General features: G+C 37.7%; 3 protein-coding genes across 3 annotated transcripts in view; 2 read left to right on the forward strand and 1 right to left on the reverse strand.

Annotated features, from left to right (window-relative positions):
• Positions 1-12,877: 12,877 nt before the first annotated feature.
• On the forward strand, positions 12,878-49,343 carry ubr1 (ubiquitin protein ligase E3 component n-recognin 1). Its single transcript, XM_065288675.1, has 47 exons — positions 12,878-12,934; positions 18,162-18,421; positions 21,186-21,264; positions 21,377-21,487; positions 24,996-25,123; positions 25,473-25,611; positions 25,750-25,812; positions 25,913-26,036; positions 26,343-26,450; positions 26,575-26,663; positions 26,767-26,865; positions 27,148-27,305; positions 27,784-27,883; positions 27,993-28,121; positions 28,593-28,773; positions 30,128-30,189; positions 30,273-30,383; positions 32,669-32,734; positions 32,824-32,925; positions 33,233-33,296; positions 33,494-33,618; positions 33,975-34,027; positions 34,121-34,223; positions 34,325-34,373; positions 35,359-35,513; positions 35,696-35,795; positions 36,220-36,323; positions 36,405-36,503; positions 37,113-37,294; positions 38,652-38,854; positions 38,957-39,050; positions 40,205-40,357; positions 40,442-40,539; positions 40,657-40,753; positions 42,517-42,665; positions 42,772-42,827; positions 42,914-43,010; positions 43,086-43,153; positions 43,607-43,754; positions 43,865-43,952; positions 44,362-44,498; positions 44,671-44,779; positions 45,329-45,385; positions 45,479-45,556; positions 46,750-46,920; positions 47,704-47,805; positions 48,245-49,343. The coding sequence occupies exons 1-47, from the start codon at positions 12,899-12,901 to the stop codon at positions 48,384-48,386; spliced, it is 5,226 nt and encodes a 1,741-aa protein (XP_065144747.1). The 5' UTR covers positions 12,878-12,898; the 3' UTR covers positions 48,387-49,343.
• Positions 49,344-58,252: 8,909 nt separating this feature from the next.
• prph2la (peripherin 2-like a) lies at positions 58,253-60,070 on the reverse strand. Its single transcript, XM_065288828.1, has 3 exons — positions 59,490-60,070; positions 58,877-59,123; positions 58,253-58,519 (listed from the first exon to the last, which is right to left on the reverse strand). The coding sequence occupies exons 1-3, from the start codon at positions 60,068-60,070 to the stop codon at positions 58,253-58,255; spliced, it is 1,095 nt and encodes a 364-aa protein (XP_065144900.1).
• Positions 60,071-65,584: 5,514 nt separating this feature from the next.
• tmem179ab (transmembrane protein 179a, genome duplicate B) overlaps positions 65,585-67,926 on the forward strand; it is a 4,538-nt gene continuing 2,196 nt past the window's right edge. The window contains exons 1-2 of the mRNA XM_065288674.2: positions 65,585-65,953; positions 66,707-66,844. Of these exons, the coding sequence (XP_065144746.1) occupies positions 65,652-65,953; positions 66,707-66,844 (440 nt within the window). The 5' untranslated portion in view covers positions 65,585-65,651. The remainder of the gene's footprint in view (positions 65,954-66,706; positions 66,845-67,926) is intronic.

Here is a 67,926-nt window from a genome sequence, read left to right on the forward strand (position 1 = left end):
TTCTCAGCCTTATAATTTAGATATCCCATGAGTTTTAATCCCAACATATCTTGACTTTGTTTATACCACAGCAGTCGGTCATAGCTTGGTATTTTGTGTTCACATTTGAACACAGCAGATTCATCTTGTTTCTTTATTAGGTCACCCGGACTCTGGTCAACAGTATTACAAAGACAGACAACTGCAGAGAAAGGAGTATATAGTAATGTTTAGGTTATTATAATCTGTATAAAATCAAAGAATATTTAAAGTAAATCCATATTGCTCTACTGTTACCTGTTAACCCCAGCAGAGATGCAGATATTTTAAGGAAAGAGTTCATTGTTGGCTCTGTGTACTATGTGTCGCTGCTATGAATTAAGATAACAAGCAGGAGGAAGTGATGTAAACTGAAGCAGTAAACATGTGGGTCATTAGTCTGTTCTGATATGTCAAGCATGGTAAAGAAGAAGAAAAAAAAAAACTTAAGGAGTTGACATGCAAATTCCTTTAATTCCATCTAACATGTTTTCTTGTAAATTAGCATTTTTTATCACGCTATTGTGTTTAGGTGGAGCAATTTTACTTTAAAAACAATTAAAAGGTTATTAGTCAGTGAATGAAATGCCTTAATTTCACAAAATCAGTCATTTTATTTGTATATAACAAATTTAATGGACTTTTCACTGCAAAACCCTCTACATGCAAGGTTTTTTGGCACAACTTGAGTCAATTTAACTAACTGTTTTACGTTTTAACTTGTGACAAGTTGACAAAACTTATAAAACACGTTAAATTGTTTTACTCAATTTGTTAAGTTAAAGTAACATGAAAATATATGAAGAGTTTCGTTGCAAAACCAGATAACCCCGTTTTTAATTTTTTTTTCAAAACATGTTTATTACTATGTTATCACGTTATTATTTTGTTTTATGGTGATACTTAGCTGTTTTTTTAAGTAAGAAGTTTTAAATCAAAACAAACCAACTGCAGTTGAATTGATATTAATTGGAATGCACAACCAAAAAACGAGATTTCTGAAAAATTAAAAACAGAGTTATATCGTTTTGCAACGAAACTCTTCAGATGTTGATTTGACATCATTTTTTTTTACAGTGTAGGTAAAGTCATTGTTGAGGCATTACTTCATTAAAGATAATTGCATATAACAGTCTCCAGAAATGTGGAATCAGATTGCCCTGTATTGATCAGGGTTTTTTTATTGTTTAGGGCAGTTTTATGCACAACCATTAGTTTATACAATGGAAACAATGAACAATGTTTACAGCATTTATTTTTTTCAAATCTGGTTTATAAATTAATTAGGTTTATGCTCATTTCCTATATTTTTAACCGGGCATTGACATATTGTGTTTATTACTGGAACTGAAACAAATCAAACAGGTGTGGAGAAAGTGGTAAATATGCTTCAAACAAGACTTTCAAAAGAGACAGTTTTTGTACTAGTCAGAAGTGATTTAGAGCACTGTGTAATAAGCTGCACAGAAATACACTGCACTGTCTAACAGTGTGATGGATTTGATAGTCAGCGTGCCTTTATCCCTTGCATCTCCATCCAGTTTGATAGTTTTGTTAAATTCAAGCTCTTTATTCTCATCCTTATAAAACAGATATCCCATGAGTTTGAATCCCAACATATCTTTACTTTGTTTATACCACAGCAGTCGGTCATAGCTTGGTATTTTGTGTTCACATTTGATTACAGCAGATTCATCTTGTTGCTTTATTAGGTCACCAGGACTCTGGTCAACAGTATTACCTAGACAGACAACTGCAGAGAAAGGAGTATAAAGTAATGTTTAGGTTATAATAATCTGTATAAAAGTGAATAATATTTAAAGTAAATCCATTTTTGTCTACTGTTACCTGTTAACCCCAGCAGAGATGCAGAGATGCTAAGGAAAGAGTTCATTGTTGGCTTTGTGTACTATGTGTCGTTGCTATGAATTACATAGGCACAAGCAGGAGGAAGTGGTGTAAATCGAAACAGTAAACAGGTGGGTCACAAGTCATGTGTCAAGATTGGCAAAAAGAAAAGGAAAACTAAAGAATTCCGTCTAACATGTTTTCTTTAAATTAACATTTTTTTATCAGGCTCTTATGTTTAGGTGGAGCAATTTCTTTTTAATAGCAATGAAAAGGTTATTAGTCAGTTAATGAAATGCCTTAATTTCACAAATGTCACTTTCATTTTATTGGTATTTAACCAATTTAAAGGTCTTTTGCTGCAAAACCCTCAAGCAAGTTTTTTTTTTTTGGGGGGGGGGGGGGGGGGGCTCAACTTGAATCAATTTAACCTACTATTTTAAGTTTTGACTTGTGATAAGTTAAAGTGTATGTAAAGACGTGGCTGAGTAATTAATTCATGAAAGATAAGTTGCATATAATAGGCTGCAAAAATGTGGAATCAGATTGCCCCCTATTCATCAGTGTTTTTTGTTTTTGTTTAGGGCAGTTGCACAACCATTAGTTAATACAATGGTAACAATGAACAATGGTTACAGCATTTATGTATTTTTTCGAATCTAGTTTATAAATTAATCTGGTTTATGCTCCTTTCTTATTTTTTATATTAGGCCTTGACATACTGTGTTTATTACTGGAACTGAATCAAAACCCACAGGTGTGGAGAAGATGGTAAATATGCTTCAAACAAGACTTTAGCAAGAGACGTTTTTGTATTAGACAGAAGCTATTTAGTGCACTGTGTAATATGCTGCACAGAAATATACTGCACTGTCTAACAGTTTGACTGATTTGATAGTCAGAGTGCCTTTATCCCTTGCATCTCCATCCAGTTTTATAGTTGTATCAAAATCAGGCTCTTTATTCTCATCCTTAAAATAGAGATATCCCATAAGTATTAATCCCACCACATCTTGGCTTTGTTTATACCACAGGAGTCGGTCATAGTTCTGTATTTTGTGTTCACATTTGATTACAGCAGATTCATCTTTTTTCTTTATTAGGTCAACAGGACTCTGGTCAACAGTATTACCCAGACAGACAACTGTAGAGAAAAAGAAGTGCATAGTAATGTTAAAATTAAAATAATCTGTATAGTATATTAAAAGAAAGACCATATTTGTCTTTCATTACCTGTTAACCACAGCAGATATGCAGATATGCTAAAGAAAGAGTTCATTGTTGGCTCTGTGTACTATGTGTCTCTGCTATGAATTAAGAGCACAAGCAGGAGGAAGTGATGTAAATCAAAGCCGTAAATGGGTGGGTCACAAGTCTGTTCTGATATGGTCAAGCATGCAACGAGAGAAAAAAATGCTAATAAATAATAAAGTGCAATAAACCACAGTTTACATTGCAAAACAAATGGGCGTTATTTGATAAAGTGCAAATTTCCATCGAATTTGAAGATTAATATAAATGAAAGAAGTAACAAGCTTTGTCTTGAATTAATATAACTGCAAGCTGTTTTTTTTTCTTCATTAGATTTCTTATAATTTTTCAGTAGCTAGTTTGATCTTGTGCAGTATATAAAATTCAGGTTCTGGGTTGTAATACTGAATATTAAGTAATCTCATAAGCCTGAATCCTGTAATTTCTTATTTGCACCAAAAAATAAGATCTGAATTTGATACATTTTGATTACAGCTGTTTCATTTTGGTTCTTTAAGTGGTCACTTGCAAGACAGGCAGCTGTAAGAAAACATACTGCACATATTAATTCTGTTAATGTGACACAAAAACAGTGCTCATATCAAAAACTATGTACAAACTAAACTATTTCATTAGACAGAATTGTAAGGTAAACTATAAAAATATAAATAATTAAAGAAATACCAGTCATGTTTGTTTTATAATTGATACTATTATGAAAATCAGGAGACACTTGCAGAAGCAAATAATGTCATCTTTTGGCACTGACATCAAATATTGGTTAGTTGCAAAGTATGTTTGAGAGATAAAACAAAATTAATATGCTGTTCATCATTACTTTTTGAATTTTATTCATACTAATAAAAACTGATTCTAAAAATCAGATTTGTAATCATTCTCATATCTGCACTTTCATATTATTTTTCTTGAATGTTTCTAATCTGAATGTTTAATAAACAAAACAGGTAAAGCATTTTTAATTTGTTTAAAATTTCAATGCAAGTTTCGATTTAATAAAAATGGAGATATAGCTCCCTCTACTGTTTTGTGATGGAGTTCATCAGTTCCTCAAATGCTGGCAGCAAATCAAACTTTGTACCCTTCTGCAGGTGATACATAGTTGATGTGTTGAATCGTGTAATAGCGTTAGAGATCACAGACTATTTGTATTGAGGTTTTGACTATCTATACCACTGTGCATACTAGCAGCACAGAAATACACTCCACTGTCATTATCTGACAGATCTTTTATGACAAGATGACCATTCTGAGTTGCATCTCCTTTCAAATCAATTTTGTTTTTAAAATCCTCCTCTGGTTGACTAGAACTAAGAAAGAGAAGTCCCATTAATGTTAATCCATGGCCAGGGGTTTGTTTGTACCAAAGTATCACATTGTAGCTCGATATGCTGTGTTTGCACTCAAGCTGGGCATTAACTCCTTTTGTCTCAAATAAATCTGAAGGACTCTGAGTGACTGTGTTACCATAGACAGAGCCTGTAATAAAAGATAAAGAGTATGTAAATCATCGCCCCAACAAAATTGTTTATATAGGCTGAAAATTGCATTAGCCATTTAGTTTGTACTTAAAGAAATAATACCTGTTAGCCAGAGAACTGTGACAGCAACAATAAGACAAACTCTGATCATCTTGACTTGTGCTGGTCAGAGAAAGTCTGCAAAAAAAAAGGTATCACACCATTTTTCATCATGTGCTTTGTAAGGTGTCTCATGAACTGCCCCCACCTAGATGTGAAGTTAAAAAGACACCTGCTTCTAGTTTCATTTTAGGTTTTAGTGGTTAATGCGTCAGCTAACAGTTAACAGCCAGCTTGGGTCATGTGACCTTCTAAGCCTACTGTATAATGTACCTATTAGTCACATAATTTTTTGATTCTTTTCATGATACTGTCACAAATTTCCCTGTTTTATTGTGATCGTATCCTGGGTAACACTCACTGACACAGGACTGGGCCAAAAATCACAAGATAGCTTTAAACTTTTCTGTAATTTGCTTATTTTGAAGGTAAAATGATAACATGTGAATCTACTTGGTTACCTATTTGAAAGCTCAGTGGCAAATTATTTCTGCTCCTTTGTTTTTCAAGTACAGTTTAGATACAGTGAAAATGTTTAGTCTGTTTTACATAGAATTTGTTCTGGTTAATTCGTGCAATACAATACAAAAATTTAAAGGTAAAACATTGAAGCATTACTTCATGAAAGAAGTGGAATCAGATTGCCCCCTGTTGATCAGTTTTCTGTAACTGTTTAACATAGTTATGCACATTTGTAATACTTATACAACATTCATTATTTTAAATCTGGTTTAATCCAGTTTACAATCATTTGTCTTTTTTTTTAATCAGGGCTAGACATACTGTGTTTATTACTGGAACTGAATCAACAACCACAGGTGTTGAAGATATGCTTTAAACAAGACTTTTGAAAGAAACAGTTTTTGTACTAGACAGAAGTGATTTTGAGCACTGTGTAATATGCTGCACAGAAATACACTGCACTGTCTAACAGTTTGATAGATTTGATAGTCAGCGTGCCTTTATCCCTTGCATCTCCATCCAGTTTGATAGTTTTATTAAAATCAGGCTCTTTATTCTCAAGATTTAAATTGAGATATCCCATGAATTTGAATCCCAACATATCTTGATTTTGTTTATACCACAGCAGTCGGTTATAGTTTTGTATTTTGTGTTCACATTTGATTACAGCAGATTCATCTTGTTTCTTTATTAGGTCTCTGGGACTCTGGTCAACCGTATTACCTAGACAGACAACTGTAGATAAAAAAGAAGTGCATTATAATGTTTAGATTAAGTAATTTGTATAATATGTAGTTTTAAAGTAAGTCCAAATTAATTTGTCTGTACCTGTTAACCACAGCAGAGATGCAGATACGCTAAAGAAAGAGTTCATTGTTGACTCTTTGTACTGTGTGCCTCTGCTATGAATTACATAGGCACAAGCAGGAGGAAGTGATGTAAACTGAAGCAGTAAACAGGTGGGTCACAAGTCTGTTCTGATATTGCCAAACATGGCAAAAAAAACAACAACTAAATGCAAAAAAATAAAGTGCAATTAAGCATGTATTTAGGATATAAAAATAAATATGACTTAACCCTAATAAGTCCCTTGAGGTCAATCTTACCCCCAAGCCACTTTTTTTGTTAAAAGCATGGTTCCCTTCATCTCAGTGGAATAAGATTTTGTGACTTTTCTAGACTGTCTATCAATATTCATATAAAACACTGGGCTAGATTCTGTCGTTCTAAAGGTGTGTAAAAAATTTACCAAAGAGGCCCTTTGGGGGTAAAAATGACCCCAATTTAAAATGAATGGAAAATGCAAAAAAAAACCTTTTTTTTCCTTTGTATTTGTCAAAATAAAATCAATGCATTTAGAATAAATCTGAAAATTTAAACATAGAAAAGTAGGCCTGGTACTGTTATGCGAAAATTGTAAGAAAATATGACAAAACAGTTGAGTAACCGTGAAAATGACACATAAACAGAAATTCGTGATACGATCATGAAAAAAAACCGTGGAAATTCGTGACAGTATCACGAAAAAGAATATAAAAATTACGTGACTATAGGTACACAATTTTATGGTTTTATGAAATTTAAAGTTCATAATTTAGTCTTTAGATGTAAAGGTCTAACCATAAATTTAGTGTTAATTATGAAGCATACTAAACTGTAAATTAATAATGGGACAAAGAGTAAATGCAAATTAAAATGATAGTAATAAGCAACACATTAATTTTGCAGACTGCAACAGGCTGAACATGTGTTAAGACACATTGCCCCCTGTTGATCAATGTTTTACTCTATTTGTTGATTTTTTAAGACACCTGTTTTTTGTAGACTCTCCCCAGACTTTGAAACACTGTGTGCTCACTCACTGAACAGAAATAGATGGCATCATCATCTGGCTCTAAATCCTTCACAGTTAGAGATCCACTCTCAGGTTCAGATTTACTGGCCTGAAGTTTATCTTTCTTAGAGTTTTCATATTCTGGTTTGCTGTAAGTGGTTGTGAACGCTACGAGCATCATAGTTTCTCCATGCCGTTGTCGGTACCAATACATCAGTCTGTAAGTTGAACCCTTATTCTGCGTGCAGTTTATCTGAACAGAACTCCCTTTCGGTTTATAAATAACAGTAGGATTTTGCTCGACACCATTTTTACCAGCAGTACCTGTGCAAAAATAGAGTACATGGGTTTAATAGTTTAAAGAATAAAGTCTAGAGATTTTTTGCATACAGGGTGTAGATACCTTGCCACCAACCCAAAATTATAATAAACGATATTGTAGTTCTGATCATGTTGGATTCTAGAGTGTAACGTGTTGCACTAATGTGGGTTGATTAAAACTGCTGCAGTTGTACAGGATGTGACATCAAAAGGTTGAAAGTGACTAGCAAATCAACTTACAGTAAATACAGCAGTGTTTCAATAAAAAGACAAATGCTACCTGACTTACAGAAATAATAACATTACAAATTATTTATTTGTTTTGTGTTTTGGGTTGGAATATTTGAATAACAAACTGTACAGTGCATAATGCCATGTAGTGGATCCTATTACAAGATGGGTTTTGATTATCATTATTGGATAAATTTAAATTCCAACACAATTTATAGGATTAAAGACAATATTTCATATTTATAATTTATGTGACCTGGTATAAAATAAACTTTGTTTTAATGATAATGTATAAATGCATATTGTACATACAGTATGTAAAGTTTAAATAACATGTTAATAAATCCATCATTGCTAGATATAAACAGTTGCATTAGATACAAAGAAACATCTCAAACCATCTGTTATAAATGTTGGCAGGAAATGCAACCACTTTCCATCTGGAGGTGAAACAATTTGTATGTAAAAGCATTTTATTTAGTAGTATGATACCTTAAAGCAGGCTTCTTGCACACAAATACATGCAAAGGCCCTTCTACCCTCCAAACTGTTTTAATTAACTTTTGAATATGGACCATAAACCTTGTCATGCTGTGTTAGGACTCAAGCTTTGCAACTTAGTTTTAATGAATTCATCAATTGCAGTGTTTGGTATGTGCTAATGTTTTAGATTTTACTATTTCTATTGATATATTTTGTTTTTACTGTATAAACTGATGCATATTTTATTAAAGGAACTAAAAAAAAACATAATTTTGTAATTCTTCATACACTGTAAAAAGTAAAGGTTAAATCAACTTAAACAGATCATTAAATTAATAAAACCTATAATTTTACCTTAAAAATAAAATAATTTTCACCTAAAGTGAGAACATTTAAGTTTTTTAAACTTAATTTTCCCTTGTTTCTGTACCAGTTGAAGAAAGTTTTGGTCACACTTTATTTTACGGTATCACTGTTAGATTGTAATTATACATTTAAGTAATAATCATTAACATGTACTTACTATAGGATTGGGGTTAGGATTAGGGTTTGGTTTAGGGTCAGTTTCATGTAATTATGCATAATTAACTGTTATTACAATAATAATTACATGTATTGTGTGTTACAAAGACACCGTAAAATAAAGTGTTACTTTTGTAATTACAGTAGCTTTCACTTTTATAGTGTATTTTGTAATTAATTTGATTTGAATTTTGCCAGTGGATAAAAGACCCAACACATACAGGGTCATATACTGGATCTCATACCCTCTTATGGGGTTTACATTACTATTGTACTCTTAGACTTTCTATTCTCTGACCTCAATCCTATTATTTACAGTGTTTTTCCCGGATTTGTCTCAGGTCTTTCCAACATCTGTCTCACTGTCACAGCTTTATGCTCCACAGTTTTGTCCTAATTTCAATTGGTGCGTTTGCTCATTTTAAACTCTGCCTGCTTTGAGGTAGCTAACTCCACTGCTCCCATCAAGTCTTTCAAATGCAAACCAAAGTCTAAACTGAGGAAAAACTTGGGCATCTGTCTCCTAAGACACAAACTGTAGAAAGGCCAAAAGACAATAGAAAATGGTTAGATTGTATGTTTCTCTTTAAAAGTTCAGAGACTCTGTTGCATCAATCTGCAGCTACGTCTATGAGAGCAGCATAGTTTTTCTAATTCTAATTGAAACCAACCTTTCTAACCTAAAGTGCTGTTTATTATTCAATTGATGTTGAATCCCTCAGTCATTTTATCACCGGCTGCCTCTGTTACTCTGTGTGAAAGCTTCTGAGATATTTCAGTGATAAAATTACTAACATAAGAAACAAACATTCATCTATTGACTGATTCTAGACACTATCAATCACCCCACTCTTTTATCTAGACCTAAGTTGTGGGTTGGTCTAAAAGCAATTGTGTTGAATTGGTTTCAGTCATATCTGTCTGACAGAATTTTTTCATTTGGTGACACTCAAATCTATTTGCCAATCAAAATACATTTTTAAAGTTTCAATGTTTAGAGGAGGTAAAGTCTTGGTTGACCCTGAGCTCCATTTACAGTGGCATTTCTAAGACTCAAATTGACCATTTACAATAAATCCATAACACTGCGGCCAGGCTCATTCAGATCTGTTGCAAACATAAACATACTACTCTGATTTTTGGCTGCCAGTCCGCCTAATAGATTTTAAAATTCTCCGTTTACAAATCATAAAAAAACTTAGCTCTGTTTATCTTTGTGAGCCTTCACACCCATATACTCCATCCAGAAGTTTAAAATCCTGTGACCAGGCGCTTATATAGTACAGGATAATAGTACAAGTCCCTCAATCTAGCGCAGGATACTTTCACAGTAGCTGGACCACTGGAACTCTCTGCCATAGACATTTGAAATGCCCCTTCTGTATCTGTGTTTAAGTCTCTTTTAAAAACGTATTTATTTCCTTAGCTTTTCTATATTTTTTCTTGCGTTTTTATTTTTATCTGTCTTATTTTGTATTTCTCTCATGTGAAACACTTTGGTCAGCCCTAAAAGTGCTGTGTAATAAGGTACAATGACCTTGAAACCGACCTTGGAATATTAATTTAAATGTAATAGTTTTGATTACCAAAATATTGACTGTACAAAAGTGCCACCTGCTGGTTAGGTTAATTGGCAGAATGTTTTTTGTACAACACTCCCTAGCCTTCACCACACTGTGTTCACTCACCGAACAGAAATAGATGGCACTGTCTTCTGAATTTAGATCTTTCACTGTGAGAGACCCACTTTCTGGATTACTTTTCTGAACTTCAGATTTGTTAGCAAACTCATGTTCAAACTCAGCTTTTGCATAAGGGGACGTGAATACAATGAGTCTCATTGTTTCTCCTGGCCGCTGTCGATACCAGTACATCTGGTAATGGGAGGTACCCTTATACTGTTTGCAGTACATAGAAGCAGAACTGCCCGTTTTGTTCCAAATAATTGTAGGCTCTTGAACAACATCACTTGCACCTGCACTGCCTGTGCAATAATAATAATAACAAAAATTGAATTTAAGAAAATATAGTTTTAATTGCTATGGTAATAAATGTTAAAACAGTACCTTGGATCCATTGCAGTAACAGAATCAGTGACATAATTGTTGTGACCATGTTGAATTTTGGTGGAGCACAGACCTTAGAGTGTACCAAATGGTTTGAAGTCTAGCTGCTGGTATACAGGATATGACATCATAGGTACTGTAAAAGTATCAAGTAAAGGATATGAACATGAAATAATAACATCTTACTGTGAGAATAAAATTAGACATTTATTTTACAATTCATATTACTGGTGATGTTTTTTTTTATTTCACTTGACACATGAGGCAACATTATATATTTGCCATTATAATTAAATGTCAAAATCCAAAATGCAAAGCTTCTTAACTATACTGATACAGAAATTAAAACTTTCCCATTAATAATAAATGCTAAAACCATGTACCGTTAAAAGTTTTTTTTTTTTTTTTTGCAAGAAGTTAATGCTGCTTTTTACTGGCACAGAAAGTTAACCCACAAATACAGTTAGAGGCTTAAGCTGAATCTTTTGCTGATAAGCAATTAGCATTGCGTGCCATTTTTTGTATTAGAAACATGAGAGTCAGAGCATTGTGTAATATGCTGCACAGAAATATGCTGCACTATCAGATGGATTAAGCTTTTGGATTGTTAGAGTGCCGTTCTTTCTTCCATTTCCCTTTAAAAGGATCTTGTTTGTAAATCCAGCTTCGATGTTTGCTTGGTCACCATTGAGGTCTCCCATTAGTTTAAAGTCTAGGCTGTCATGGGGCAATTTATACCACAGCATTTGGAAATAGCTTGGTATATTATGTGTGCATATGAATGTAACTGATTCATCTTGGTCCTTTATTAAATTAGAAGGATTTTGCTGAACAGTTTTACCAAAAGTGGTAGCTGTGGAGAGAGAGAGAGAAATTATGGGAGAAGATGTCTATGAAAGACAATTGTACAAACTGCAAAGTATTTATAACTTTAGCTAAAAAATAAACAACAATCTGTTATAAACTTACCTGCTGGGAGACAGATTAAAGTAACTACGTATTTTAGAAGAATATACTTCTTCATGTTGTTTTCCTGTGCTAAGTAAGTAAAAGTTGATTAAACATTGATGGAAAAAAGGTAATAAAGGAAGTGATGTCATCAAGAGAATGTCTGACATCAAATATTCATATGCACATATTCCCATATTCATAAATACCTTTACAATATGTCTGTTTTGATTCTAATTAAATTAGTTTGTGTTATTTAATTTAACAACAAAATTTATAAATTCATTGTGAATATATATGGATAAAAATAACAGGAGATTTAGATTTAATGAGAGCTGAATCCTGGATATTTTATTTCAGTAGATTCAAATACAGAAAATTAAGATTTTAATTTAATAATTGAATGAATTGAGATTCGATAAACACATTAGATATTATTATTAGATATTAAATATATATATTATTAGATAATAAAAATTGGTTTAGCCCTATGAATAAAATACACTAGTCACAACATTAAATGATCAAAAAAGTTAATCAAACTTGTCCTAAGACAATAATGGGTTTTAACATTTGATTCAAAATAAGACAACTTTTATAAAAGGTTTTGATCTACTCAAAATATTGACTGATGTATATGTGATAGGTATGTGCAAAATATGCACTAGTTTGCCACCTATTGGCTAATAATGTCAATGTCATCTGTTTTCATATACAGTTACAGTGTTGCACTGAGAGGTTATAATTTTCAAAATCACTTTTATGAGCTTAGTATCTCCTCCTTTATTGCTTTTTGTTTTTATGCAGTGTATGAATTAAAATCATCCATCTTAAATTTACGCCATTGTTGATGTAGGAGGCAAATCTTAAAAGCTTTTAATTCACATTTTCCATTAATAAATATTTTCTTTGTTCCTCTATGGGGCGCTAAAGGCCCAAGAAAACAAAATACTTTGTTATGCAGCATTTAAATTGGTAATTATTTTTTTATTAAAACATTTGGAAGTCCTGTATATACACTTGATTACTCGTTTACATATAATTTTTAAACAAAAAATTTCTATTAAACAAATCATTTTTTTATTTTAAAAATTCTGTTAAAATGTGAAAACTATGAAACGCATGATGATCAGTGTTTAGCTTGGTGTATGCTTTAAGTCATCATTTGTATCATGATCTGACAATGGCCGATTTTGTTGTTTCTTTTACGTACTTTATTATTTCTGTTTACAAACCAGAGCGTGCGCACTTTTAAACTGTCGCAAAACAGCCCTAGTTGTGCTGTTGCAGTAGTTGTGCTTTACGGCATTTGAATCATGGCGGTGTCGCAGAACGGTGTACTTCTGAGCACGGTAAAACATTTTAAACACTTCTCACACGAATAAGATCGCATGTCAGCTTTCTGGGGCAGATAATGATTTCAGCAGTGGATGCATTGTGCTGGTTCTGCGTGTTGCACTTCCAGAGTTTTTGATATTTCAGAATTTAAAGCGAACATATTGCTCTGACGTGTATTCATGTTTAATGTTTACCATTAGGCTTGTAAACACCAGTAGACCTGACTGACCAGCGAGTTAACTTTACATATTTATAACTATTCTCAAATCTAGTTCATTGCTTGATGTATAGTGTTAAGTATCTTATATTAACTAACAACACTATGGAGGTTTATTTATAATTCAATGTCTATTTATTTTTATTTTGAGTAAAGTATTGCAGGTAGCCCAGTCTGATTTTCTGTTTCGAAATGATGTTTTTATTGGTATTGCTTTTAATAATATGCTTTTTATTCATAATAGCAACAATATCAATTGCAACAATATTTATGTTTTATATTGTGAAGGGGCCTTTTGTGAGAAAGTAGTTGGGAAGCAATTTCTTATATATTACTTTATATTATTACAATTAATAGTAAATCCTGTTCTCTACTTAACTCCAAATCAAAGCAAGATTGCCTGTGGTATTTGAAGTTCTAATCTAATACATTTATTGTGTTACCTTTATGTGTATACCTTGCAACACTGTAAGTCACTTTGGATGAGGATATCTGGCAAATGCATAAATGTAATGTACTGTGCTAAAATGGCTTTTTGAAATAATATTTGAGAGAGAGAGAGAGAGAGAGAGAGTAACACTTAGTATCCTTCTTTATTTATTTTTTAATCCACCCATCTTCTTTCCTGTTTATGCGTCTGGCAAATGCTTTTACTCAAAGCACATTTTATAGTGCATCATAAGGTTTATAAGGCTGATTATGCCGACCAAAATTCATATTGGTAATTTTGGGATGAATGACGGTATACAATAAATGAAGAGTTTTGTTCCAAAACACAATAAACTTTATAAAAAAATCAGTATTGTATCAGGTCAGTATTAAAAAGTACATTCTTAATTTTATGGAACATCCGATATCCGCCGTGTTATTCTGTCATCTTTTCTCCCTTTTCCCCAAAACGCGATAAACGCCAGTCCTCCTTCTCTGCAGAATGCAATAAATTCGTTCAACAAATCACAGCGCACCATTACATGCATTGTAAACAACAATGGTGGCGCGTTGAATACACACGGAATTCTAGTTTTCCTCATCTACTTTGTACTTCGTGATCAACAAACATACAGAAACAAAATAATACTTTTGATGTCATTGATAAATCTGTGGTGGTTTACTGTGGGGGAGAACAATGTTGCTTGTTCTTACACGAAAGCATGAAGCTGTCATGCTAACACATAGACCCCAGGGGATCTTATGAAAAACTTTTCATTATTTTACTTGAAGTCAATGAAAATCGAGCAAGACCAAAACATTTTACAGCAGATTGCTGTTAATAAAAGTTCGACGACATCCCAAAAATGAAAGCAGCAATGACAGTGTTCTTAATATGTCAAAGTGTTTTGATTAATGCCATTAAAGGTAGGGTAACAGATTTGATCCTGAAACATTTTTTGTTATGCTGGTTAAAAGTCTCCTCACATCCTGATAGCAATCACTGTGTTAAGTTGTTTAAATGTATTTGTAGAAATTTATGACATCTGTGAAAGGCGTAGGACCAAAAAATGTTCAACAAATCATAGATTTCGGTCCGAACGGTTTCCATTTTTGTCCCTCATACGTAATTTGAATGCCCACCGCGCAGCGAGTCCACGCAGACACCATACGTCATCGGCGCGTTCATGTGCGCTCATCTCCTGTCTGTAAACAGTGAGAGCAGCAAACTTTTCTGCTGAATTGACAACCTACACAGGAGGCACACAATGAAAGACATCTTTTATAACAACAACAGCAAAAACCCAAATTAACATCGGTAACTTTAACAAACAGCTGCAGGAGGAAAGGGTCTGAAAGGGTCGTTGCACTGTTTATTTTGGTAAGGTAGGTCGCGATATGTTTGTACTGAGATGGATTCAGATATTCTACTTTGATGAAATATTGTGTTGCTTATGAAATTTGTGTTCGTTTACGGATTAGCGTAACGACATAGTTTCTACGTTTACACAACCGAACGTGTGCTTAAACTAATTCTGATGTAAACGAGTTGTTTGGTTATTTTGGAAGTGTTATTCGACTTTGTACTGCAAAGTTTTCTCACTGCTGAATATGAGACATGAAATGTGACCGTCTGATCTGTGCATGTTCATGTGTTTGGAAAGAGGCGTGACTTTGGATGGCGATTTGACTTGAGGGTGGGATCGGGATTTCATTGCTAGGCGGCTACCGTTAGCATTATTCAAAATGGTTTACCCTACCTTTTAATGTTTATTTTTTTATCAGTGTATAGTATTCCACTAGTCAACTAAATTAATATAACATGGTAAAGATTAGGGGTGTAACGGTACGCAAAAATCACGGTTCGGTGCGAACCCCGGTTTTGAAGCCACGGTTCGGTTCATTTTCGGTACAGTAAGGGAGAAATGCAAACATTAAACTGCAGGTTGTTTATTACTTTAAACTTTTTTTTACAATTTGTTTACACTTTTTTAAACACTTTATTAAAATATAACAGATAAAATATATATAAAATGAAAAAATTATAAATAAAATACTACTGCAAAGTTATTTTTTACATTATTTTATAACAGAAGGTAACCTTCTCTTAAACTTTTTCTACTAAAACCTTGAACTAACAAATTCAATTCCTGAATACATTTATGAACTATTAGCCTACATTTTTGCCACTAAAAATTTTCTGTTTTGATTTAATTTGGATTGTTTAACTCACAGAATTGAATTGGCTATGTACCATCTCTGTATAAAAATAATATTACTGCTCTATGTGTAACTGCATAGCAAGCAACATGATGATACACTCATTTTGAGATTAGTGAGCTGCATACATAGCCATCTTTGATCTTTTGCACGTTTCTCCTAATCTTTGCTTGTGTTGTCAATGTAAGCTGTGACTTTACTTACGAACCCCTCCGCAGCTGAGTAACAGCTGAGTAAGCCCGGGTTACAGCTCTTCTCTGTCCCGACCAGCTGATCGCATTGTGACAATGATATGATTGACGTGATATGCAGATGAAAAATCTGATCACGCATTCCTTATTCTTGCTGTCACAGAAAGTGCGTCTCATGAATGCGTAGCAACGAAAGACGTGCATCCTCTCACGCACTTTTGAAAGAACAAAGCAGCGCGTTGACACGCGTTTAACATGCGCTTTTAGATACGACACGTAAACGTTTACATCAATAATCAAACGGATATACAACTAAGTAAATAAAAATCTTTCTGCGGGCCGAATTATGTTATATGTTTGACAGAAGACTTGCGCTGAACGCGGAGACTTCCGCCACTTAATATGTTCGTGCGGAAACGCACGTATTATGTTCCGCACAGGCGCACACAAAATGCATTCGGCCTTTCGGTGCACGTGCGCACCGTGCCGAAAGCCCTGAACCGAAACGGTCCGGTTCGAATACACGTACCGTTACACCCCTAGTAAAGATGAATACACATTTATATATTGATTCAATAGATTTATAGCATTTTGGGGAAAAATATGAATTTTTATAATAAATCTTTGAAATTCAGTATATGGGTTTGAACTTTTAATGTTATTATAACCTAAAGATGCTATGTGAAAGTTTGTAACAGAAAATAGTGATTTTCATCTTGTATAGATAGAAAACACGGTATAGAAAACACGTTTGAGTCAAAATTGATTTATTGCGTTTTGGATTCAAACTTTTCAAACATCTTTGTGATTTTTACAAAGTGGAATAAATGTTTACAGCACGTCAAAGTCGCGCAATGTCACAATTATCTTTAAAACAGTGTTTGAGAAATATAGAATTCAAAGAAACGGTTTTCATCCCTGTTTGAACATTTACGGCAGCACAACATGCAAGCTGGTTGAAAAGCTTACGTTTGACTTCAGTGTGAATACATTTCTGGCAGAGCTTCTGTTGCAAAGACAGAGGGTCATATCATACCATACCAACATAGATGGTACATTAGGTACATTTACTTGTAACCAAATATTCAGTTTATTAATCGTATTAATGGCTCAATCGTATTGAAAAGCCTTTATGTAAACACCTTAATCAATACGATTGAGGAAGATCGGATGCACATTTGGATCGAATTGAAGGGGGTGGTTTAGTCCGATCTGTGATCCGATCAGCTGGAGAAAAGTACATATGTAAACGCGTGAATCGTCTCATATGCCACTGGGATCAAATACACGAGAAATGGTGCTAAATAGCACTAAAAGTGGTTCACTGGCACCATTTTTAGTGCTAAACATCACTTATGTATAGTTATGCTTTAGGTTCCCCCTATGATTACAAGCTTCTAGTTCTATTTAGCACCATTTTTCTAGAGTATGTATATATATTATATTAACAAAGTAGAAATACCACCCAGCCCTAAAAGGTATACATTTTTTGTGCTGCTGCTAATGGAATGCTCTTTACAAATTGAGCAACAAGAACACTCTCTGTGTTTTTAGCTAGAAAATGTAGGTTCAACATTTTGATTTGCTTTCACCAATGGGGTTAACTGTGTTTTAAGCTGGCAGCCTGGCACTATAAATGTTGTCTCGGAAAATAATTGTCAAATTGTAAGTGTTACAACTGACCCTTGATCTTTCTCTCCAGATCAGAGGTTTCATTTGAAAGGGTGTTGTTGCAGACATGTGGCAATAAATTATGGTAGAATCTAGTTACACATTAAAGCACTAGAATATTTAAATGTTCTGATTATTTGCATAGGGTAGGGCTTTGTTTGGTCACTTTCCAAAATTCATGTTAAGATTCACAGACTGGAAAGAATTAGTCATTCAAAAGACAGTTGGGTGTAACAGTACTTGCAACCGATCACGGGAAAGATATTCTGTTTTTATATTTAAATTGCACAAGTACTAAAGAAACCATAGATGTTGTTTTTAATAAGCTAGTTTAGAAATGTCTAATTAGCCAAAAATGTAAGGATGTTCAGAAGGAGCCTTTTTGTAGCTATTGCTGAGTAAAAAATTGTGTGTTTTGTATTTACTTTAAGTGCTCTGCCTATAGGAGTGAGTAGGATGTAGTGATGCTTACCAAAGAATTTATCCTTCATGCCCTTTTTCTTTTGCCACCAGAAATGGTGGGAGGCATCAAACAGAGGTGCTGCAATACTCAGCTATTTGGGTGAGAAGGTCCCCCTTCTTTACTGCCTGGAGACAGAGCAACAAGATGAGGAGCAAAAGGTGGAGGAACACCTCCTTTATCCTCTCGAGTGCTTTCTTTTTGGGGAGGACCCCCACGTTGGACTGGAAAAGCTCCAGCAGTGCGACAGCGGCTCATCTTCTCAGCAGTGTGGGCGTGTCTTTAAAGAGGGCGAGACAGTCTACTCCTGCAGGTTAGAAAAGAAAGGGGATGGGTAAAAATGATTGGAGTTGGTTTTCTAGTTTGTTTGTTTGTTTGTTTTAATATCTTTAGGTATGCTATGCACCTGTATAGCAAGTTCGGCCCTGGTGTTTGTTATTTGAGCATTTACCTTCAAGCCTTGCATTTTTAGTAAAAATGTTCCAACATTTTAAAATGTGTTTTGAAACCCTTCCATTCTGTTCTATTCTATTCTGCTATATCTGCTTGTCTCTTATATGAAAACCGTCCATAAGGGTTGTGTCTGTTTCTGTATCAGAGTCCGAATTTGTCCGAATATGTACAGTCACTGATTCTGCGGGACCATGACAGCTATTTTTGTAAATTAACTCTCGCGATTTTAACCAGGTTTTGGATATTTCCTAGACAACATATGAATTACTTTCGGGTGGTTTCGGGAATTTTAGTCAAGGCTTATTCTTATTGTCTAATGTAACCTATCGCTGGGCTACTATTAGCAATTGAGATTATTTTAAGAGATCATTCAAACGATGGCACACACATCTATCGCTGTATGTTTGTTTAACATTTAAGCTAAACAATAGCGTGGTTGGTGACTTTTCGCCTATAAAACAGAAACATGATGATTTGTACTAGATAACCAACACACCAGTACATATGCATAGATCATATTACCTGATATGAATTGTGCACTGCAAACACAAGCATTATTTATGATTGTCTCCGTCCAGTCTGTACGCCGTATTGCATTCAACCACAATTGTCTTCTTGATTTCTGTGAAGGAATGTCTGCCGGTATCCGGTAAAACTTTAGTTTTGAACCAAAAGTGCTGTTCCTTCTATTCTGGCAGCCAAAAACACATCAAGATGACATTTTAAAGTCAAAACCTCAAACTTTTAGCGCGCCGGCTATGAGTTCCTACTAATTTTTTGCCTCCAGCTAGAGCGGTGACATCACAGTGATGTGGGCGATTAAGGGGTCTATAGTATAAGCATAGGATTTAGATTTATATATCTATCTGGTCCTCTGGAGGTTATTAACTCTTTCACCGCCAGCGTTTAAAAAAAAAGTTGCCATCCACATTGGTTCTCTTTTTATCGCCTCTCAAATATGGGTAGATTTCTTAAAAAACTACTAATTTTCAGCAAAAAGCTGAGATAAATCCATTGTTGTCAAGGACTTTGGAAAGAGATCAGATTCAGAGCGATCCTTAAAACATACAAAGACATACAGCTGCTTGGTTTTGGAAGTTGGGGGGTCATTGTTTATTAACTTTACAGTAAGTTATTTATTTCACAAACTAGATAGCAACTTACCGTTAAGACACCACTTGACTGCTTGTCCACCGCTGCCGGAACAAGAGACCTGCTTACTGAAGTAAAAGGCTTGGCTGGTGTCACTGTCACTACAGTGACCTGGGTCGCCAGTAGCAAACCATGTAATGCGCTCTGCTGAGCAAACTTAGTACTTACACCATTTACAACAATTTTGTCCAAAAAAGTGCACTCCTTTAACCCCACAATGCACTGCAATAGAGTGTTTTCACCTACGTCATGGTTTGGTCAGTTATCCAGATACACGGCCATGTTGGAGATACTCGGATGTAAACAACAGCATGGATTGCATGGTTAAAGTAGTATTCAAGATGTTGTCCTATTAAGTTATGATGTTGAAACCACAGAAAACCTGTGGAAGTTGCTAAATCATATAGAGAAGGACTTGGTAAGCAGGAAAGGGCACAATATTTTGAAAAACTAAAGTTATTAGGCGGTAAAGATCAGTAAGAGCTGGCTCTTTGGTCATGGACTGAGAATGTTGACAGCATTTGTGTTTGTTCTTCCCATTTCCTAATATCTTAACTAACTTTGTAGTGCAATACTATGCACACATATTGATATTACATTGCTGTTTGTAAAATACTTGCTTTAAAATATGATTCTTACCTTATTTTATAATCTACTTACTTAAATAGTAGAAGATTTACATGTTTTGTAAAATGTTACTTCCATTTAGTTATTCCTTAAGTGGACTTATATTCACGATGTACAGATAAGAAATACAACTTTTGGGTTGGGAAAAACAAACACAAATGTTGTCAACATTCTTGCCCTGGAAATCCTGGTTCAGTTTGGCCAACCACAAGCGCCTTCTTTCCTCTGACAGTTTTTTACACTCTTCTTCTTGGTTTGTTTTAACTTTTGTCAGTCTGCAGTACTCCAAATGATTTTTTTCATGGTCCGACCGATTTGTACAATAGCAAAAATGTGTGATGTCCGTTCGGTTCAATTGCATTGTTTATGCTCAGTATCCACAGATAGGTGGGACTAAACCTTTGCAATCTCCCACATTCATATCAATGCCAGTGATGCATTTGTTAATATTAAATATCTTTAATGTAACACAGATTTGTGTTATAACAAACATGAAGGAAGCCATTTGTTGTCACATGACTTTATACATTATATATATATTTTAAAATAATATTTGTATAAGAAATATGTTTGAAAACATGTCCACTTAGAGTTGTACCTGATCTTTTTAGTCATTAAATCAAAACATTGGTAAAAATGGTTTCAATGTCAGCATGGGGGTCAGTATGGATATAGAGCCCGGTTGAATGCCGCAAAGAAAGTATAACTTGTCGGTAGTCGGAAAATAATATAACCGGTTTATCAAGCACTCATGTTATTTGCATATAAATTAGATTATGCAGAGTCTGAAGTTCCTTGTTCCTTGATCTATGAGGATGTTGATGTTTTCTTGTATTTATTATCAGAGACTGTGCAATAGATCCTACATGTGTCCTCTGCATGGAATGCTTCCAGAAAAGTGTGCACAAAAGTCATCGCTACAAGGTACATCCCTGGGTGTTTTAAATATGCATATACGTCGAGTTAAACAAAGTAAAGAAAATAATAAGGTTATTGTTGCTGTATTAACTTTGACGTTGTAAATCTGCCACCATAGATGCATGCCTCAGCAGGAGGAGGATTCTGCGACTGCGGAGACTTGGAGGCTTGGAAGACCGGACCGTACTGCTCCCAACATGATCCTGGCACTTCAGTTCCGATGGAAACGGTACGCTTCATTGTCTAGTAACATTTTGATGTTAAGACTGTTGTAGATTTTCCATGAATGCTAATAGCCATGAACTTCCTACTTTGATGTCAAAAGAGAGGCCGTGTGGGACAGAACTCCCTCCCGACCTCTCTCAGGCATGGGAAAAATGAGTGTGTGTGGGAAAGTGACACATCTTTGAAACAACTCAAACCCGATAGATATAGCAGAGATTTAGAGGAGTTGAAGGAAAAAGAAAGACTCTTGCTGAGCAACTAAAAAGTGTTTGCTAAGACTGAACCTGTGACTTAAATGCAACAGCCCAGCATTTTATTAGTGAGTTTTGCACAGGCTAGTTACATTTTCATTACTAATTTGTTATGAATACTGTACAATCATATGAAGGCTAGAACATAATCATGATTTACTTATAATCCATGTAGATTTCTAGCTCTCTGCTGATAATAACTCCCTGAACGTTTTCTCGAAAAACAGATGGCCTGCTTCATGGTGCAGATAACTCAATAGAACAGCTTTGATAAAATCAGGCTCCAGATTCATACGTGCCCATGGCCAATCACCACGTCCTTAGCTTTGTTAAAGACCAGCAGGTGCCTCTTTGTTTTCCACTTTAAGCCTTTTAATTCTGTCAGATCTAAACCTGCACATAATGAACACGACATCTTATTGTTTAACCGAAACTGCAACCATAATAATGATAAAAGCGGTCTCTACCATTCGTTTTCACCATGATCTTTGATAAACCTTATAATCTGAGCTCTTCTGTTTCTGAACACTGGTTTTGGTTAGTGGTTAAACGGAATGCAGTCGATCCGTTATGTTTCTTATACATTACAAGTGACTTTGCCGCTGTGTTTCGCTCGTTTCTTTTAAACCCCATTCACACAGACCTTTGGTCCCAGAAAATACCAGTAAAATTTCCAGACAAGCTTCTGTGTGAATGCAAACATGTCACATAAATCTTCTGGGATCGTTGCCGGAAAGAGGACCTATTAAGATACACGGAAAACCCTTTGTGTGAACAAGAAGCTGAAACAATGCCGTGTCGTAGTGAGGATGCACGCGTCATCACAACAGAAGTTATGGTTCAGCTATTTAAATGAGAGATTTACATGCATATCAACATTCATGACGAGAAATGTCAGCAACTGGACTGAAGCAGATGTCAGGTAAGTTAGCTCGTCACTTACCGTGCTGAAGCGGAGATCATTCAGCAGCATAAAAGAATATCGCGTCACGTGCTCATTTGAGCTTATAATAAATAAAAATGCCCGTGCCTCATCCCAACAAAAATATATCATTCAGCTCAAAACGGGGGTTTTAAATGCATATCACAATGAGAAATGTCTGAAAGCTGGATTAAAGCAGAGATCAGGGAGCTCTTCAAATATCCACTCTGTAGCTGAGATCATTCACCAGCTTAGAACAGCTTGTCACGCGCTCCTTTATAGTCTTATGATAAACTAAATTGCACAGTGGTTTTTGGAGAGAGAAATAATAAATAATATGCAAACTTCAGATGCTGCGTAGAAGATAGTGCAGGACTTTAAACAGGTCACGTGTCTTTCTGGGACCTTGCAGATGCCAGGAAATCATTGGCAGTGTGAACAGGGCCTAAAGTTAACTTTTTTGACCTCCAGCCACTGTGGCAGGTGGATTTAGAAATCCACCTGCCACAGTGACTTTTTACCAGCCAGTTTTTTTTTTTTTTTGCCTGAATAGTGAATGATAACACTGTTTTTAAAATATGAATTAAATATAATTATTTTTTAGAGCTACAAAAGTGAATTTCTCTTTGTCTTAGGTTGTTTGATTAACATTAATGACACAGACTTAAGTATGTTAATTGAGGTTACTGTCTCTTTAAGACCAGCACCGACACAGTTTTTGACTCTCTAGTCTCTATACATACACTTAATTTAAGACATAACGAAATGTTTTATTAGAATAAGAATACTGTTGAGATCATTTTGTTTATTATATGTGCCCTGTCAAGAGCAGAAAGATTTTATGTGCGCTTGCTTTTAGGAATGCGTCTCTCCGATGTTCCCTATTGAGTGCCCTTAAACCCGCGCGCGCACACAGAGATGGAGGGGGCACAAACTGCGCACATAAACGCCCCACAGACGTTTGTTTTTCATTACTCTATTCGCAAAATGTTAATATACTACAGTATAAGACACAGTAGCGCAACTCTCTTTAAAGTTTACACATCAAGAGTTCTGATCCGTCACAGCAGCACTACACATCTGTGAAACTGCGATTAGCCTATGTCAGCATTGCGTTCACATCCCATCTCACCAACAGTTTTAATACTTAACTTACTAGCACATCCAAACGTAGTCAGAGAAGTGCCTCATCTTCTTTACAATCGCATGAATGTTGCGAAACAGCAGTCACATCCTCTCAATTAATCACTCAATTTGCATCAGTGATATGCGCAGCTTGATAAGAAATGAGCGGTTGCCAGTTACCCAAACAAATATTTTAATGATATTCGGGCCGCGGTCAGTCGGTCGGGTTTAAAAACTATTTTGAACAATTGCGGGCGGGTTAGTTGAAAATGTCAGTCGGGAGTGGGTTGTTTATACATTGACCCGCGCATCACTGATTCGCATTGGCTACCCGCCAATGTGGCTGGTAGATTGACAGTGTTACCCGCCAATTGCAAAATCCACCTGCATTTGGCGCGTGGTCGGGTGTTAATTTCAGGCCCTGAGTGTGAACGAACAAAAAATCAAACGATCCCGGAAAAATCCAGGATGCATTTTCCGTGTATTTTCCGGAAAGTTTGTGTGAAAAGGGCTTTAGTGAGGTTATTAGGAGCAGAGCCCGAGGAAGAGAGTCGCGTCAACTCCATTCACACCAATGGAACTGTTTTTTTACAGCAATTGTGGATTATGGAGACCCTCTAGAACAGGGCTAGTCAACTGGCAGACTGCGGGCCAAATGCTGCCAGTCATCTTTGTCTGATTCAAAAACTGTTACTTTAAAGCTGCCCTTCCACTGTACATGACAGATGATGGCCAATAAACCGGAAGACGAGTCGAAAAGGGGCTGCGGGTGCGTAATTTTCGGATCCAATTTGAGCTTTGGATGCATTAAATAAAATGAGTTTCTTTCCTATCTTGACACGAATTTACAATTAAACTGAAATTTCATTACCCTAGAGGGCAAACTGTAATGTCCTATGCAAAGGTGGTTTAGCCTATATCTTTAAGTTTTAAACCAGAACCGATTTTAGTTATTAGGAGAAGACTGGCTTTTTGTTGTGAATACTTGAAATGTAACAATTTATGAAAGCTAAACAGTTATAAACAAAAGAAACGCAATACAAAAATGGCCCGCATCATATTTACAATTTTAAAATCTGGCCCTCGAAGAAGATGGTATTTGGTGTCAGTTTTCATTTACAATCATTGTTAGCATCATTCTGCTAATTCAGATGTCGTTCCACACCAAGTTATCAGTCCATAAGTCTTTAAGTATGTGGTTATGTGTGTTACAGGATGAGTGTACGTTGGATTCAGGCCTTCAGGAACGTGCTCAGACGCTGTTCCAGACACTGCTGCATTACATTGCAGATCTTCTGGTTTGGAAGGAGAATGATGAACTATCAGAGGAGCTGAAGCCAACGTAAATAAAGCCACATGCATTATTTAAGCTTCAAGCTGTAATTTCCACAACAGGGCTTTCCAATTTTCACTAAAAGAAGTTGCAGGTTAAACACTTGAAGATATTACATTTGAATGTTTTAAGTTAATCTGAGAGGTTTATAATTTATAACAGGATGGCCAGTGACCGTGGAAATGTTTTTTTTTTTTTTTTGTAGTTTAACTTTGGGTTTGTGCCTGAACAGATTTTGCCTTATAAATAAATGTTAATCGAAGTATTGTGTGATTACCAGCCCTGCTCTTTTTCTTTGTCACTTATATATTTTGCTTTGGTATTAAAGAAATACTATGTTGTTTTATGTCTTGCTTAGAGTCAAAGAAGACACCTACTTTTGTGTGCTCTACAATGATGAGCATCACTCATATGACCATGTCATTTACACACTTCAGCGAGCTATTGGCTGTGACCCAAATGAGGCTCAAATATACACAACTCTCATTGACAAAGAGGTGTAGTATTTAAAGCATGTAATTACATGATAGTGGGCTTTGTGTTAGTTTTGCAAATAAAGTACATATTAACGTTAAGAGCACTTTAACTTTGTGGTGTAAATAGACTTTTCAGTAAAGCTTTTGCAATGATTTCAGGGACGGAAAGCAGTAAAAAGAGGCATTCTGAGATCCTGTCAGCAAGCAAAAGACAGTATTAGGGTAAACATTATACTCTTCACATTGCACACTTTTTCATTATGAAGATGTACAGAGTAATTGAATGTGTTCATTTAACAAATTTTTGATATTTTCTTTGCAGCGTAACTCAGAGCACATTACCCAGCAACCGTTGCGGGTGGAGATCCTTCACACTGCTGTGATGGCTCACCAGACCTTTGCCCTCAGACTTGGCACATGGTTCCAAAAAATCTTTGGATACTCAGGTAGAGCCTTAACAGATGTACATACAAAGTCTCATGAAATGATTTTATCCAGAGTCCATTTGTTGATCACCTTATACATTTTGCACACAAACTTCCAAACCACTTTCTTAGTCTCACAAGCTCAAATGTGATTGGGTGACTTTTTGCAAGTTCCTGGTATAAAGTAACTGAGTTTTTAGTTTCCTATTATTGTTACTTAATGTCAGATGATATCTCCTTGTCTAAATTAACCTCTTATTTGACTTGTTGTAACAGTTTTTATTTCTTTAAATTGCATTTGATTATGTTCTTCTTGTTGTTCTGCAGTTGGCTTTAGACAGTTGTTTTGCCAGGTGGCTTTAGAGCCAGGCGTAGACAACGATAAGCTCTGCCTGATCAGTCGAGTCATGCTACATGATGCCAAACTTTATAAAGGTCAGTAATGAGGTCACTCATTGGGTTACGCAGTTTATATAGTTTAGAAACATCTAGTCTAGTAGAATTCTAGTAAGATCTGAATCTTGGTTTTGTCTCACCTGTTTTTTGTAACTCTCCCCAGGTGCCCGCAAGGTCGTCCATGAGTTAATTTTCAGTAGCTTACTAATGGACACAGAATACAAGAGACAGTTTGCCATGAAATTCACAGAGGTATTTTTTTAATTTAATGAGAGTATAAATGCTTGTTGTCGTGATTTAAAGTGTTCAGTACATATTTTCTAAGCTAAAATGTCTCTTGTATATCATCCTTCAGCACTATAAACAGCTTCAAGAGGACTTTATCAGTGATGACCACCAAAGGCATATTTCAGTAACAGCTTTATCTGTACAGATCTTCACTGTTCCCACTTTGGTATGAAATTACAGCCGTCATGTTTATGTTACCTTTTTTCTGTATCCATTACTTAGCAGACTTTTCTTGTCTTAAACTATAACTCATATACGGTTATGTATACTATAAGATGTTTAGGTTATAAAATATAATTGTAGATATAGTAAAAGTGTGCTTGTTGAAACACATTCATGATGTTATTCTTTAAACAAATGCTTTCTTTTCTCCGTCATATTTCATTGGGCAAAAACATACTTAGTAGTTGGACATATTTATTGTCATGTGATGTATTCTCATTCTTAGGCCAGGCAGTTGATCGAGGCGGGCAGCGTTATAAAGGTGATCATAGACACAGTAATGGAAATGATGAGGGAACACATGGACAGCAACAATCGCTTCCACTTTCAGGGCTATAACTCCGACAAGTTCTTCCGGGTTCAAGTTATCTTCCATGACCTTAGGTAAACCCCAAAAGAACATGTTGTCATCATATGCTAATGAAATGTCATTCCAAACCCATATGACCAGGAACACAGAAGCTGAAATGCAGAAGAATGTACTTTCATAAAATGAAAGAGAAAGTGAATGGAACTTGTGTTGTCAAAGCTCCTAAAAATGATAAAGGTTTGATTAATGTTTGATTAAAGTACTTTGGTCATAGTTAAGTATTCTAAATTATAATTTTGTTCGATGAGATTACCAAAGTCATAAAGAACCCCACTTGCTTTGTCGGATATTAAATCGGATATTGCTGTGTTTGACAAATTATTTATACTGTAAGTCCCAATAAATATAATTTTCATTATATGAAAGAAGTTTAAGTAAGGATCATAAAATATTTCATGTTTAGGTGAACATTTCTTTGAAATTATACTTTTAAAATCAAATGTTGTTTATCTCTCTGCAAGTTGGTTTAATGATTTTTTTTTATGATATCAGGTACATTCTCATCAGTAAACCGTCAGCATGGACTGAGGAACTAAGAGTGAAGTTTCTTGAAGGATTCAGTGTCTTTCTTGGTTTCCTCCGTTGTATGCAGGTAATGTTTTCCAAAAGACTACTTTTGATATAATAAAAAAAAATCTGTGAAATGTTCTATGTTTCTCTTGCACTAACCAGTACTTGGGTTTGGGACTTGCTTGTATCAGGGGATGGAGGAGGTGAAGAGGCAGTTTGGTCAGCATGTGGAGGTGGAGCCAGAGTGGGAGGCGGGGTTTACTCTTCAGATGCAGCTACGTCACATTCTCTCCATGTTTCAGGACTGGTGTTCTTCTGATGTGAGTCACAGCTGCTTAAAGATCTTGCTTTTCTCCTTCAAAGTATTTTAAGTATCTAAACATTGTTGTGAACCAAGTGCACCCATTCATGGCAACTGTGTTCCGTGCCTGTGATAATGTGCCATGCCACACTGACAGAATCAAGGGGTGGTTCAAAGAACATGATAGTGAATTTATATTTATCCCTTCGACTCCAAATTCACCTGACATGAACCAAATTGAACATTACTGGTTCAGTCTGAAAAAATGGGTTTAGGCGGGTCACGGGTGGTCATAATGTAATCGCTCATTGATGCATTATACAGCATGTAATTGTAAAATGGTTCAGGGCATGCATCAAAAGTATTATATGGTTCACTGTAAAGGCCTTTACTCTGTTTTTTTTTATTGGCTTTAAAATTTTGCTTAACATCTTGTTAATGAATAACCTTGATATGTTACAATGTGTGGGTCTGTTTTATTTACCCACAGGAGAGGGTCTTGCTGTTGGCCTTTCAGGAGTGTTATCAGGTTTTAATGTCTTGCACCAACCAGCCCTTCCGCAGAGAGCCAACTGACAGCTACATGTGCAAGCAAATCCTCCATGCACGGCCTTACAAAGTCTCCCAGGAGCCTGTCTCCATTCACCTGCCTGTCTCTAGACTGCTGGCTGGTTAGCAGTGTTTTTTTATGATTCTTGAAGCACAAAAATACTGCTCAGTCTTTATTCCCTTGTATTAATGTAGTTACAAAATTATATGACTTTCTTTTTGAGTTTCTGGCTAGCATTTTCATATATAATGAAAGTGAACAAGGACTGGTTCAGACAGGCTACAAAAAGCTAAAAAGTGCAATAAATGTGCTCCACATGATGTCATCTATTCCTATATAAGCTATATATTCCCTATATAAGTTTCTTTGAGATTCAATCTTGATACTATATACAAAAATAGTCCCCTTAGTAACTTTCAATAGCAGGGGACTACTTTCGGGCAGTGCGTAATATCATTGCGCCTCTTGCAGCCATGTTACGGCAACAAAGTCCTTGATTATTACGCCAGAATGAGAGTATAGTTCCAAGCCATATGCCTAGAAAATCGTTACTTTTAATTTTCCAACGGTCTTAGTACACAATGTAACTATAGAAGAGAGACAAGTTTTAAATAGGAAAAATTTTGAAACTCTTTGGTTATTTTTAGCGCAATGCTAATGGTCTAATCAGATTTTATGGATTATGCTAAAAGTGATACCGCCACACCCGGAGATCAGCTGAGTGAATTCCAAAACTGTGAAAATCAAATGTGTCTTTCATGAATTCTCAGAAAGGCATCAAGTACAGCTTAGATGTTAGTGGCTATTCATGAGAAACAGTCCAAAATGTATTATGCAATATAATTTTACTTACTCCTCCCTTCTCAACCATGTTTTTCTGTGGAATGCAAAAGGAAGACATTATTTCGAATTATTATTATTATCGAACTTATTCCATATAAAGTTAATTGTGACCACAACCATTGAGTTTGTTCCTCACAAATAGCTTTCATATAGCTGTAGATAATTTTGCAAGCATTATAAAATTGATGGCAATTTTTTATTTTTGAGTAAACTATCCCTTTAAAGGAAAACACCACCGTTTTTATTACATTTTTTATTAAATAAATAAAAGATAACTATATTGTGTAGCGGAAGAGCACATAGTTTGCAGCACTTTAACCTCTGGCGCAGTAACATCATCGCAGTAACATAGGGAAAACATGAAAGTGTTTGGATCCTAAGGAATGAATGGGGCTACGTTAAATAAACACATTCACGATGTGCTGTACAAAGATGAAGTGCAGGCATTGAAAAAAGATATGCATGTATTAATTTGTAGAACATAAACCAGTTAAGTTTAGAACATAATAAAATATTGAAAAATGGTAATGTTTTCCTTTAATAATAATTGCATTTAATAATCTGTATTCTTTAGCTTCTTTTTTCAAGTTATTAAGGGTGTGTGTTTAAACTCAGTTTATATCTGCTTTTAGGTTTATATGTGCTTTTGTGTAAAACCGGAGCAGTTCAGTACCTCCCTGACTTTGTGGATCCTGTGAGTGCTGTTTTAATTTATAGAATAAACCTTTAATGTGTTGAGTTCTGGTACTGGGCTTTACAACTGTGTTTGTGTTGCAGGCTCAGCTAAACTTCATTGAGATGACAGAACAGTCACTGCGCTGTGTGGTGCTAGCAGCTCAGGTGTGTGCTGACATGTGGCGTAGAAACGGCCTGTCACTCGTCAGCCAGGTGAGATTTTTAATCCCTTATGCCCTGTTTACCCTAGTTTATTATTTTTGTTTTAAAAATATTTTAAAATGAAAACAATCCTTGTCTAATGACGTTTCATAGAAGATCCACAAACTAAAACATGGTCTACAAAAGTGTACAGAATGGTGTGGATGCCAGGCGTAACCGTAGCAAAAGTGATGCGTTTACAAACAAAAACACAGTAATGTAAATGTTGTGGGGTTTTTTATGTGATCAGGTGTGTATATGTTGTGTCATGTGAAAATATTTCTGTCCCAATTCAATTTGCAAAGATAAGAATAAGCAAGCCAGTTATAGGTACATTTCATAAACCAATCGCTTGTGAGAGTGGGGCTACGTGCTTTAGGAGATTTTTCTCTATAAATAAATTGTTCTCCTCTTTTTGTTATGCCAGGCTCACACTACAGTATTATCGGCCTGATTTACTCCTCCTGAGAATCAGAGAGAAAATTGGGTGATTATCCTGTAATGTGTGTAATAAGCAAATGCACATTGTCGTCTCATTTATAGGCACATAAAACGCGCTCTTTAAATAAGAAAAACTTTAGACCATTGACTCTAGACCAGGTTTTTAGTTTAGTTGCCTCAATATAGCAACGCGCCAACAATGCACCTAAACACACCTCGTTTTTAGGCCAGTACGCCCAAGGGTGCACAAATAGGCGCAAATGCATTTACTATTTAACAAAATGACACTGGACGTGAAAATGATAACTGCGGCATGTTGAAACTAGCAATAAACACTAGTGTCGTTCTTTGTGCCGGGTGTATGATAGGGCCCCAAATCTTACGCCGGTTTCACATCGCAAGCATGAGCAGCGCGTGTACGTACCGTGGGCAGCGCATCAGGAGAGCGTTTGCTGCGCGTGGCCATTGTGCCTTCACACCGGCTGCGTTTGTAGTGCATACGGTGCAGTTTAATAACAGTATAAAAAACTCAAGCTCACATTAATTGATTTAACATGCATTTATGAGCAAAACCTCTTCAAGACGCTTTTTGACGGTCAGTGTAATTTATAAAACTGTGATTTGTTTTATCCACATTGTTTTCGTGCTGTTCTGGTCTGTGTAATGTCAGATATAGACACAATACACAATTATAGACATAAAAAGCCCATGGCACATTATTAATTATGTTTCTCTTAAGTTTTACGATAAAATGAAACATTTACCCAGTGATTGACAGCATGAAGCAGTCGATCGGGTTTCCCTTTAACAGTTTAAGCATTTATATTTATAGATGTATCTATTTCTCTGAAAATTATTAAGATAGATGAGGCAATGCTGGGCAGAGAGTGAATGACAGCGCAGTCTTCTGGCAACAGTGTGTTTTTAAATATTTCATTGCTTTCTTTTAAATTGCTCAAAGTCATGACTGTTTGAAACACACTTGTCCTCACATTCGTGATTTTATTGTAAAACTACACTTTTTCACGTCAATCCACGACCATTTAAACAATAAAGAATGCACTGTCACTTTAATTGAGCGTGAGCAGCGCTGCAAAAATAGAGCCGACGCCGAAACGATCGCAGCAATGCTGCTTCAGCAACGGTGCTTCAGCGATGCTGCTTCAGCGACGCTCCTGCCACGCGAGCATGCGCTGCTCATGCGTGCGTTGTGCAAGCTTTAACTTTTTAACATGGGCGCCGAAAAAACAAGCGCCGCTTACGCGCTGCTCACGCTTGCAGTGTGAAACCGCCATTACACCTCCCAATATGCTCACATGCAGCGTGTTAATATTTAGGATTTTAAATCTGGATGATTACATCATTACTTTTACAATAGCTATCCAATGATGGAGGTGAGCAAAGTTTGAAAGGACTGAATAACGCATTCGTTTTTTAAATCCACTTCCCACTTCAAGTTGACGTGAAACGCTTTCTCTGGTATGATAATCTTAATAATATCCTGTAGTGTGTGATGCCCCATGATTTTCAAATCTTGTAGTGTAAGCATGTTTCAGATTTTAGAAAATCTGCCAAGATTCTCCTTATGTGTTTGCTGCAACCAAATTCATAATGGGCCATCATTTTATAAATCCTGTAGTGTGAGCCAGCCTTGCACAGATTTGGATTTTTTTGCAAAATTTTCACAAAAAAATCTTAAATAATTTCTTGCAATCAAACTTAAAATGTTTGCAATCTGTATATTATTTTAAATTTAAAGTTGGTGGAAAAAACTGGGTAATGGAATTAAATGCATAATTGTTACTTTTGTTACGTTACTAATGTGTTTTTCTCTACTGTGTTTGCTTTATTTTTAGGTGTATTATTATCAGGATGTTAAGTGCAGGACTGAAATGTTTGACAAGGATATTCTCATGCTGCAGGTATGGACAGAAAATCATGAAAAGTTATAAATATTTGCAAAACTTTTTTACCAGATCTGAAATGAATGACATTTTCTGACCATTTACAGATTGCTGCTTCTAAAATGGACCCGGACCACTTTCTCATGTTCATTCTTTTGAGATTTGAACTTTTTGATATTTTTAATGGTAACTGCCCTAGTAAGGATCAAGTGAGTAAACCTAAATTTGGGAATCAATGCCATTGTTGAAAGGCAAAGAAATTACAGTTATTTTCAGAATGATGCTCTGACATCAGTGCATGTTTTAGATGCAGACATCTTTTATTGCAGTTAAATGATGGCCTTGTTGTCTTTTGAATTTTTACCTCGTTTTATTTTTTTGTAGATAACAATATTACAATGAACATGTTTAAATATTTACAAGTAGTTTTTAGTGGGATGTTTGTGTATGTTTTATTTTAATTTTGTATTTTATAGTGTTTAAAGTTACTGAAATAGTTGCTTCTTCACCACACAGGAGGTGCTGAAGCAGTGGAATAGTTTAACAGAGGAGATGCTTTACCTGATAATCATCATTGTAGGCAAGTTCTCATCTTGACCAAAACAATACTTACAAAACATATTAATTTTACCCCACATGATTTCTTTTGATGGACAGGTTTCACTATTCATAAGTTAATAAATCTCAAGTAATACAGCAAATACCGGTATACTGCCTTTTGATTGGTGAACTGATTTGTCATCAGTTGTTTTATATTTTAATATGTTCGATGTGCAGGTGAGCGGTACATACCTGGGATCAGTGACGTGACTAAAGAAGATGTCACTATGAGGGAGGTTATTCATCTGCTGTGTGTTGAACCCATGGCTCACAGCAGCCTTGCCAAAAGTCTGCCTGAAAATGTAAGTCATTTTATAAGCCACTTTTACTGTACTTTGTTGGGTCAGCGAGAGCCAAGTTTATTAACTTGTCAGCAACTAGCCCAGATAACATGTATAATGTGTTTTAGTTTAATGGGCTGTGTTTGCATGTGTCTAATACTGTAAGTGCCTGTTGTTGTTGTTTTTTTGTGATTCAATTCATTCATCCTTTTAAATGAATCTGTACTGAACATAAATTATTATCTGCTTATATAAAGTGAGGACTATGATGTTTCCACTGTGATTTATTGTTATATGCATGACAGTTAAGCAAACCTGTAACTTTTATTGTGATCAATAAACAATTTTGAGGTGAAACGTCTTTTGTTGCATCACAGGAAAGTAATGAAACAGGACTTGAATCCGTCATAGCTAAGGTTGCCACCTTCAAGTGAGTACATTCAAATAAATTATTAAACTATCCCAAAATATAAAGTCCTCCCTCGTTCTTCCAAACATATAAACAGACTTTCGGTTTGTCTAGGAAACCTGGAGTATCAGGTCATGGCTTGTATGAGCTGAAGAACGAATGGTTGAAAGAGTTTAACCCCTTCTTCTATCATTATTCCAAACCTCAGCATAGTAAGGTACATAATGTTTATCTCATTTCCTTCTTTGGAAAAATCTGGTTCACATTGACCTTGCAAGACTATGAAATGGCAGGAAATGTTTTGTTTGTTTATAATAGGCAGAAGAGGCTCAGAAGAAGAGAAGAACCCAAGAGGGCATGGATAAAGGTATGCTGTGCTTTTCCGTTTACTTGGGCGTACACTGTGCAAATTCTGACGATCGGAACGAGTCATTTATTTGGTCACAGTCACACACAAGAAGATTTTACTGTCCGACTTGACGAATTCTGACGTAACCATTTTCGCACCTATAAGGATGAAGTTGGCTACTTTATGTTGTGGCAGAATGTACAAAAAATAAAACGAGAATAATATGGCAAAGATATAAGCTTAAGTGCAGAGAATGGCATGGAATCTCTGTGATTTTATATTTCTGTTTATGCATTCCGAAATTGCATTAGCACTAGGGCTGTGGCAGTGAATGAATTTCCTTAGCAGCGATTTTTCGTGGCTAACTAGCGCATATGCGGTTTTACCGCCTTAATTTATCATGATTGCAGTGGCAAGTAAATATTTATATTGCTATTATTAATGTAACATATTGTTGCTTTTATTAATTATTATGACCTTTTAAAAACAAATTAAGTGGGCCTATTTATTCATTTGTAAATGCAGAATGAGGAGCAATGACGTCTATCTTGAGGTGCTCGTAATTCCTTTACACCGTGCGAGCCGCGACCATCAACAATTTGCTCCCGAGAGGAAAAAAACAAATGGCATGTGAGCTTGTATGACAGCAAAAATCGCACCGTGTACACTCGCATTAAAAGAAAAGTTCTTCCAAAATAAATGAGCAGAAAGAAATTGGTTTCCCGGACAGGGTTTAGATTAATCCAGGACTAGGCCTTCATTATTTCATTCATAGTTTTTACAAACATGCCTTAGACATTTTTTTACGGATGTGCACTTTGAGAAAACAATGGCACTGATGTATCTTAAGATACGTCTTTCTTCTCCAAAATAATTTCAGTTTTTCTTTATTTTTTTAATCACAGTAGCTCTAAAATGTAAAAAATCTTTAATATATATCTATCAAAAGTAGCAAGATACTTGCATCTACACTACTCTGATCAATAGTGCTCTTCTGTTTCAGCCCTACGTCCCCCAGTGCCCCCTCCCTTTTGCCCAGCCTTTGCAAATATAGTCCGTCTGCTTCGCTGTGATGTCTTCATCCACATTCTCAGAAGAGTTTTGCAGAAAGCAGTGGAGGACCGCTCCAACCGATGGACCGAACAAATGATCCAGAGGGTATGTCACTTTATTCTTGTTTTAGTAATGTTTGTTTGAAATTTAAAGGGACATTCCCCTAAAATTAAATTTGCGTCATCATTAACTCACCCTCATTTTGTTCTTAAACCCATATGCTTTTCTTGTTTTAGTGTAAGTTTTGAATGATGTTAAGTTTGTATTTTGTTTGCGTGTTTCTGCAGGCTCTGCACCTTGTTGCTCAGGCACTTTTAGAGGAAAAGGCGCAATTGCAATCTGGCAGTGCTAAAGATGTGACCTTTGATTTTAGTCTGAAAGCACAAAGTAATTATGCATTCCTCATCTCTCTTACGTCAACTCTCGTTAACATATTTTTAATAAGATTAGATGATGTTTTTTGTATGTGAGCCAAATTAGGATTACAGGGAAGATGGTGGCAATAAGGGTTTGTTGGGACTGCTAAAATATCAGATACCAGTGTGATACCATTATTTATATAAGCTTTGATGCTTAAAAGTATTTTCAGACATTTATTATGAACATATGACGATGGTTGACAAATGAAAACATAGGTTTTCAAGATAACTTCCCTTTTTTAAAACAAGAGCTATGTTTTTAGCTCCTATTGCTTTTAACTCAAAGTTAAAAGCAAAATTAACGTTTGACAGCAAGCTGTATACAGTTACTTTCAGTTTTTCATTGCTGCTTTTTTAATTTGCTAATGAATGCAAATGTACTGAAATTTCAGAAATCGGTTCTGAACATGGCAAGTCTTTGTTTCACTTCCTAACCAAAATGAAGTCTTTACCATCACTCGAAGCTCAAAAAGACATGATCACGTGGAATTTACAGGTATGAATGTGGAAAAGTAATTGATTTAGATTTTTTTATGTATTTGATTAATATTTAAGTCATGAATGTTTCTTCAAAAAGATGTTTGAGGTGGTGAAAAGCATTCGGGAGAAATCCGGGCCTGTAGCTTCATCTCCTGTCGATCAGAGCAAGCCGGAGGAGTTACTTGGATTTCACACTGTGAGTTATGTTGAATTATTTCATTCATTTAAAGCAGTGGTTCTCAAACTGGGGTCCGGGGCCCCCAAGGGGGGCCGCGAGATGGTGCCAGGGGGGCCCCACTTTTATGACATTTTATAAAATACATTTATTTATCATGAATTCTGTGTAATTAAACCTTAAAAAATTAAGGCTTCTAACCAACAGCACTACTTTGTATAAGTTATTATGTTTTTTTAACTGTAACAGTTTTTTGTCATAAATTTTCTTTGGGGGCCCGCAAAGGAATACACTGTACACAAGGGGGGCCGCACGTGGAAAAAGTTTGAGAAGCACTGATTTAAAGTGAAGGGAGGCAAGTGAGGCATCACTATTTCCCAATGTCATAGAGAGCTAAAACTTTGTATATATTCTAATTAGAGTATCCCCGGTTGATTGGGCATGGTTGCAATTTTGTCCCACATTCAATTTAATGCATACACATAGAAAATAAATCAAAGTGATGTTTATTATTGTTTCTGAGCTTTTGTGAGTGCACATTGTGTCAATTCTGTCCCATGTTCATATTATAACATTATAAAAATCAAAGTGATGTTTATTTTTATTATCATTATTTTTGGCTCTGCTCAGAGTGTTCAGGAAAAAGAGAAAGCAGAGCGCAAAAGGAAAGCAGAGGCTGCTAAAGCACACAGGCAAAAGATCATGGCGCAGATGTCTGCAATGCAGAAGAACTTCATAGAGTCCAACAAGATGCTTTATGACAATGTGCCTGAGAGCTCAAGTCAAAATGAAACAGCTGCATCTATAGAAAGGTGAAAAGCTTTATTCTCTTTCCCTCTTCTGTTTGCTCTTGGTTTTGCTTTCACTTTATGTTCGTAGTTCTTTACTTTTAAAGCCTTTAACACTTTGACCTTTTACTTCTTCACTCTTTTATTTGTTTGCGCTTTTTCTTTCTGTCTTTCATTCTCTCTTTTGATCTAGTTCTTCTTCCCTCACTCTTTAACTTTCTTGCTAGTTATTTCACTCTTGTTCTTTTGTTTATTACACTTTTTCTCTCATTATTTGTTTGCTCTTCCTTGCGTCTTTTTTCTTTTACTTATACTTTTTCATTTTGTACTTTCGACTAGTCTTAAAGGTACAATTTGTAACATATTTGCAGTAAAATATCCAATAATCACTAGGCCAGTGTAATATATTTTGTTAAGCTGATTACTAACAATATCTCAAATTTTTCCAACTACTCGTAAATCTTGAGAAAATTGCCATTCTGAACAGTGACACAGGGCAGTGCAGTTGCCTGTTCATAACGTTATTACCTATGTTACCCTTTGTTACTGCCTTTACTAACGTAGAAACCACGTGACAACAGTGTCGTGGACAAACGCGGAAGTAGCTACACTTGTTAATGGACCACGAATACTCTTTAGCATCTCTGCTGGTTGTGTCGGCAAAAACAGCTCCCATACCAACCAAATGACCCAAGAAGAGTTTGGGCCAGGAAGAAAGAAAGAATGAGGATCAATATCGGTGTCACATTATCTAGATGGAGAGAGCTGAGTGATAACCTTTAAATAGACAGAGATGTAGATCTTTCTTGTGTTTTACTCGACAGAGTAAACCTACATAAATCTTATGCCATATATTGATCACATGATTAGTTTATAGACTGTAATCTATAAACGGTGAAAAAAGTCAATTTTCCACAGAAGAGAGTTTGTTACTGTAGCAGCTACAGTGAAGCTATCATAATTTTACATCGTAACCTCACAATAACAATTGTACTGTCAATACATATTATGTGGAAAATCATTGTAAGTTTGTTGATCTGAACACTTAGTTCTGTGCTGTTAACACACCATTGATTTGGACTAATACTGTAACATCTATGACTAACAAATTAGTTTTGAGCGTTATATGAAACCTTACATAATGAAACAAGTCATCAAACTCAATATTTATAAAACAACGATACATCCGACTCGAGTTGTTCCAGACGCGGCACTTCTCGTCCGGTGTGCGACCCCCTTTAGTAATCCTAAACTTATGACCGGTAGTGTTGTCTTAGCTTGTCCCCTCAAGCCTCACCATTAGTTATTGAAGTCTAATTTCTGCAAACACCGCTCAAATGTGGTGATGATGCCAGCTCATGAAGGTTTCTGTATTTTGCAGCATTGGAATAGATATGGATGACAGCAGAGTAGCTGTAGGACCTCAGCAGGGTGTTTGCTCCACGGACTGGGAGGCTATGACCTGCATTCTGTGTCAGGAGGAACAGGAGGTTAAAGCTCAGGCACCCGCCATGGTACTCACAGCATGTGTGCAGAGATCTACAGTTCTTACCCAGTGCCGAGGCAAAACACTTTCTGCCAAAGGTAAGTGACATTGCACAGTTCACTTTTGAGGGTTTTACTGTTAACTGGTTATTAGCATCATAAGATACTGCAATATTTGAATATTTCCTTTTGGATCAACAGAACAGTACTACCCTCTATTTATGTCCCCTGATCTGGCTGTGGGCACACATACTGGTAGTTGTGGACATGTGATGCACGCCACCTGCTGGCAAAAGTAAGTCAGTGTTTTATTTATAACAGCTGAGCTGATGCATCATTTATAATGCACACAGAAATGCAACTTATTTAAATAGAATTACAATCTCTCAGTTGTTTAAGAATAATGTGCACAAAAGTAAAAATGAAAAGAAAATGTTGGTCTACACTACCCAAGCAAAAAATTTCCAATAATTGATATATTTAGTTGATTTTTTGTTGTGAATTGAAATCTAATTTACTGATTATTTTTCAATGCCGATACCGAAACTAACTTTTTTTGTAGGGTCTATCCCTGCTTGCTTAAGTGTGGGAGACAATAAGCATGTACTAAATTATGTAAGAAATAATTGACAACGGGCCAATGAATTATTCAAATATAATGCGCATCACAGGTGGTAATGTGGCACGACATGAAGCAGAGCCAATTATTCCACTTATACCGCGGTTACTGGTGGTTATTTTAAGACATTTGACAGGTTAGGTGTTCGTTTTACAGAAAAAATAATCAACACCTGTGTGGAACGTTGGCCTGTGGGAGGAAACGGAGTAAACCCATGAAAAGAAAGGACACCTGACCTAGCCGAGGCTCTAACCTTGGACCCACTGAGCCATTGTGCCTTCTCGTGCTTTATTAATAAACTGAACATGAAACTCATGACATTGATAAGAAATCAACACTGGACACTAATAAATATTATTTTATTTCATTTGCATTAAGTAATTTACATTACAGAGCATCAAATGAGAGAGCATTCAGTATTGTCTTTTAACATGAGAATTAAAAAGTTCACTACGTAAATGTTAAAGCAACACCAAAGAGTTTTTTTACCTTAAAAAAAAGTTTCAGTGGTTCATCCACTCAAAACCGGGTGAATGGCACTTTCACATTCGCTTTGCAGCCCTCTATCGGCCAAAACCGCACTAAAGAAGTTTCCAACCGTCGGGTACTGGTTCTGTAGTTCGAGTGAAAACTACAAAAACTTGCTTTACGGCAGACCTACAATCCAATCAGAGCCAGCTATGCTGCAGTATTTACGACAGTGCTAATGAACAATTACGTGTCTAACCTGTAGGGGGAGCAAAGAGCAAAAACTCTTTAGTGTTGCTTTAATCACATTTGAAAGGCCTGTTTCTTCTGCACCATAGCAATTGCTATCCCTTTGTTCTCAGGTACTTTGAGGCTGTGCAAAACACCACTCGAAATCGGCTGCACACGGAGCTGCTTATAGACCTTGAGAATGGAGAATACATGTGTCCTCTCTGCAAGTCTCTCTGTAACACTGTTATTCCTTTGATCCCTGTGGAGCCCAGCAAACTCAACTAGTATGACTTTAACATTAACATATTTACTTTACTCTACTGTCCAGTATGATAAGTCTTATGTCCCATTTTCTCACACTCTTTCAGTGAAAGTGCTGAATTAGTTGGTCAACATCTGACTCTTTCTCGCTGGATTCATGTTGTACTTTCTCGGATCAGAGGCCTGAGAGCTTCACGAGAAGCAGGTGAGAGTCCCGACTCCTGAGAGATTCCTACCTGCCGGATCTGTCTTTTCAGTTAACATGCAAACTGATTTACAAAATGACTGTCTTGCTTTGACAGAATGCTTTGTTATTTTGCAGGCAGTAACAAAGAGCAGGGAGCAGAGCAGGCCACTGTGCTTTTTGAAGAGGGTCAAGCTGATTTTAGATCCATTCTCAGTTTTGGAGTTCAAGAACCGTGAGTCTTTGAACAGAGTGGTCTTTTTATGAAGTGTTAGTGTCATTTTATGCTGTTTCTTAATTTATGTAATAAGACAATATTGGGTAAAACTACAATTTTATTCATTTGAAATTATTTGGAAACTGTGTTGACCTTGGATGGGGCTCAGGCATATTATTGCCTGTTCACTCACAACCATAGACGTATATAAAATGGACATAGTGTCCGTGATGTCACCAAAAGGTTTGTAAAGAGCTTTTTTGAAGCCACCAGTTGGCGGGCCTTGCCAACGCCATCTTGGAAACGCATCACCTTGCATCACTTGCGTATAACCGAAAATGCGTAAAGAGGCAGGACGTGTGTGAAGCTGAAGTGGGTGGTTGCTGAAACCAACCCCACCTAGCTCGACTGTAGTGATAGCAGTGGCAGTTCGCCCCTGTGTCATAAAATGTGATCTGATCTTCATCTAAGTCAAGGGTATTGACAAACATAATGTGTCTCAAAATAATTACACAAAAAAATCTTATGTCTTTATTGAACACTCTCATTTAACATTCAAAATGGCAGTGGTAAGTCAATCAGAACTGCAAAATCGTTGAGGAGGAATTTCAGCCCATTCTTTCTGGCAGAACTGCTTTAGCTCTGTCATTCTTTGGATGTCTCTTGTGTATGGCCAGCTTCAAGTCAATCCATAGCATTTCTATTGGGTTGAGGTCTGGGCTCTGAATTGGCCACTGCAAAAGGCAGATTTTGTTTTTCTGAAGCCATTCAGTTGTGGACTTGCTCCGGTGTTTTTGGGTCGTTGTCCTGTTGCATCACCCACCTTCTACACAGTTTCAGCTGACATACAGACATTCTCACATTATCACATTATCCTGAAGAATTGTCTGATATACTTGGGAATTCATCTCCCCCCTCAATAATTGCAAGCTGGCCAGGCTCTGATGCCGCAAAGCGGGACCAAATCATGATGTTTCCTCCAACATACATTACAGTTGGATGATGATGTTTGTTCAGTGTATTATGTATTGTAGACTCATGAACAGAGATGTTAGCAAGTTCCAATGATGCCTTCAAATCTTTGGGTTGTTTCTTTACCTCATTGATGAGTCTTCGTTGTGCTTTTGGTGTCATTTTGACTGGGCGCCCACTTTTTGGTAGAGTAGCAACAGTCCCAAACTGTCTTCATTTGTAGATATCCAAAAGTTTAAGGGGTTTTATCAGTCAAAGTAGCTGTAGTCCAAACCTCCAAACATATTATCTTAACCAGACTCCAGGTTCGCTAAAACCTGACTCACGTAAACTCAAGGGTTCACATATTTTTTTCTACAATGAGGTTTTTGGTTGTTCTCAATAATTTATTGTGTAATTAATTTTTAGACATATTGTGTTTGTCAATGCCCTTGACTTAGATTTATTTAGAAAATAAAATACTTTTTTTGCCACTGTTTATAGACCAAAAGTCACTTTTTGTACCAGGCTGTAAACATAGTTAGTTTTAACATGGGGGTCTATGGGAATTGACTCCCTTTTGAAACCATCTTCTAGCGACCTGTCAATGAATTGCAGTTCAAGTCACTTCCGTATTGGCTTCATCAGAGAGAATGGAAGGTTGCCCACCACACCCTAACATTTTTCACAAGCAGCATGGTCAAGCACTACTTTATGTCCTTCAAGATTTAGTATTAAAGAAATGAAATAGGAGTAGTTCTAATGTTATGTTGTCTTGAGTAAAAAATAATATGTTATCCCCAATTTAAACTCTCCTCTTGTCTGATTAGGCCAAAGTTCTCCAGCAGCATCATAGAAATGTTGGGGGTCTGCGCAGTGACAGTGCACAGAGTGGGTCTGCAGAGCGCCCCCAATGATCTGTGTCCATACGTACCCGTTATGTCCTGGAACACTTGCGCCTACACTATCCAAGCTATCGGTAAAGCTGTTTTTCCTTTCAGCTTATCTGCACTGATGATTTCTAAGATACAGTGTCTTTCAGTTCCTTTGATCACTTGTTGAAATATATCTGCCTCCCTCTGTAGAGAGCATGCTGCAGGATGAGGGGAAAGCTCTGTTTGGCTCCCTCCAGAACAGACAGGTGTGTTTACGCTCTGCTGTACAGATCGGTGTGCAGCTGCCGTATTTATTCTGGCTTGATTTATTTGAACATTATATTCTTTATAGCTTGCTGGACTCAAAGCTGTGGTGCAGTTCTCATCAGCTCAGAGCCTAAAGAACCGTCAGACTGTAGTACAGCAACATTTCGCTGATATGCTTGCAGGTTTGTTGTATGTGCAGTAAGATGTTTATGTTTTTGATGCAGTGATACAGTAATCCTCTCTCTCTTTCTTTCTAGTCTTGTTGCCTGTCTCTAATGTAGAGGACACACCATCAATATTAGAATTGGATTTCTTTCATCTACTGGTAAGACATTTTTATTATATTATAGCAGTTGCAGGTGCCTTTTTTGAATGATATTCTATGGGCAGTGAGCGTATGTGCACTGTTTATGCGCGCCGAACGCCTTGCGTTTTTTGCCGCCGGTCGAAGCACGCGTTTTTGAAGGAGCACTGACAGCGGAAAAGCAGCCAACATCATTCGCGTCTTTCCACTGTCCAATCGAATGAGTGGAGAGGCGGGCCTTACGTTGTGGTGAGGGAAGTTACCGTTGCTTTGAAGAACCGGTCTCCACTCGCTCCCTCTCTCCTGCGTGTTTGCGTCCCTGCTTTTCGATTCGTAGTTGCTTTAGTGTTTTATAAGTTGGGAAAGAGCGCCACCTAGTGGATAATAGCGGGAATATGGATTGCAATAAAAACTCTTCATTGGCAGGTAAGCATTTAATTTTTTGGGACTTTATGTTGTTGTGGTTCTTCACAGGTGGGGCTTGTTCTGTCAATCCCAGTGTTGTATCAGGAAGAGGCAGTTGACCTGCAGCCGTCAGCGATCAGTACAGCATACAATCACCTCCACCTGTTGCACCTGGTCACTATGGGACACATGCTACAGGTTCTGCTGACCTCACAAGGTATACGCACGTGCAAACACACTCGCTGCTTGGATATTTTTACATTTGTGGTTGTGGTTTTTGCATGCCTATTTGGGGACATTTATGGTTGTATATGTGTGTGTTGTCAGATTGTGCTGTGATTAGAGGAGCTGAGGAGGGAGATGAGGCTCGGGCCGCAGCAGAGATTTACTCTGTTGTGTCTCAACACACTGATGGGTAAGATCCAGTGGCGCTTGTTGCTAAATTTATTTTGGAGGGAAAACACTTTTTGCAGTTGTGTCTGTAATTCAGCCTGATGGTGGTGCTTTAATGTTAATTGGCAGGCTCTACAATCAAATGTAGAATGCTTATACACGTTATCATGTAGTATTCATTTATTTGAATATTTATCAAGCTACATAAGTTCTTAGAACAAGTGCATGGGTAGCGTGGTTATGTAACTAAACACAATATTAGTAATATAATACGAACTAGTTTTCCTGTTATCTTTTATTGCTTGTTCTTTTGCAATTGTTTTTCTTTCGGCAGTCGGGGCCTTATGGTTAAAGAGTCAAATGAGGTGTCTTTGAGCCAAGTCACCTGACCTGTTTTTTCCTCTCTCTCTGTCATTCCCTCTCTTTTTCAGGTTGAGGTCTGGTGTATCTGGCTCTACAGTTGCAGAGAGAGTAAAGAGAGGCATCCTTCCTTTCCTGCGCTGTGCTGCACTGTTCTTCAGTTGCCTTACAGGAGTGCCCCCTCCAGAGGAACTATTCAGTATTGCAGGTCACTAAGTATATACATTATTTTATATTAATTGTGACGTGGTATACACTACAGTTCGAAATATGCTTCCATAAATATTCATTGTAGTTACTTAAACTCTCATGCCCAAGGCTATTTTGTTAACGCTTAAAGGGAAGAGTCTTACAAATAAAAAAAACATTTTGTTTTGCAGAATCTCCTGAGAGTCAGTTGCTACTGATCTGTAGTTACCTTGCCTTGCCCTGCAACCTGTTTCAACTGTTTCAGGATCACAGGGATGTTATAACACCCTTAATAAAGAGGTACAAAACTTAGCAGAGACCCCTGCTTATAGGATCTTATTGTTATCAGTAATTAAGTAAATAAGGTAACACTTTTCAATGTCGTGTTTGTTACAATACATGCATTTACTATAGTAATACCAGCAAATTATGCATAATTTCATGCACTAACCCTAAACCAACAAAACTATAATCTTTCCATTTAATGTTATTTAGTACAAATTTTACAAAAATGTGGAGTGTCCATTTAAGTGTATAATAAAGACAAAAAAATGATGAACTAAAAAAATAACTGAAAAATATATATATAAAGAGTTCTAGATATTGCTTTAATTAATAAAATCAATATTCCATTATTTAAGAAATTACTTTGCGTTCTGGTTCATAACTAACATGAACCATTGTAAAATCAGTGTATGCAACTTCTTGTGCATAATGCTTTTAACAATGGACTTCCATATCCATTATATCCACATAATTTACAGGCAGATGCACAGATTGAATCAGGAGTTTAGTAATATCTTAAACATATTTCTAAATATCAAGTGATGTTTTGTGTCTGTGACTCAGGTGGTGTGAAAATCCAGCCATATCCAGAGCACTTAAAGGTGAAATGCATATTATCAGGTCAGATGACATTCACTTTCTCCTCTGTTTATTTGTCAAATTCATTACACATTATTAAAGCCAATTTACATGAGTTTCTGAATTTCTATTCAGGTATCCTTGGAAAATAAACCGGTTAATAGATCTTCCAGAGGACTATAGTGTGCTGCTGAACCAAGCCAGTCACTTTAAGTAAGAGTCTGCAGTTAGTTACCTAAATCATGTAGTCTTATCGTGTAAATGTATTTAGGGGTGTGCCGGTTTTAGAATTGGTGATGACGGTTATGACGTGAGTCAAATGTGACGGTTCATAACATAACCGTCGGTGGGGGGCGTTTTGCTCATTTAAATGCTCGTGGATTGACGGGAAAGTGTCATTTTACCATCAAATCATGAATGTGATGCCAAGTGTGTTTTAAACAGTAATAACTTTGAACAATTTAACAGAAAGCAATGAAATATTTAAAAAACACACTGTTGCCAGAAGACTGCGTTGTCACTCTCTCATCTATCATCTATTTTAATAATCTTAATAGAAACAGATTTGTGCATTGGGCTTTTTATGTCTGTAATTGTGTCTATATCGGTCATTACACGGACCAGAACAGCACGAAAACAATGTGGATTAAAAGCGTATTGAAGAGGTTTTGCTCATAAATGCAGGTAAAAGAAAGTAATGTGAACTTGAGATTGTTATTAAACGCAGCCGGTGTAAAAGCACAATGGCCACGCGCAGCAAACGCTCTCCGCAGACGCGCTGCACAGTGTTCACCCGGCGTTTGAATAAACTAGACGCTGATTAGCTACTTGCTCTACGTTTCTTTAAAACTAACAGCAAAACAACTAGCAGTGAATGTGCGTTCAAGAGAGTTAGTAGATTAGCATGGGAGGATTTGAACTTGAAAAGCGGAGAGTACTGACGCCTTTCCGCGGTTAAAACAACATTCCTTCTCATGGTCATTCATGTTTATTTGATGCTATAAATTAACTAGAAGGAAGAGATGATTTCAAAGGTGAGACTTTGTTTAATATGTTTAATCTCAAAAGTAACCGAAAAGCAACCTGGTTTGTCCTGTATGTCAGCGCGTTGTCAGTGTCTGCTCCGCTCTGTATTTTTCACTGCGTGAGAACGTGAGGGGCCGTATAACACAGACTGTTAACAATTGTTTTTAATTAGTATTTAAAAATTCTTTATGATAAAAAATGTTTAAAAAAAAAAATATTTTAATAACACGGTTTTGCCGGTTATAGAGTTCTAATGACGGTGTTCAACTATAACCGTCGGTCTCACGGTTATATAATGACCGTCACACCCCTAAATGTATTATTTAAATAGATTAAAATAAAGTTGTAATAAAAGGATTTTCTGCTCATCATCTCTGTAGATGTCCAAACTCATCAGATGATGAGCGCAAACACCCAACTCTGTGTCTGCTCTGCGGGGTCATGCTGTGCGCACAGAGTCCCTGCTGTCAGGTGCAGCTGAACGGAGAGGATGTGGGAGCTTGCACAGCCCACGCTGACACCTGCGGGGCTGGTGTGGGAATATTTCTCAGGTGCTTCTCATTTACAGCTACATCTTGTTTACTAACAAACTACTTGGGATAAGATGATTAGGTGATTTTTCACCAGTTATAGACAGGTTTGTGATTATGTACAGTAATGTGCGAAAGTCTTAGGCCACCATCACCAGCTTTGTTGTTTAAGCAAAGTTTTAATGTCCATCCATATTTTTTTCACTCTTATTTAAGATGCAAACAGAAAATATAGGAAATATGTCTACAAAATTAAAAACTAAACAATTTTCATAACTGAATGTCTTCTCCAGGCCTCAGTCAGTATTTAGTGTGACCTCTCTTGCACGAAACACATCTTGAGCTTTTTTTGAGAAGACTGAAGTAATTCGATTAGAATTAGAAATGAGTATTTAATTTCATTTAGGTTTAAGAGGTCTTGCAGCTGCCTGCTATTGCTCAAGTGGAAGGGGAGTTTACGCTAAATACTTGTCACTTTTATACTTTTATACTGTTTTTAATACTACATACACGTTTCCTGTATTTTCTGGTTGTATAATAATAAAGAGACTGAGAAATAATTATATATGATCACTAGATAATTGCAAAAACAACAAATCTAATGGTAGCATGGTGGCTTTTTGCACAGTACTGTACATAATTGTTAACAATAACTGTAATGCTTCCGAACAAGGCAATGTGTAATGTATGCTGTTGTTCTTCAGTTCCAGACAATTAATTGTACCTGGAATAAGTGTACTGTTTTGATAAAATTGTCTATCAAATGATTGCCAATGAAGACTTTGTTTCTGTTTGTTTGAGCAGGGTTAGAGAGTGTGAGATTGTTTTGATGGCCAGTAAGACACGAGGGTGTCGATATCCAGCTCCTTATCTTGATGACTATGGGGAAACAGATCCAGAGCTTGTGTAATGTATATTTTTATAGATGCAAAGTAACCAGGGAAGCACTAACATGTACATTTTGGCTAATATGATAGACCCACATTTTCTATTGAAATTATCAAAATATTGTTTAATAATGTAGAATACTTTACAATCTTTAATTTTTTTTACATTGTTAAAGAGACACTCCACTTTTTTGAAAATATGCACATTTTCCAGCTCCGCTAGAGTTAAAGATTTGATTCTTACCGTTTTGGAATCCATTCAGGTGATCTCCGGGTCTGGCGGGTACCACTTTTAGCATAGCTTAGCACAATCCATTAAATCTGATTAGACCATTAGCATTGCGCTTAAAAATAAGCATACATACATTTATCCTTAACGTCATTTTAATCTTGAATATTGACTCTCAGTCTCTCAGACTTGTTAACATTTTCTTTACGCGCATTATGTGCTCTTGCAGGCGTGGGAATCCTCTGCACCTGAGTCCAGAGCGTTACCGCAAGTTGCTCAATATGTGGCAGCAACACTGCATCCTGGAAGAAATTGCCCGTAGCCTGGAGGTTCTCAACATCATGTTCGCCTTTGAGTGGCAGATGCTCTGAGGAGCAGCACAACGCAAACCGCAGGGCATGCAACATTCTGCTAGGTTACGCTTAAAATCTGCCTCATTGTAAAGACTTACAAAACTTCCCAGCTTCCCAACATCTTTACGAACTGAATTTCTTAAGACATTGTTTTATGGGCAGCCACACTGAATAGGCCCATAAAAATGATTTACACAGTCAGCGTGTTTCTCAGCTCTTAATTTATTTAGCTTTGGTTACAGGCTGCATCGTTTCATACTGATTTGTGCCTCATTGTGTGGTTTTTGTATCATTATTAGAATGTAAAGATATATTAAGGAAAAGAGGCTTGTGACTCTATTACATGCAAACGTTCTTTACTGTTGTTTTATACATTTGCTAAATGTTTTCCCACCCTTCTTTGCTGTAGTTTTTTTTTTTGTTAATCTGCAAGTATATGATATCAATATATAAGGTTATTATACAAACATGTGGTGAAGTATATTGTTTTAGGATGTGAAGCTGTTACTTGTGAATTATACAACATTTTGTCTAAGTCACGTTTCTCCCCGAAATCATAAAGCCCATTTTTAGGGCATTACAATTTTTTGCATGTGCCCCCTTGTGATATTCTTTTTTGGGGGTAAATCTGTAATCTTTCTTCACCCGTGCTATGGATGTTATATGAACATGTATATAAAACGATAATGTATAATTAGAAGCTTATTTTATTATATAAATATAACGGTGATATAATGGAAACACTGTAAGTCAATGTTCACATGCAACAATGCCTGTTGGATAAATCAAGCATATTTCACGTTTTTCACTCATTATGTATTAAATACTAGCCTTTTCCTTGAGTGACAGTTAAATGGCAGGTTATAAAGAACACAATACACAACTTACATCATGTTAAAAAAAGTTTTAGTTTGCACTTGGCTTCAAGCTGTTTGTTTACAATAAACTACTGAGTGAAAACTCATCCATGATGGATTTTTTGTCTTTGCTTTGTATTTTGTTTACTAGATGTGTGATGTGTTACGTGTACTTTCTCAAGTTTTTGAATTTATTGTAAGTACTGTAGTTTCCAAATGAAAATTAATGGCTATCTTTGGTTCACATTCATATGAAAATACACTTTTTTTCCTATTCCTATTGATTAAAAATCTCAAAGCTTACATTATACAATAATCCTGAGTAACACCCATTCAGTGTTTTTGCAGTAGGACTAGTTGGTTCTATGAAGTTGATACTTGTTTTATTGTAAAACAATGTTATACAACTCTACTCAACAAGCCAAAGAATTGTAGTATCTTTCACATCAAAAAAATAAATAAATGCTGGGTTACATGCAGAAATTTAAAGCAAAGTAATTAAAGAGCTCAGATGCTAAAGCCGCTAAATGCCACCTTCATCAAATAATTTCGCTTCAAATTTCACAAAAAATACTTATTTATTTTCCTGGAAACCTTTTTTGACACTCATAGAGGGTTTTGCATCTGAGCTCCCCACAATTTCGACATTACAACAACTTTTATTCATCAGATTTTACTATTATGTAAAATAGTATGAATTTACTATTATAGCATATTTAAAATCATCATAGGAATTTATAAATGAACTTTGTCGAGTAAAAAATAAAATTTAGAGGCCATCGGTGTTGTTATAATAATGTAATAATTTTGTGAACAACTGTAATAGCCTATTTTTTCAGGCACAAGATTGAGGCATCGTTTTTGCATAGGTACATGTTGAATATACAGTCTTGTTCAAAATAATAGCAGTACAATGTGACTAACCAGAATAATCAAGGTTTTTAGTATATTTTTTATTGCTACGTGGCAAACAAGTTACCAGTAGGTTCAGTAGATTCTCAGAAAACAAGACCCAGCATTCATGATATGCACGCTCTTAAGGCTGTGCAATTGGGCAATTAGTTGAAAGGGGTGTGTTTAAAAAAATAGCAGTGTCTACCTTTGACTGTACAAACTCAAAACTATTTTGTACAAACATTTTTTTTCTGGGATTTAGCAATCCTGTGAATCACTAAACTAATATTTAGTTGTATGACCACAGTTTTTTAAAACTGCTTGACATCTGTGTGGCATGGAGTCAACCAACTTGTGGCACCTCTCAGCTGTTATTCCACTCCATGATTCTTTAACAACATTCCACAATTCATTCACATTTCTTGGTTTTGCTTCAGAAACAGCATTTTTGATATCACCCCACAAGTTCTCAATTGGATTAAGGTCTGGAGATTGGGCTGGCCACTCCATAACATTAATTTTGTTGGTTTGGAACCAAGACTTTGCCCGTTTACTAGTGTGTTTTGGGTCATTGTCTTGTTGAAACAACCATTTCAAGGACATGTCCTCTTCAGCATAGGGCAACATGACCTCTGCAAGTATTTTAAAATATGCAAACTGATCCATGATACCTGGTATGCGATAAATAGGCCCAACACCATAGTAGGAGAAACATGCCCATATCATGCTCCATGCTTCACTGTCTTCACTGTGTACTGTGGCTTGAATTCAGAGTTTGGGGGTCGTCTCACAAACTGCCTGTGGCCCTTGGACCCAAAAAGAACGTCTCGGTTACGGATGTAACCCTCGTTCCCTGAAGGAGGGAACGGAGACGTCACGTCGTGACCGACGAATTGGGAACTCGCTTAGAGAGACCAATCTGCTTCGTATACTACTAAAACGCCAATGAACTTGGCATTGAGATATTTGCATAATGCTGGCGCCGCCCCGCCAGGTGCCTTTATAAGCAGCAGGTGCAAATAGGGAAATTAGCTTCTTTTCGCTGAGAAAGCCGGGAAAATGAGACCGGCCGATAAACAGCAGGTGGCAGCACCTGTGGCGACGGGACGTGACGTCTCCGTTCCCTCCTTCAGGGAACGAGGGTTACATCCGTAACCGAGACGTTCCCTTTCAGTCGGTCACTACGACGTCACGTCGTGACCGACGAATTGGGAATCCCTACCAAAACGCCACTAGGGGCTGACCTCTTCCAGTGACTGCGTAAAAGCCCTCCGGTTCCACTTAAGGAGGAGGAGATAGGTTTTAAGGCAGAAGGCCGGGCACTAGATGTTCCTTTAACCCCACAGAAGTGCCAGCGACTGGGAAGCGCCCTACCTGAGCGGGATAGGAACGCTGCGGAAGCCACCACCCGTCTTAAGGGCTAATGGTGGGCGAAAGTCAACCGTAGTTGAAGAATAAAGACAGCCGTGGCTGTGTAAGCAAAGCAGTGCTCTGCTAAGGGAAACGTGGGCTGGTAGGATTAACCCCACGGAAAAATACTCACAAAGGAACCCGGTGGGACACAATGTGGAGCCCGAGCCAGACACGTAGGTTCGCGAGGATACAGCTAGTGAAAGGCTGACAGCCAATGCTCCGCAACAAAGGCTGCCAAGGCAGCGGAGGAAGAGCAATTCAAACCATTACGCATTTTTGCTCTGAAGGCCTTCCATACTGACACAGTTATGAAGCATCAGTTGGAGGCTGCAAGCCGACCTGCGAGACTGTTCTCCGTGCCCTCCCTGGTGAGGAAAGAACACGAGAGGATACAGGCTCGATACGAACACTGTAAAATCTAATGAACGTATTAGGTGTCGCCCAACCAGCAGCTCTACAGATGTCTGTTAGCGAGGAACCACGAGCTAAAGCCCAAGATGAGGCAACACTCCGTGTGGAGTGCGCTCTCAAATTAAAGGGGCAAGGAATACCCTGAAGATTATAAGCCAGGGCGATAGTATCAACTATCCAATGAGACATCCTCTGCTTAGTGACAGCTTTCCCTTTCTGCTGGCCACCATAACAAACAAAGAGCTGGTCTGAGGTCCTGAGGCTTTGCGTGCGATCCACGTAGAGTCGCAGTGCGCGTACGGGGCACAACAAAGCCATGGTTGGGTCTGCGTCCTCCGGGGGCAGCGCTTGCAAGCTCACCACCTATCTCTGAAGGGAGTGGTGGGAACTTTGGGCACGTAGCCTGGTCTGGGTCTCAGTGAGACAGCAGGACCAAACTAAAAGCACGAATCGTCAACAGAGAATGCATGTAAATCCCCTACTCTCTTCATGGAGGCCAATGCTATCAGGGTCAGAGTTTTCATTGATAAAAACATCAGACTCGTAGACTGCAAAGGCTCAAAAGGGAGACCTGAAGGCTTCAGCACCATGGACAGGTCTCAGGAGGAAAGAGGGAGGGCGCGAGGGGTTTAGCCTGCGAGCGCCTCTTAAAATGTAATAATTAAATCATGCTGGCCAACTGATCTGCCGTTGATAAGTGAGTGATGAGCAGAAATAGCGGCGATATCAACTTTAATGGCGGAGGGACAGCCTACCATCTAACCTATGTTAAAGATATAAAAGCACAATGTTAATGGTCATTCTCTGGGGTCCTCGCGTTGCGAAGAGCACCGGGTGACGAAAAAGGTTTCTTTAAGCGCGTAAGCCCGTCTTGTGGACGGTGCTCGAACCGCGTCGATGGTGTTAGATACCGCTTGCGATAAATCACCTAAACCTTGCGCGCGCTCAACGACCATACATGGAAATCCCACAGGTCGGGGCGCGGGTGCCATAATGTGCCCCTTCCTAAAGAAAGAAAGTCTTTCCTCAGGGGAAATCGTCAGGGAGGGGCTGTCGCGAGGAGCATTAACTCTGAAAACCAATCCAGTACGGGGCGACTAATAAAAGGCTCTCCTCGTCCTGCCTGACTTTGCACAGTGTCTGCGCAATAAAGCTCACTGGAAGGAATGCGTATTTACGCACCCCCCGCGGCCAGCTGTGTGCCAACGCATCCACGCCGAGGCTGCCCTCGGTTAGTGAATAAAATAGGCGACAGTGGGTATCGTCCGGCGACGCAAACAGATCTATCTACGCACAACCGAACTTCTTCCAAATTAGCTGGACCGTCTGGAGGTGGAGTCGCCATTCGCCGGGGGCGCAGCTCGGGAAGCGCGTCTGCCGCTGTATTGAGCGAACCCGGGATGTAAATGGCACGAAGGGACCTCAGATGCTTCTGACTCCAAAGGAGGAGATGACGAGCGAGATGCGACAGGTGACGAGAGCGCAAAACCGCCTTAACGGTAAATAACGCAACAGTCGCAATGTTATTGGTGTCGGCTAATACATCCTTCCCTCGCATCTCCATAGCGGAGCGTACAAGTCCCAGATATACAGCGCACCGCTCGCGGCAGTTGGGGTGCTATGCACACCCCTGAGACTGCAAGCCCGTCATACGTGGCGATCATCCCGTGCTAAGGGCATACATGCTACAGAATGCCAGGAGACCTTTCAGGGGCGCATTGTCCATCGGAAATGCCGGGTCTACCACGGGGAAGTTGGAATGACACGCAGGTGTAATGTTTACACGGTGTATGCCGGTGCGCCACGCTCTCCTCGAGACTCGATCGTAAGCCAATGCTGAAGCGGTCTCATATGAAGCAGCTCGGGCGGCGTCACAGTCGCAGCATGCTGTCATATGTCCAGGAGCTTCTGAAATTGTTTCAGAGGGACCGCGTACTTCCCTCGAATTAAACCGAGGCAAGTCAGAACTGACTGGTTGCGCGCTCTTGTTAAACACGCCAATTAGTCGATCGAGTCTTATTTCCATACTGAGAAAAAGGATCCTCTGCACGGGGCAAAGTTGCTCTTTCCCAGTCGACCTGAAGACTTAAACGAGCGAGATGCCAAAGCATTAACTCTCTGTGTTCGCGCACGTCTGCTAAGAACGGGCTATTATAAGTCGACGTAGAAAAAAGCAGAATGCGAACAACGCTCTCTCTCTGACATTTTAATGCCGTGACTAGCACATGGAGACACGGAGAGAGAGAGACAGCTCGAATGGTGTACTTCGTATTAATATGCCCACCCCACGACGCAGAGCGAAAAACGGTCTAAAGCGAGGGGAGATGGACACAAAGTACACGTCTACAGGTCTAAGGCTGCAAACCGATCTGAATATTGAAATACGAGCCTCGGCGTTATCATCCAAAAAGAACACCTTCGTAGAGCCGGTGCGTAAATCAAATCGATCGTAACCCGCCGCGTATTTTGGGTACTATGAGATAAAGGCTGGAAAAACCCTATCATCATCATCTCGGTAAGAGGGACCGGCTCGAACATCCTTCGCCAACAGGATATCGACTTTTGCACGCAGTACATGTGCATCGGACGCTTTCACTACAGTGAAACGAAAGCCCGAATTTTGGGGTGTGCCGGATTCGTAACCGAGGCGGATCGTGCGTAAAACCCAACGAAACGGGCTGGGAACTGAAGCCAAGCACCCAGGCACCGTACGAGGAGAAATAACGACACTACCGAAGTACCCGCGGTGGGGCAGCGAAGCGAGACAGGTGGGACTGCCGGTGCGTCTGCTGTGACAGCATAAACATCTACAGTATGTGTGTGTGACACTGACCTGAGCCCGCTGAGGGTGACGGTCGTCTGGTCTCCTCTGCGGAGAGCGCAGACTCCGATAAGGGTGCTGGTGGTCCGGTCTCCTCAGCGGAGAGCTCGGACTCCTCAGGTCACCCGCTGGCGATAGAGGAGAGGTAGGGTGAGCTGGTGTGTGCCCGCTCACGGCTCTCTCGATCCTCTGGAGACCTGGAGAGGGAAGAGGAATGCACTCTATGTGTGGTTAGTGGGTACCGGCTAAACAGCCGGTGGAACATATGCAAACCAAGGATTTTCCACCCGACCCTCTATCGGGGGAAGGAGCTCCATCTCCTGAAGAGTGATCCTCTGCCAATCCGGGTCGCCCTTCACTGGCCACTTAAACTCCCGATTTTCACGGGAAGCGGCTAAGCGGGCGGGGCGAGCTGCTGACGACCGGTTCCCCTGCGCTGCCGAGATGGGGTCCGAGGAGGGGAACGGAGGTGGTCGCCGCAGGACGCCGACGGCGAGAGGCAGACTGAGGAGCCGGCGTGGTGGACCAAGGGCAGCTCTGTTCCGCCGGGGCATGACCTAGGTGATCGCCTCAGTCTGTGCAGCGGAGCTGTACGACTCCCCTGGCTCGCCGAAGAGGCCGGTCTGTGAGACAGGAGCATTCAAGTTGTTCTCGTCTGCGTCCGTCATGTCAGCCAGACACAGCCAAAGGTGGCGATCTTGAACCACTGAGGTGGACATCGCACGACTGAAGGTCGCGGCCTCCCTGGTAAATCCTTTGTGAGCCTGCAGCAACGTTATTACGTGCAGGGCTGAAGCCGCCTCTCCGGCATGCCTGATGGGCAGCGTCCGTAACCGGACGACTGTCTACAAACACGGGAGGGAAGGGTTGGGTGGTCCCTCCAGGAACGCATCCCGCTCCACTGAAGGGGTCCCCGCCCTTAGCGGCTCCGTTGGTGAGGGAGGTGAGGGGTGAAAGCTGAACGGCCGGACGGCCGCAAATCACGTCAGCTCTTCGTGCCGTCGGGGAAGAAAGGCAGGGGAGGAGAGGACCGAGAGGCCCGAGCACCTCCGAAGTACCAATCATGTGGGCGGGACGGTTCGGGCGGAGAGGGGTTAACCTTTCCAACTCTACCGTCTCCGCCGCTCGCGGGCACGGCCGCCATCTCCGGAACGACTCTGCCTCGGAGGAAAAATGGACACCCCTCTGATGCTGCAGAAGTGACGGGACCAGAAGGAGGTCCAATGGATTCGGCAGACATCGTAGAACACGACTCTGCAGTCTCCACCGGAGCCTCAACCGGCTGAGGATGAGAAGGCCGGTAGGTGGAGGACGCATCCTCCGTCCTACTCAGCGTAGTGACGCGAAGGGCGCCCTGCGAGCGCTTGACAGCCGCACCATGGCGGCGTCAGCACTGCAAAGGCGCGGACAGCGTTCCCGTAGAAACGACAGTCGTCTCCGCAATACAAGAGGGTTATGCTCTCACAGAGAGAACAGAAACTCTCCACGAACGCAGCCCCGGAGTGCTCCAGAGTAAAGTAGCTTCTCAGTAGCAGATAAAGCCGGCTTTCGAAGCGAAAAAGCTAATTTCCCTATTTGCACCTGCTGCTTATAAAGGCACCTGGCGGGGCGGCGCCAGCATTATGCAAATATCTCAATGCCAAGTTCATTGGCGTTTTAGTAGTATACGAAGCAGATTGGTCTCTCTAAGCGAGTTCCCAATTCGTCGGTCACGACGTGACGTCGTAGTGACCGACTGAAAGGGAACAATGTTACTCTCATCAGTCCACAAAATGTTCCTCCATTTCTCTTTAGGCCAGTTGATGTGTTCTTTGGCAAATTGTAACCTCTTCTGCACATGCCTTTTTTTTACCAGAGGGACTTTGCGGGGGATCCTTGAAAATAGATTAGCTTCACACAGACGTCTTCTAACTGTCACAGTACTTACAGGTAACTCCAGACTGTCTTTGATCATCCTGGAGGTGATCATTGGCTGAGCCTTTGCCATTCTGGTTATTCTTCTATCCATTTTGATGGTTGTCTTCCGTTTTCTTCCACGTCTCTCTGGTTTTGCTCTCCATTTTAAGGCATTGGAGATCATTTTAGCTGAACAGCCTATCATTTTTTGCACCTCTTTATAGGTTTTCCCCTCTCCAATCAACTTTTTAATCAAAGTACGCTGTTCTTCTGAACAATGTCTTGAACGACACATTTTCCTCAGCTTTCAAACGCATGTTCAACAAGTGTTGGCTTCATCCTTAAATAGGGGCCACCTGATTCACACCTGTTTCTTCACAAAATTGATGACCTCAGTGATTGAATGCCACACTGCTATTTTTTTTAACACACCCCTTTCAACTAATTCAACTAATTGCCCAATTGCACAGCCTTAAGAGCGTGCATATCATGAATGCTGGGTCTCATTTGTTTTCTGAGAATCTACTGAACCTACTGGTAACTTGTTTGCCACGTAGCAATAAAAAAATATACTAAAAACCTTGATTATTCTGGTTAGTCACATTGTACTGCTATTATTTTGAACAAGACTGTATATATACAGTCTATATATATATATATATATATATATATATATATATATATATATATATATATATATATAGACTTTAAGGTCTAACATTGGTAACATATTTTTTATATATTAATGGACTTACTGAAAATATGCTGTTGTAAATGTAATAATCCAACCTACCTAACATTATGGCCTAAACAAATGTATTGATATCCTTATTCACACTATTAACAGTACATGGTACAATTAACTAAACACTTTTATATAAATTATACTGTTCTATATCTTTAATAAGAGGCCATTTAAATTGTCAGTATTGTGTAAGACTGTAAAGCCCCCATGTTACATAAACCTTTTCTTTGCATGTCAAAACAATGTAATACACGATTTTCATTTCACAATGAAACGAAATTTAGAGTATTGAATCTTTTCATCACTATGTTCCTGCATTACCATCTCATCTTTCACACAGAGACAATACTTTAAAGGGGACATTTCACAAGAATTTTTTTTAAGATGTCAAATAAATCTTTGGTGTCTTCAGAGTACGTATGTAAAGTTTAAGCTAAAAATACCATATAGATAATCTATTATAGCATGTTAGGTGTGAGCAAAATTTGCCTTTTATATGCTAATGAGCTGCACTAATAGACAGTGCCGTGGTTGGATAGTGCAGATTAAAGGGCGGTATTATCCCCTTCTGACATCACAGGGGGAGCCAAATTTTAATGACTTATTTTGCATGCAGAGAATGGTTTACCAAAACTAAGTTACTGGGTTGATCTTTTTCACATTTTCTAGGTTGATTGAAGTACTGGGGACCCAATTACAGCACTTAAACATGGAAAAGGTCAGATTTTCATGATATGTCCCCTTTAAACACTCAAGTCATGTAGCATAGAATTCTCTGTATTTTTGTTTGTTTGCTTATGTATGTAACATTTAAAACAGTAATCAGAATAAGCGTTATGGCCAAAGGCTAACTGGCTATTGGAATAGTCTTTGGAGGCACATTGTCTGGACCATAGTGTGCTGTAGATGGTCTGTCAATGTTTGGATCTCCATTGCTGGCTGTGTTGATTTGGTTGAACTTTCCCAGGTTTTTGATAATGCTGAAATTAGAGCGAGCCGTCTCCACAAAGCTGCTCTCGAGGAGCCATCCGTCAGAGTCACTTTCGGGGTCACCTTGACGCATCACGTTCTCCAGGGCCGTCTGGAGGTACCGGACCCCCGTGAGGACAGAGAGCTGTCAGAGAAGGTATTGATATTAGAGGGTGGGATAGTTCACCCAAAAATTAAAATTCTGTCATCATTTACTAACCAAACCCTTCTTGAGCCCCATTCACCTCCATAGTATTCTTTTTTCCTACTATGGAAGTGTGTATGATTGGTTTGGTTACAAACATTCCTCAAAATATCTTCCTTCATGTTCATCAAAGCAAATAAATGTATAAAGGTTTGTAACAACATGAGAGTGGTAGAATGATGGCAGAATTTTCATTTTTGGATGAACTATTCCTTTAAAAGGCTATGCAAATATTTCTAATTTTACTACGGATTAGAAGTTCAAAGATGCTTCAAATTAAATGCAAATTAAACTCACCTCAAACAGCCAGATGATAAGAACAGTAAGGCCAATTGAATGCATGATGTTTGTGTAGTACTCTAGCAGAGCTTGTCGACAGCCTCTCATCCACAGGTTGAGCTCCTCTGTCTGGTAGTCATAATTAAAGTGGGCCGAGTTATTGGTGATTTGATACTGAATGCATGGACGAGGAGAGTTGACATTGCAGCAGCTGAAAGGAACTGCGTCCATTAGATATTTGCCCTCCACATTGCTGCGTAGACGGCTAATAAGGAAAGAAAATACATTTTAGAAAAGTCAAATTTTAGAAAAGAGGTGTCGGTAAGGGTTTTCAATTATTTTCACAGTGGTACAAGGTTATTTGATTTTGGTGATCATATCTCAAACTAATATATTTTAATTAAGGTCCAATTTAAATGCTACACAAAACTTCAAATGTGTCTCATATCTTTTGATGTAATACTGCACCTTTGAGATATCTACTCTACGTACACCATAAACGAAAATGCAATTTGAATCCTAAAACTCTGTACAGTAATGTTTCCTTATGTGAAGCTGTGTCAATGCAATGTGCATCAGAATATTTAAATTAAATATAATTCTTTATTTTGACTTGGCAAGTCTAACTTACTCCACCACCTCCCGTCGAGACATATCCAGGTACCGGTTGCTGACCCACTGGATCTGAAACCAGTCTCTGTGGCCCTCGTTCCCACAGCATTTGAACTGGATCTGCAGGAGATCAACAGTGCGTTTTAAGAAGCAGCGTCCGGGTGTGTCCGTGTCCTTGTAGTATCGCATAGCATCACGTAGCCCCAGCATGAGTGACTCTTCCAGCTGTCCATGCAAGCTGTAGCACATCAGGGCGCCCACGAGGACACTCAGAGTGAAGAAAAATGTACAAATGATGTATGGAAGCATGACAAGCTTCCAACGCAAGAACTTGTTAGTGTCCACGCAGTCATAGCAGATCTTTCCTCCTAAAAAGTTGATTCCACAAGCTATCAATCCCACTGCAATTAACATGTTTGGCACAGACTGAAGCTGACGTTCGGTCATTAGGTCCTGCCGTTTGTTAATTTCCACTTTCAGAAAGATTCCCAAACTAAAGAGGATGATCCCTGTTACCACAGAAACCCAGTTCAGCACCCACAGAACCTGAGCCAGTTTGTCCCTCTTGGTTTTAGTGAACCTCACTGGCAACACCGCCATATTAGATCCGTGGTTATTGCTTTAGTTTCATAGAAGCATATGGTTGATATTTGAAATATAGACAAAACACATAATAGGAGTAATTTTTCTTAACCATCAGTTTTATGCCCTATAACTAAATGTTATTTAGTAGCTACATTCAAACTGTAAGAATGTAACAAATTCATTTTAAAGATTATAAATGTAAGATTAACAGATTGTGATGAAATGGCAGACAAACAATAAAGACTTATGCAACAATTTATCAAATTAAAGGCCATTTAATTTGCTGGATTCACAGGTTTATCAAACTGGCTGAACTGGCCATTGGTGGTGATTTCGAAAAATAGTGAAATATTTTCCATTCCAAATATTTTTGCAAATACACCTGAGGAAAAAACAACACAGTGGGTACATTGAGCAAAACCAGAGTATTACATGCATATATAGAGATGCAAAACTGTATAACATAAATCTGACTTTACTGACATTGGTGTACAGTAATTATCACTGATACTATGGTAAATGTATTAATAGCATTTTTTTGCGGTGCCCGGCCGATTCAGCAATCTTCCGATTCTGTTACTAAATTTCGGATCATTACTATTTACATACAAAGTTTCCATAAAAGTACTGTAAATACTCTCCAAATTTCAAATCCAAATATTTGCAGCCATATAAAGTGATAATTCTAAAAATATTCATGGCCACGATGTTAAAGGCTCAAAATAGCAGGCAAAACAAAGTTCACCTGGACAAACATACGCAGGCTTGTCCTCTTTCTGACTTGGTGAGTAAGGATGATCCTTGAATAGGGATTGTATTAAAGAGGTATTACTCACCAGTTCATGTCTACGCCATTCATGTCTATGATATCTTACTTCATTCAAGGTGGTTAGGCCCTTTCTTTCCATCAGATGTCCTCAGGTTGTGTCCAACAATATGAATGCATTGTTTGTTCATAAAAGTGGACATTTGTGTAAGGGTCTGCCACAGGCTAAGCTGTGACCTCTCTCATAATTCCTTTTAATCAGTAATCAGCCCAGTTGGATTTGCCTTCTGCCATCAGCACAAATCTCACTTGGTGTGTGCGTGCATGTGTGTGTGTGTGTGAGAAAGAGAGAGAGAGAGAGAGAGAGAGAGAGAGAGAGAGAGAGAGAGAGAGAGAGAGAGAGAGAGAGAGAGAGAGAGAGAGAGAGAGAGAGAGAGAGAGAGAGAGAGAGAGAGAGCGAGAAAGAGCTACACAGGACCCGAGATGCTGTGTCTCCTATTTATGCTAAAGTGAATCTTGCATGTCCCATGATTATACAAGAGCCAATAAGATTTTACATTGAGGTTCTGCCATATTCCAATTTTAAAGCACATGTTAATGTTTGCTAATTAAATTAACAATAATAAAAAAATCATATTGATTGCTAAATAAGCTCAAAATATTAATGGTTTCTATCACAAATGTATTGCTTTACTTTAGAGGACATATATTAACCCTCTGGTCTGGAGTCTAAAAGGGGACATTTCACAAGATTTTTTAAGATGTAAAATATATCTTTGGTGTCCCAAGAGTACATATGAAGTTTTAGCTTAAAATACCATATAGAATTTTTACTATGACGTCTTAAAGTTGCCACTTTGTAGGTGCAATCAAAAATCTGCCATTTTTTGGGTGTGTTCTTTAAAATGCAAATGAGCTGATGAAATGCAAACAATTGAATTTGAGGCCCTGTTTACACGTACATGGTTATTTTGAAAAACTGAGACATTTACCTTCATTTGTGCCCTTCGTTTACAGGCAAACAAAGAACTCGCCTCTGAAACCGATACCTTCTAAAAACTCCAGCCAGAGTTTTATATGGTATTGAATTAAACATGCTTTTTTGCTTGTTTCATAAATAAACTACTTTAAAAGGAGTTTGTTGTAATATATTCTTTTTACCAGAAGTTACGTGTGTTCCACGAAAGCTGGTTGTTTATGTTGTTACTGCTGAAACTGTCTATACACCTACCCTTAAACCAGCATGAACAGCCAATAGATTTAGAGGATTAGTCAAGGCAAGAGGAGATTGAGGAAAAAGAAATTTCCTAGTCAGCAGGTGAAGGCAGAGGATTGGACACTGCGTGAATGATGCATTATCTTGTGAATGAGTACTCGTTGCCACATAAGTTTAGGTGTACTGACCAAATCATGTACAGAATTAAAGCAACACCAAAGAGTTTTTTTACCTTAAAATAACGTTTCCAAAAAAGTTTCAGTGGTTCATCCACTCAAAACAGGGTGAATGGCACTTTCACATTCGGTTTGCAGCCCTCTGTCAGCCAACACCACACCAAAGAAGTTTCCAACCGTCGGGTAGTGGTCCTGTAGTTTGAGTGAAAACTACAAAAACTTGCTTTACGGCAGACCTATAATCCAATCAGAGCCAGCTATGCTGCAGTATTTACGACAGTGGTAATGAACAATTATGCGTCTAACCTGTAGGGGGAGCAAAGAGCAATAACTCTTTAGTGTTTTTTTAACCAATTCCAAAAAATCTATCTTTGACATAGCTTTACTTTTGACTGTATGTGGACAACAGTAAAGCACACACACAAAAGACTTTAGCTTGGTTTTGACAGACTGGATCACATTCATTAGACCACCTGTCTATTTGTCTCAAAAACCATCCGGCATCGTGAATTTCTTTATGGTGGAAAGTCCTTTTCAGAGAGTTCTCGACCATTTACCATCTTGATCAGGAGTGAGGAATATCAAACTGAATGTCGGTGATGTGGGTTCTCCTTGATTGACTGAAAACCATGCAAACCAAGCAGAAGATGCTGCATTCTGGATCATTTGGAGAGGCTTGGTTGCGCTTGGCTGAAAGAGTAGCCAATTGGGCATTGCAGTAATCCAGTCTTGACATGAGAAAACATTGGACTAAAAGCTGCATAGTGTACTCATACAGAAAAGATCTGATTTTCCTGATATTGTTAAGTGCACACCTGCTGGACAAGCCCTTGTTTCAATGAAGGTTGTAAAGTTACAAAAGATGTTAGTAGTGTATCTTGGGCTTGTGGTAACTGAAGATTTTATTTAAGGTGTTTAACCGAAACCCATAAAAATGGGTTGACTTCGGGATAACGGAAGTGCTAAAATATTAAATCGCTTCGCCTACAAAAATATGTTATCCCTGCGGCACTATAATGTAGTCTCCTGTTTCACAGGGCTGACAGGGAGGGCTGCAGTTGATGCCAGGATCTCATTTAAAATTAGAAATACAGTGCTATGTGCACAAAATTGTATATTTTTCTGTCACTGGGGTGGTACCCCCAAATGTTGTACTTTTTGGGGTACAATATTATACCCTAAGGACCTATACCCTGTAGCAACTTATAATGTAAAAACTGCACATATTGTAATAAGTATTACATTATTATTGTAATGAAATGTTCATAGTGTAATAATTTTTATAATAAAATCTTGAGCTCATTATTTAATAAAAATGATAACATTATGAGAAAGGTAATACATTACAAATATTACATTATGTGATATTAAAAAAATCTTATTACATTATGATCTCAAATTTTATTACGTTTTGAGAAAATTATTACATTATGAACATTTAATTACAATAATAATGTAATACTTATTACATTTTGTAGGTACTTCTATAGCTCAGTGGTAGAGCGTTGGTCATGGGTTTGAACCCAGGTAACACATGTTGATAAAATGTATACCTTGTAATGTACTGTAAGTCGCTTTGAATAAAAGCGTCAGGTAAATGTATTATGTGCAGTTTTTACATACCTCAAGGAACAATTTGTACTAGTTACATTTTATGGGTACAAAACAGTTAATTGTATCTTTAAAGGTACACAGTGGATACTTAAAGTACAGTAAAGTACCCCAAAAGGTACAACGTTTTATTATGCTATAAATATCTGTAAAGGTACAAAACAGTACCTTAGGGTACCACCTTATCGACAGAAAGGTTTAGTTTTAAACCTTTTTCTGACTGTGTATGGCAGGTGGGTCGAGTGCAGGCCCTAGATTTTCTGATTTCGGATTTGTTTTTAGAAGTGAGTTTACAACTGTGTGCACTTTACTTGTGCCTAAAATTATTATCTTTTCAAAGATTTTTTCATGTATCATTTTTTGTTAAGCTGGTTTACAAAAACCACTTACTGTACTTAATATATAGGTTCCGTTTGAAGTTGACAGCAGTAATTATAAGTATTAGTATATAATAAAGTGCTAGCAATTAAACACTGCTGTCTGAACACTCAGTGGCAGTATTGAACCAGTAAAGTGTCTAGTAATCTTTTTATTTTTCCTGCCCACAGCTTTATTGTAATTGAAAATAATCACTAAATAACAAAATGCTACGAATACACATAAGCATACACAGATTGTTTTTGCTAAGGTGCAAAGACTCTGCACACATTAGAGAGTTTCAATAGCCAGGATTTTAAAAATATGGCCAAACATGGATAATAACTCACTACATTTATACATGCACTCTTTCTACAATTTGTCCACAATGGAGATTATTTGATGCTATTTACAATATGACTTGGCCTACAGTTTTGCAGTGGCTATTGAATGATTTCATTAATAATAATGGCTTTGACTATTATGATGTATGATTCTAGCTTAAATTGAGATCATTAAGGAAAGGCCTTCAAGCGAATTAAATTGATAAAATGTGAAATGCTGTTTGCAGCTTTGCAGTTGCACAAAAGTCTTTTGTGTGTGTAAGCTTATAGCATTTTCTAAATAACATTTTAAAGAATAACTAATATTTTTTTTATTTCATTTTAAATAAATTAAACAGAGAATGAATTGCTAATGCAATGGATCTGAAATGTAATCAATTTGAATACATTATTTACACAACAGTGCAAAAGGTTTTTGACCAAGAAACTCATGTTTATTTCTTATTTATGAAACAGATAAGGATTGTTTTCATACTGTCTAAACAGAGTGAAGAAGACTAATAGTGGCCAGCCAGGTCCAATGGAACCCATAATATGCTAATTCTATCAAGTGACACCTCTAAAAATCTCCAATAATTCTGGTTGGATAGTATTGTTTCATTGAATTTTTGAACTTATTTATAAGATGTTATGTTGGTTTTAAACACCTGCTGTAATTCAAAATAGTGTATTTGTGACCACTATATAATATTACAAATAAAATAATACCACTATTGTATTTTTTGTAATAGCTGTTCTAGTAGGTGAACAAAAAAACACAATAATGCCCCTAATCTTTTTTTATTTATACTGTATTAATATGTTTGCGATATAATAAACAACGCAAATTGCTTATAAAAGTGTCCTATCTATCTTTAAATGAATAGGCTCATGGTTTTACTTTACATTAACTACCTGCTGCATAAATTATTATCTAACCAAAAGCATTACAACGCTTTCTAAAACCTTTGTATAAATTAAAGCTTAAAAACTACTTAATGTTTGTGTTGTACAGTTTTGACAGTATTTTGCCTCTAAATGGCATCAGGTCTTGTGCTACATTATGCTAGGCGCCTCTGCTGCAGAGTCAAACTGCGCAGCTGCAGAGCCACAGCTCAAGGCTGGCTTCACCACAATCGCGATCAAAATGGCAATGGATAATTTCATATTTGCCCAGTGCATCCTTTATTTTTTAGCCTTCGTATTTGGCTTTATAGCGGTAGTACCTCTCTCGGAAAACACTGATGATTTTCGGGGGAAATGTTTGCTGTTTACGCGAGGTATGTGGCAGAACGAGAACATCACGGTGTCGAAGCAGCGCTTTATCATTGAGGAATGGGGACCACAGTCATCCTGCAGTTTTATCACTGCTGTCGGCATCGCGTCACTAATCCTGTCCGCTGTCCAAGCCTGGAGACTGCTGTTCTTTATCTGTAAAGGCCACGATGAGTGAGGGGGTCATTTATTTGATATTATTGCATGTAGATCTCACTTGTACAGTGATGCGGTTTGGATGCTGAGAGTGTGCATGGCTGCTGTTATGTCATACAGTACCACACTGTACAGTAGCATATTCGTTAAATGTTAAGTTACATAATAAACTGCAATACAATTTCAATTTGGTAGCCTCATATTTTGCACAGTATGAAGGTCTAAATGAGTTGATAGTGGCCATAACCAAGTAAAATGGCCAATATTTTACCCTCCAGAATTAGTTATAATAAAGTTATAAATAATCATAAAAATTGCTCAAAATCTATTCTCTATAACTGGTTAATGTGATGTTGACATTCATTTTAGAAACCATTATTCTTTGAAGGGGACCAATAATAGTTCACCAAGTTAAATATTTCAGTCAGTAGTTGTAATATATACAACTCAAATCATGTACAGTACTCACTCTCATTTTCCAGACGAAAAACAATGTTCCCAAAATACCAGAGCAGTACCTTTCCATAACATTTTTTGGTGTTTTACAATTCCAAGTGTCATAATGGGAAAAGCTAGCTACACAAACATATCGATACACTAACCCATCCTTTTGTTGTATATTATATGGAATAAGAAAACTTTAATGCTGTTATTTGCTTAAAATCTCCCCCCTGCCATAACTCGCAAGATGTTTCTTACATGCACTCAACTACTTTTGCAAATTTTTAAGCATTCTGTCTTCTTCATGTCTTTATAACCCTATGTATGTAGCTCAATCTTCAATTCCTTCCTGAACCTGCTTATCAGCACCCTCATAGTGTTTGCAGTGTTCCTTTCCAGCACAATAGTCAGTGTGGGCTTCAACCTATGGTGTGATGCCATCACAGAAGGAGGCAGCATGCCCAGCAGGTGAGCATCTTCTCAGGACTTATTTTATATTAAGTGGTTTGTAATAATGTATGTAAAATAGAGAGAGATTTTTTAGACTGGGTTTAATTACTAAAAATGTTTCTTTCTATCAATAAAGTGTATTGTGTGTTTTGTTGAAAACTGACCCGAGTCAGTTTACTTCAATGACTGTTGGAGTTAAAGGGGTTGTGGCATGTTTAAGCGGTTGTGACATGTTTTTTTATATATATTTTTATGTATATGTTCCCTTAGGTATACTTATAATATTACTAAAGTTTTTAGCTGGAAATCATACAAATGTAGATAATTTATTACCATTTTCCACTCTGTTTTCATCCACTGATTGAACCAGTCAGTGTGGTTTGTGTGCTTCCCCATTAAAGTTTCAATGTAATCAAAACCAACAAATCATATTTTTATTGTAATATCTGTGTACGTCCTTTTTTATTCATGTGCCCTCATAAACTTTAATCAAAAATGTACTTCCACCCTCTTGTGGTGAACATTCTCTGCTTGGAAAGGAGCATCCGTTAGCTCCGCCCCTCCAATTGTCACTCTGCTGCCAGTTGCATTTTTAAATGAAACGCTCTCAGCTTGTGTACAAACACTACAATATTTTTACTCTTGTAAAGAGAGAATTGCACCCTTAAAGGGGTCATAGCGTGAAAATGTTAGCATTGCCACTTTGTAGGTTTAAGCAAAAATGTGTCGTTTTGGGTGTGTCTTTTAAAATGCAAATGAGCTGATGAAGTGCAAACACTGATCACAATGATGGTGGTTTGATGCAATTCAAACTCAATTGTGCTGTGAATAATTTTTTCTCTCTTTCTTTCTCTCTGCACTAAATGGCAGTGCTGTGGTTGGAAAGTGTACATTAAGGGGGCGGTATTATTCTAATAAGATATCCTTATGACATCATAAGGATCTATTTTTGCTCACACCTACAAAGTGGCAATGCTAACATTTTCACGCCATGGCCCCTTTAATAGTGCACTTACTGCCAACAACTATGAGCACAGACTATCAATACAATACCAGCGTGTGTCTAACACATATATTCTTGTATTATATATATATCTTGT

Source organism: Paramisgurnus dabryanus, chromosome 17 (assembly GCF_030506205.2).
Source record: "Paramisgurnus dabryanus chromosome 17, PD_genome_1.1, whole genome shotgun sequence".
In the NCBI taxonomy this organism is placed as follows: domain Eukaryota; kingdom Metazoa; phylum Chordata; class Actinopteri; order Cypriniformes; family Cobitidae; genus Paramisgurnus; species Paramisgurnus dabryanus.

Bases quoted from the DNA above. Each gene is read 5' to 3' on its own strand.
- ubr1 (XM_065288675.1), top strand. From the start codon at position 12,899: ATGGCGGTGTCGCAGAACGGTGTACTTCTGAGCACG. The intron at 34,224-34,324 runs GTACATAATGTT...TGTTTATAATAG, and splicing joins CCAAACCTCAGCATAGTAAG to GCAGAAGAGGCTCAGAAGAA. The intron at 43,755-43,864 runs GTATACGCACGT...GTGTGTTGTCAG, and splicing joins GGTTCTGCTGACCTCACAAG to ATTGTGCTGTGATTAGAGGA.
- prph2la (XM_065288828.1), bottom strand. From the start codon at position 60,070: ATGGCGGTGTTGCCAGTGAGGTTCACTAAAACCAAGAGGGACAAACTG. The intron at 59,124-59,489 runs GTAAGTTAGACT...TTTCCTTATTAG, and splicing joins TCTCGACGGGAGGTGGTGGA to CCGTCTACGCAGCAATGTGG. The intron at 58,520-58,876 runs GTGAGTTTAATT...CTTCTCTGACAG, and splicing joins TTATCATCTGGCTGTTTGAG to CTCTCTGTCCTCACGGGGGT.